Source organism: Ranitomeya imitator, chromosome 3, assembly GCF_032444005.1.
Source record: "Ranitomeya imitator isolate aRanImi1 chromosome 3, aRanImi1.pri, whole genome shotgun sequence".
Classification (NCBI taxonomy): Eukaryota; Metazoa; Chordata; class Amphibia; order Anura; family Dendrobatidae; genus Ranitomeya; species Ranitomeya imitator.
Window position 1 is genome coordinate 30,021,608 of NC_091284.1, and position 72,089 is coordinate 30,093,696.

Below are 72,089 nucleotides of genomic sequence, written 5' to 3' on the forward strand. Positions count from 1 at the left end.
TAAGATATCACAGCAGCTTCTGCCTTTGCTTCCCGCCTTTTTCTCTCTCAGCTCTCACTTCCAAGTTTCACTTTACACCTGAGACACTAGACCCCACCCAGCAGCACACATTGTCTCTGGGAGTTTTGCACGGTCTGTTCTCTTCTGCAATAGGCAAAAACCACAGGGTCCTAGTGCCCTCTCAGTGGGACTACAGTTCACCCTCTTACATTTGGATTATGCTAAACGTTGTGGGTTTTTCTTGGAGCCTTTGCGGTGTCCTATTCCATTGAGAGGAATTGATGCTACACCTTTGGCCAAGAATAAACCTCAGTACTGGACCCAGCTGACCATGTGCATGGCTCCTGCACATCAGGAAGTTATTCGCTTTCTGGTGCTACATAATCTGCATGATGTGGTCGTGTTGGGGTTGCCATGGCTACAAACCCATAATCCAGTATTGGATTGGAATTCCATGTCGGTATCCAGCTGGGGTTGTCAGGGGGTACATGGTGATGTTCCATTTTTGTCGATTTCGTCATCCACCCCTTCTGAGGTCCCAGAGTTCTTGTCTGATTATCAGGATGTATTTGAAGAGCCCAAGTCCGATGCTCTACCTCCGCATAGGGATTGTGATTGTGCTATCAATTTGATTCCTGGTAGTAAATTCCCTAAAGGTCGATTATTTAATTTATCCGTGCCTGAACACGCCGCTATGCGCAGTTATGTGAAGGAATCCCTGGAGAAGGGACATATTCGCCCATCATCATCACCACTGGGAGCAGGGTTCTTCTTTGTAGCCAAGAAGGATGGTTCGCTGAGACCGTGTATTGATTACCGCCTTCTTAATAAGATCACTGTTAAATTTCAGCATCCCTTGCCATTGTTATCTGACTTGTTTGCTCGGATTAAGGGGGCTAGTTGGTTCACTAAGATAGATCTTCGTGGTGCGTATAATCTGGTGAGAATCAGGCAAGGAGATGAATGGAAAACTGCATTCAATACGCCCGAGGGTCATTTTGAGTATCTAGTGATGCCGTTCGGACTTGCCAATGCTCCATCTGTGTTTCAGTCTTTTATGCATGACATCTTCCGTGAGTACCTGGATAAATTCCTGATTGTTTACTTGGATGACATTTTGATCTTCTCAGATGATTGGGAGTCTCATGTGAAGCAGGTCAGAATGGTTTTTCAGGTCCTGCGTGCTAACTCTTTGTTTGTGAAGGGATCAAAGTGTCTCTTCGGTGTGCAGAAAGTTTCATTTTTGGGGTTCATCTTTACCCCTTCTACTATCGAGATGGATCCAGTTAAGGTCCAAGCCATCCAGGATTGGATTCAGCCGACATCTCTGAAAAGTCTGCAAAAGTTCCTGGGCTTTGCTAATTTTTATCGTCGCTTCATCTGTAATTTTTCTAGCATTGCCAAACCATTGACCGATTTGACCAAGAAGGGTGCTGATTTGGTTAATTGGTCTTCTGCTGCTGTGGAAGCTTTTCAGGAGTTGAAGCGTCGTTTTTGTTCTGCCCCTGTGTTGTGTCAGCCAGATGTTTCTCTTCCGTTCCAGGTCGAGGTTGATGCTTCTGAGATTGGAGCAGGGGCGGTTTTGTCACAGAGAGGTTCTGATTGCTCAGTGATGAAACCATGTGCTTTCTTTTCCAGGAAGTTTTCGCCCGCTGAGCGTAATTATGATGTGGGCAATCGAGAGTTGCTGGCCATGAAGTGGGCATTCGAGGAGTGGCGTCATTGGCTTGAAGGAGCTAAGCATCGCGTGGTGGTATTGACTGATCATAAGAACTTGACTTATCTCGAGTCTGCCAAGCGCTTGAATCCTAGACAGGCCCGTTGGTCGTTATTTTTTGCCCGCTTCGACTTTGTGATTTCGTACCTTCCGGGCTCTAAAAATGTGAAGGCGGATGCTCTGTCTAGGAGTTTTGTGCCCGACTCTCCGGGTTTATCTGAGCCAGCGGGTATCCTCAAGGAAGGAGTCATTGTGTCTGCCATCTCCCCTGATTTGCGGCGGGTGCTGCAAAAATTTCAGGCGAATAAACCTGATCGTTGTCCAGCAGAGAAACTGTTCGTCCCTGATAGGTGGACTAATAAACTTATCTCTGAACTTCATTGTTCGGTGTTGGCTGGTCATCCTGGAATCTTTGGTACCAGAGAGTTAGTGGCTAGATCCTTCTGGTGGCCGTCTCTGTCACGGGATGTACGTACTTTTGTGCAGTCCTGTGGGATTTGTGCTAGGGCTAAGCCCTGCTGTTCTCGTGCCAGTGGGTTGCTTTTGCCCTTGCCGGTCCCAAAGAGGCCTTGGACACATATTTCGATGGATTTCATTTCTGACCTTCCCGTTTCTCAAAAGATGTCAGTCATTTGGGTGGTCTGTGATCGCTTTTCTAAAATGGTCCATCTGGTGCCCTTGGCTAAATTGCCTTCCTCCTCTGATTTGGTACCTTTGTTCTTTCAGCATGTGGTTCGGTTGCATGGCATTCCTGAGAATATTGTTTCTGACAGAGGTTCCCAGTTTGTTTCAAGGTTTTGGCGAGCCTTTTGTGGTAGGATGGGCATTGACCTATCCTTTTCCTCGGCTTTCCATCCTCAGACTAATGGCCAGACCGAACGAACCAATCAGACCTTGTAAACATATCTGAGATGTTTTGTTTCTGCAGACCAGGATGATTGGGTGTCCTTTTTGCCGTTGGCTGAGTTCGCCCTTAATAATCGGGCCAGCTCGGCTACCTTGGTTTCTCCATTTTTTTGCAATTCTGGGTTCCATCCTCGTTTCTCTTCAGGACAGGTTGAGTCTTCGGACTGTCCTGGTGTGGATTCTGTGGTGGATAGGTTGCAGCAGATCTGGACTCAGGTAGTGGACAATTTGATCTTGTCCCAGGAGAAAGCTCAACTTTTCGCTAATCGCAGACGCCGTGTGGGTCCCCGACTTCGTGTTGGGGATCTGGTTTGGTTATCTTCTCGTCATATTCCTATGAAGGTTTCCTCTCCTAAATTTAAACCTCGTTTTATTGGTCCGTATAGGATTTCTGAGGTTCTCAATCCTGTGTCTTTTCGTTTGACCCTCCCAGACTCCTTTTCCATACATAATGTATTCCATAGGTCGTTGTTGCAGAGATACGTGTCACCTATGGTTCCATCTGTTGAGCCTCCTGCCCCGGTTTTGGTGGAGGGGGAATTGGAGTATATTGTGGAGAAGATTTTGGATTCTCGTGTTTCTAGACGGAAACTCCAGTATCTGGTTAAATGGAAGGGTTATGCTCAGGAAGATAATTCCTGGGTTTTTGCCTCTGATGTTCATGCTTCCGATCTTGTTCGTGCCTTTCATGCGGCTCATCCTGGTCGGCCTGGGGGCTCTGGTGAGGGTTCGGTGACCCCTCCTCAAGGGGGGGGTACTGTTGTGAATTCTGTGGCTGAATTCACTCCTGTGGTCACAAGTGGTACTGCAGCTTCTGAGCTTCCTCCCTCAGGTGTTCTGGTGAGCTCGTTAACTGTTTCATTACTTAACTCCGCCTGATGCTGCTATCCTTGCTCCTTTTCAATGTTTCAGTGTTGGATCTGAGCTTCTCCTGATTGTTCCTGTGACCTGCTGCTCTGTATAGCTAAGTGCTTTTTGCTTTTTTGTTGCTTTTTTTCTGTCCAGCTTGTCTTTTGTTTTGCTGGAAGCTCTGAGACGCAAAGGGTGTACCGCCGTGCCGTTAGTTCGGCACGGTGGGTTTTTTTTGCCCCCTTTGCGTGGTTTTGCTTTAGGGTTTTTTGTAGACTGCAAAGTTCCCTTTACTGTCCTCGCTCTGTCCTAGAATATCGGGCCCCACTTTGCTGAATCTATTTCATCCCTACGTTTTGTCTTTTCATCTTACTCACAGTCATTATATGTGGGGGGCTGCCTTTTCCTTTGGGGAATTTCTCTGGGGCAAGTCAGGCCTATTTTTCTATCTTCAGGCTAGCTAGTTTCTTAGGCTGTGCCGAGTTGCCTAGGTAGTTGTTAGGCGCAAACCACAGCCGCTTTTAGTTGTGTTTAGGATAGGATCAGGTGTGCAGTCTACAGAGTTTCCACGTCTCAGAGCTCGTTCTTGTATTTTTGGGTATTTGTCAGATCACTGTGTGCGCTCTGATCGCTAAGCACACTGTGTTTCTGGATTGCCTTCATAACACCTGTCATTAGCAAACATAACACCGTGTACTGTAAAATCACAGCAGGACCCGACAAGATAGAAGAGAATGATTACATACAGTAAATACATATAGCATAGGTAGATATATAGATGTCAGTGACAAATACAAATAGTATGTGTGTGTGCAAATTATGGGACATGTATTTAATTAATAAAAGATTATTTTTCCGAAAAAAATTGTGTGGGCTCCCGCATAATTTTCATAACCAGCAGAGGGAAAGCCGACGGCTGGGTGCCAATGTTTATAGCCTGAGAGGGGGTTAACACCCAAGGAGCTTCCCGGGCTATTAATATCAGCTCACAGCTATATACTTAGCTTTTACTGGCTATTAAAATGGAGAACCCCCCCAAAAATGACATGGGATCCCTCTATAATTAATAATCAGCAAAGGCTAGGCAGACAGCTGCTGGCTGATGTTAATAGCCTAGGAAGGGGCCATGGGATACTGAAGCCCCCCCTTTTGTATTGTCAGGTGACATCAAGCCCCGAGGTTAGTAATGGAGAGGCGTCAATAAGATGCCCCCATTACTAACCCCATAAATCATATTGTAAGAAAACACAGACACCCAGAAAAAGTCCTTTAATTGAAAGAATGACACAGACTCCTTTAATAATCTTAATGAAACCATACTTACGACCTCACCCATTCCCCCAATGCCCTCGTCATCTGCAAAAGAGTTAAAAAAAAAACAATATTCTTCACATTTCTGCAGAGATGCTGCTAATCCATTTGTCCCACGATGGGTTCCTACATCCAAATTTATACAGTCATCACTAAAGAGAGCTCACTACATACATATCTATACCGACACCACTAGAGGGAGCTCACTACATACAGATTTATACAGTCACTAGAGGGAGCTCACTACATACAGATTTATACAGTCACCACTAGAGGGAGTTCACTACATACAGATTTATACAACCACTACTAGAGGGGCTCACTACATACGGATCTTTACAGCCACCACTACGGGGAGCTCACTACACACAGATTTATGCAGCCACCACTACAGGGAGCTCACTACACACAGATTTATACAGCCACCACTAGAGGGAGCACAATTCATACAGGTCTATACAGCCACCACTAGAGGAAGATCACTACAAACAGATTAGACAGCCACCACTAGGGGGAGCTCACTACATACAGATTAAACAGCCACCACTGTTAAGATCTGGTGGCCTTGGAGCAGCATGAGACGTACTCTGGAGAAGGTGGAACCTGTACTGACCGCAAATCCTGAACCTAGCAGCGCAACTAGAAGTAGCCGTGGGGGGTACCTGACGCTCCCTAGACCCCTCGACACAGCCTAAGAACTAACTACCCCTAAAGACAGAAACAGGAAACCTATCTTGCCTCAGAGAAAATCCCCAAAGGACAGACAGCCCCCACAAATATGGACTGTGAGAGGAGAGGGAAAAAACACACGCAGACATGAAATCAGGATTTAGCATAGGAGGCCATTCTAGCTAAAAAGAAAGAATAGGACAGAGTACTATGCGGTCAGTATTAAAACACTAGAAAATATCCACCACAGAAAATACAAAACACCACATCTGACTAAAGACATGGAGGGTATATCTGCATCTCCAGAGACACAGCAAGGCTGCAAAAAATACTTCACAGACAAAGCTGGACAAGACAAAACATGGAAATGCACAGAACTATAAGGTCCACTGCAGGTGGACAGCAAAAACAAAGCCAGGACTTATCTTTGAAGCAAAGCACAGCGAACAGGAGTGACCAGAAGGGATGTGAATCCTCCAAAAACAATGGATAACTGGCAGGGACTAAAGAGTCCTGCAAAGCTATATACCCCAGTCAGTTTTGCAATTAGTAGATACACCTGTCCAATCCTGCAGTCCAGGCACAACTGCATTACCCTCTACAACCACCTGAGGGAGCCCAAAAGCTGAATTCACAACACACCACTAAGGGGACCTCATCACATACAGACTAACACAGCCAACTCAAGGATGGGCTTAGTATTTAAGAATGTTTTTTCTGGTAGTTGACAACCCCTAATAAATATATACAGTAATAGTAGTGGTAGTACATGTGGAGAAGCTCTCAGATGGGAGACGAGTCCATTCATTCTATTTGGAAATAGGCCCAGAAAATAAAAAGAAAGGAAAAATCAATGTCTTTTTGTGATGTGATCCAAGTTGACTTTTTATTAATTATCTTTAGATTATTATTATTATTATTTTTATTTTTTTATCTCCATTTACGGTAGTTCTGAATGCCTCTTTGCTTAGAGACATATGTGTACGTAAGTGCAAATTTCCTTTGTGATTCTAAAATTAAGTGAAACAGGTTCTGCCACCACTAGGGGGAGCTCAGTGCAGATAGATTTTATTATTGAGATGAATGGAAACTGAATCAGTCTTCAGTGAGCTCCCCCTAGTGGTGGCCATTATCACTACACTTTGATTCCAAGTAAACCAATTTAGCAGAAACCGCAGTTTAATAAAAAATAATCTGTTTATTGTCTTCAGCTTAAATAGCATCATAATAAATAAAAAAAAAAGTATACATATTATTTCTTTACGCATTGCACAGTATAACCATTGTTTTAAAGCATCATACACATATACATACACCATCATTGATAATACGCCACCCAAGCGATCCCAGTGCTGTTCCCAGCCAACTATAAAGAATTAATCGACCATGGAAATGAATGGGAGTTATGGGCTGTCATTTTTGGCACCGCCAGGGTAACATGTAGAACATATAGTTCCATACCTTATAATATAAATGCAATCAATGCATATTAATATAATAAAAAATACAATATATATTATACTATCATCATGTAAACCGAGGAGAGCGACATTTGTTCTTTACGACAATACGGGGATTTTCATCGATCCCTATATTGATTATTTGGCACATTATTGGCTGATTACGGCCCCATAGAAAAATAGTGCAAAAAAAATAGTTCCAAATATATCACTATAACGAGTAATCGGAGGTTTTCGGAACTGATATAAAATATGACTGATACAGTTTATTCCCGTCATACTAGGTAGGAATAGCAGGAGTCCTATACGATCACAGCCAGGTCCCTTATATATAGTAAATCCCTTTAATCCGGCATCTGAATTCTGTAAATCCAGATCTATTTGGTGACTTAACGTTCCGTTTTCCCTATAAATGTTTGTAGGAGGAGGCTATAATGTTCTCCGTGTAGGGCGAGAACCTCCCGGCTCTGTTCTTGGTGTATATCCACAAGGCGGACAACACTACGACAATTAACAAGAAGACTCCGAGCAGGACGGCGACGACGATGGTGGCCGTCCTCCAGCTGCTGTCTTCGCTTGGCGTCGTGGTCGGGGTTGTGATTATCGCTGCAATCAAAGGTAAAGATGCGTTAATGTCATCACTTGTGGGCAGCATTCGCAGATTATTTTTGCTTTTTATACTAATACTTGTGTATGGAGTTTGCTATTATATATGTCCTTTATTAACTTAAAGAAAAATAAAACCATAAAAAGCAGTTTTTTTTCTGTTATTGACATCAGGTGTCGCTGTTGTCACATTATATTAGCAATGATACCTCATGTTGCGCCTTGCAGAATTTTATCTGTACGGTATTTTGTCAATTTTGTAGGATATTATGGCACTCATGCGAGGACAATCGGGTTTTAATTGTGTGGTTTTTTTTTAAATATAAGAGGTCCTTGCATGCAGCTGTATACAGTTCTTTACTACCTGTAATAATAATTTATTATTATATTTACTACCTGTATAAATCCATATGTAATGAGCTCCCTCTAGTGGAGGTTGTATAAATCTAGTGGTGTTTGCATGCAGATATATACAAATTTGTATTACCTGTATAAATCCATATGCAGTGAGCTCCCTCTAGTGGTGTCTGCATGCAGATATATTCAGTTCTTTACTACTTGTATAAATCCATATGCAGCGAGCTCCCTCTAATGGTCACTGTATAAACTCATATGCAGTGAGCTCCCTCTAGTGGTGGTTGTATAAATTCAAATATAGTTAGCTCCATCTAGTGGTGACTGTGTAAATACATATGTAGTGAGCTCCCTCTAGTGGTGGCTGCGCAAGTACATACAGTTCTTTACTACTTATATGAATTCATATATAAGTGAGCTCCATCTAGTGGTGGCTGCATGCAAATATATATAGTTCTTTATTACTTGCATAAATCCATATGCAGTGAGTTCCCCCTAGTGGTGATGATATAAATTCATATGCAGTGAGCTTCCTCTAGTGGTAGCTGTATATATCTGTATGTAGTGAGCTCCCCCTAGTGGTGACTTTATATAGATCTGAATGTAGTGAGTTCTCCCTAGTGGTGGCTGTATAAATCCATATGTATTGAGCTCCCCCTAGTGGGGGCTGCATCCAGATATACAGTTAGGTCCATATATATTTTGACAGAGACAACATTTTTCTAATTTTGGTTATAGACATTACCACAATGAATTTTAAACAAAACAATTCAGATGCAGTTGAAGTTCAGACTTTCAGCTTTCATTTGAGGGTATCCACATTAAAATTGGATGAAGGGTTTAGGAGTTTCAGCTCCTTAACATGTGCCACCCTGTTTTTAAAGGGGCCAAAAGTAATTGGACAGATTCAATAATTTTAAATAAAATGTTCATTTTTAGTACTTGGTTGAAAACCCTTTGTTGGCAATGACTGCCTGAAGTCTTGAACTCATGGACATCACCAGACGCTGTGTTTCCTCCTTTTTGATGCTCTGCCAGGCCTTCACTTCGGTGGTTTTCAGCTGCTGTTTGTTTGTGGGCCTTTCTGTCTGAAGTTTAGTCTATAACAAGTGAAATGCTGCTCAATTGGGTTGAGATCAGGTGACTGACTTGGCCATTCTAGAATATTCCACTTCTTTGCTGTAATAAACTCCTGGGTTGCTTTGGCTTTATGTTTTGGGTCATTGTCCATCTGTAGTATGAAATGATGACCAATCAGTCTGGCTGCATTTGGCTGGATCTGAGCACACAGTATGGCGGCTCTGAATACCTCAGAATTCATTCAGCTGCTTCTGTCCTGTGTCACATCATCAATAAACACTAGTGACCCAGTGCCACTGGCAGCCATGCATGCCCGCGCCATCACACTGCCTCCGCCGGGTCTTACAGATGAGGTGGTATGCTTTGGATCATGACCTGGACCACGCCTTCGCCATACTTTTCTCTTTCCATCATTCTGGTAGAGGTTGATCTTGGTTTCATCTGTCCAAAGAATGTTCTTCCAGAACTGTGCGGCTTTTTTAGATGTTTTTTAGCCTTTTTATTCTTGATGCTTATGAGTGGCTGCACCGTGCAGTGAACCCTCTGTAGTTACTTTCATGCAGTCTTCTCTTTATGGTAGATTTGGATATTGATCCGCCGACCTCCTGGAGAGTGTTGTTCACTTGGTCGGCTGTTGTGAAGGGGTTTCTCTTCACCATGGAGATTATTCTGCGATCATCCACCTCTGTTGTATTCCGTGGGCGCCCAGGTCTTTTTGCATTGATGAGTTCACCAGTGCTTTCTTTCTTTCTCAGGATGGACCAAACTGTAGATTCTGCCACTCCTAATATTGTAGCAATTTCTCGGATGTTTTTTTTTCTGTTTTTGCAGCTTAAGGATGGCTTGTCTCACCTGCATGGAGAGCTCCTTTACCGCATGTTTACTTCACAGCAAAACCTTCCAAATGCAGCACCACACCTCAAATCAACTCCAGGCCTTTTATCTGCTTAATTGAGAATGACATAACGAAGGGATTGCCCACACCTGTCCAAGAAATAGCCTTGGAGTCAATTGTCCAATTACTTTTGGTCCCTTTAAAAACAGGGTGCTACATGTTAAGGAGCTGAAACTCCTAAACCCTTCATCCAATTTTAATGTGGATACCCTCAAATGAAAGCTGAAAGTCTGAACTTCAACTGCATCTGAATTGTTTTGTTTAAAATTCATTGTGGTAATGTCTATAACCAAAATTAGAAAAATGTTGTCTCTGTCCAAATATATATGGACCTAACTGTATACAGTTCTTTGCTACCTATATAAATCCATGTGTAGCGAGCTCTCTGTAATGGAGGCTGTATAAATCCATATGTATTGAGCTCCCCCTAGTGGTGGCTGTATATATCTGTATGTAGTGAGCTCCCCCTAATGGTGGCTTTATATAGATCTATATGCAGTGAGCTTTCCCTAGTGGTGGCTGTATAGATCTGTATGTAATGAGCTCCCTCTAGTGGTGGCTGTATAAATCCATATGTATTGAGCTCCCCCTAGTGGAGGCTGTATAGATCTGTATGTAGTGAGCTCCCTCTAGTGGTGGCTGCATGCAGATATATACAGTTCTTTACTACCTGTATTAGTTCATGTGTAGTGAACTCCTCCTAGTGGTGGTCTCATGCAGCTGGAATTGCACTGATATAATATGAAGTATAAACATTACTTACGTGACTTTACAGTGACTGAGACATCTGTACGGAAGATTCCTTGGGCACCAGTTCTCAGAGCGTTCTCCATTACAGTTGAGCTAATTGGCGAAGATGAATTTAGGATGGACACAAAGTAGGCAACGATGCTGCCCCGCCGGAAGCCCACTATGGCAATCTCGAAACTGCTCTCATTCAGCGCCATCCTCATGTGATTTGTTAGCTGCAAAGGGAAAATAAATTGTCAGTCCGCATAAGGTAAGTCCATAGTTGATACCACGAGTTCCCAATATTAGCCTTAGTCCATATGCACGAGACAATGAAGCTCGCGGGCCCCAATGCAAATTCTCTAACATGGCCCCCAACTGTCATGAGCCTTTAGTATTATATCTACGCCCTTGGGCCGTGCTGGTTTCATCGTTACTTACGTTGCGGGTGAACAGTATGGAGAGATTTCTATAGGCTTCACTGGATGGATTATAGTAGTCTTTGGTGAAAGTAAGGTTCTTCATCAGGATGGAGGATGGGATTGCCTGTTTACCTGTGGAAAGTAGAGAAGGACCATTAGAGATGATGACGTGGGACACTTGGAGGGTCAACCAATTTGGAAATCTTATTTTCGTGCACTCTAGTAATAAATTCTATGCTAATAGAGGAGAGTCATGTAATTTGGATCTTCATCTTTTGTTTAATGCGAACATCTGTGTAACGCGTTTTTCTCGGACGGCATGCTGACCCACGAAGTTTGGTCATTTCATAAACACATCAATTTAAAAAAAAAAAAGTGATTGATGATTCCGATCCGTGAGACCCATCCGACGGCGCTCGAATGACATCCCAGCGCACGCCGACATCTGCGGACGCAGACAACGGAGAAGATGGAGAAATTAAGCTCTCCATCTGCGCACCTGTGAATCGGATCACAGTAAACTGACGCTCGGATGAAACTCCGATTACGGTTTGTGCTGAGGGTCATTACCATAATCGATCCGATTTTCTCAGAAGAGAGAATCATCGCACCTTAAAAATGTTTCTAAACCTTTTCTGGCATCAAATTTGGGAAATGCGGTCAACCCTAATACATTTTAAGAGTGGAGAAGGAATGGAATGTGTTGGTCCTTGGGAATTTTTAGTCCAGCTCCTTGAACAGTGGTGGTGATGGTCGGCCCACTTGCCTGCAAGACCCCAATACCTTCAACTTGTACAGGACAGGTTCCCAGTAGTTGTGGTCATCAGCAAAATGTCCTATCAAAGGTTGAAGGAGAAGCTGCAATGGGCAATCAGCAGGGGAGATGCCCCAGGTTCTGGGTGCATAGGAGGGCATTAAAAAGGCACGTTCAACTTTGGCCAGGGTTATTAAACCGAAATTCTGCCCTGGTTTAGGGAAAGCCCAGCTACTACTCTGCAGTGAGTGCTAATTTAGGGGCAAAAAGTTGCCCCAATTCCTTGACCCCTTACACATAGAGTACAGTTATATATCCATTCTGTAATACCCCAGACAAGTATCGGAAATCAATATAAGTTTATAACGTGGAGACAATTTTGGTAACTGGGAAAAAAAATAAGAAGGTAACTATCAGTATGATAAATGGGGATGTAGCAGAGCCGAAAGTGTGTCTAAGTAAAGGTAATAAAGTAGAATGACCTGCGATACACGTATAAAACATCCTGTTACAACATTGACATTTGTGAAATGACAAACTGGGCTCCGCTGCACAAATGATAAATAGGTGTAGCCGATACTTACTAGCACATATATTGACTTTGGAGTCAAAGTTGCAGGTGGATGCAGAGCAGAGCGTGGAATCGCTATAACAATCGACAGGTTCTGGAAGATAAATGACATGATTGACGATTGCCATCTACATAATCAGGTCTGCCAGTATTCTCCTTAGTGACATAAGCTGGAAGAACAAGTCGGTCTTGTCCGCTCCGTGCGGAGTATAATACATCCCATATAATGACTGGGGTATAACGCGGGCAGGCCGGCGCCAACTGTACAAAGAGATTTCAGGAATTTTTTATTCCGCATGTTCATTTATTGGGTCCAAGGAAAGATTGGTGACAACAACTAATTTAATAGATTTCTGAATGGGAAATTATCTGGTCTGGAGAAAACTACTAAAGAGCAAACAAATTACGGTACATTGCATTGTTATATATGTATCTCTGCATTCAGGATCCTGGGAAAGCTGGATACCCCCCTGACAATAAAGGGGGGGCCTCTGTGCAGGATGAGTGTCTGGCCACCAATTCTGTAAAGCCTCACTCACATGTACAAACACATTCATACACATGGTTATTCACACTATGCACACATAGACACATTACACACCAACATACAGAGTACACAAGCATGTATAAAATGAGCGTATATACATTATGCACACATGGAACACAAAAAAAAGGCACAGTAAAACCAAAAAATACTCTGTTGCAAAAAATATCACCAGTAAACAGCAAGTGCTAATAAAAGGATGGAAAAACACAGCGTATTTGGGTGATACGTTTTTTTGCAAATATACATTTTTTTTTTGCAAAAAACGTATTAACCAAATAACCTGTGTTTTTCCATCCTTTTATTAGCACTTGCTGTTTACTGATATTTTTTGCAACAGAGTATTTTTTGGTTTTACAGTGCCCTTTTTTTGTGTTCCAGTTTCTTGGTGGTGTGAACAATGTCCATACAGGCTTGTTCACCGTGTGCACAGCTCATGTGTTTCTGTTTTACACAAGCACACATGGTATACACATATATGTGCATTAAATTACACGTTACACACACATATACACATTGCACTGGCATATATACATATATAGTACACACATATACAACATCCATATGCACATGAGTACATTACACACAAATGTACAAATTACATATATATATATTCACATTATGCACACATAAAATATGCACATTACACATGCATATACCTAATACAAACATATACAGTACATACTAAACACACACACATATAGGAACATTTATAGACAATACAAATGCATATACATAGTACAAACATAAACATACTAAACACGCACATATATTTACACATGCACACAATATAAATGCATATACTCATTATGCACACATAAAATATGCACATTACATATGCATATACGTAGTACAAACATATACAGTACATACTAAACACACACACACATATAGGAACATTTATAGACAATACAAATGCATATACATAGTACAAACATAAACATACTAAACACACACACATATATATACACATGCACACAATATAAATGCATATACACATTATGCACACACAAAACATGCACATTACATATGCATATACGTAGTACAAACATAAACATACTAAACACACATTATATACATATATATGCAGTACATACACACAATATAAATGCATATACACATTATGCACGCATATGCATAATACACCCAAATTCACACACACGTATAATATGGATTAGTAGAAAAAGGAGATTGACGTTTCAGAATAGACCACACTGATGTAGAATGGAACAGTAATGTTGTAGTTTTTTTTAACGCGCTTCGTGCTCGCCCCCTTCTTCAAAAACAAACTACGTAGCACAATCATGCACACTACACATGCATATGCACAGTACACACATATAATAATAATTTTATTTATATCGCGCCAACATATTCCGCAGCGCTTTACAATACACATATACATATTAAACGAACACACACACTTAAATATATATATACACACAATACACATTATTCATACACATGCACATTACACACATAGTCACATTACACATGCGTGTAAACAGTATGTACATTACACACGCATATACATGCATAGTGCACACATATACAAGTATAGAAAAATATTCACCCACAATAGCATAACAGTGACATAAATATAGGGTAACGAGAAGCTATGGGGTGAGAAGGGACCTCATTTTAGGCTATCTAGAACCTTTAGTCCCAGCACTGTACATGTAGTTATAACATGGGGGATCGTCCAGGATGTACTGTGGGAATGTTTGTCATCTTCCTAGTGCTAATAGACTCACACAAAGAAAATATTGACTCAGCTTCACGGGAAGAAAACCTTCTATAATAAGGATAAGAGAATAAGTTCAGATGCAGGCTGGGTGTAGGAGGGTCACTGGGCCGTGCCAAAAGCTTCTGCCCGACACCTGGGCAGACAGTCACCGGTATATGAAATCCAGGTCGCCATGAAATATCTATGTAATGTCTGATTCACGACAATCCGCGCTCCTCATGCTGCTATTATGTCACAATCTATGGGGCTGATTCATAATTTTTGCTTTTTAATGTAATTTTTCTGTCAAAATTTATTAATTTTGCGCCTAATGCAAGGAAACATTGAACATTTTGTGAATTCAGCAGATTTTAAAAATTTCCGCCGATTTACAAAAAAATGCACAATTTTTCCACTCCTGACATCTTTGAAGTGTAGTTTGGGCAGAAAAAAAAATTGCACTTTTTATAACAGTCTGTCGGCATCATTTCCTCTGTTTTAGACACCCAAAAAGGAAGAAAATTGTTAAGACGACGGCAAAATATAATTTTAAAGAAAATGGAAATGGAAATGGAAATTAGGTCAAAGGCAAAAAAAAGGGAGAAATAAGCCACAATGTCATCATAATTACAGTGTCTTGGTCATATAATCAAGGGGTGTAGGTAAAAGAGGTGCAGAAGCAGCTGTGGCCCTCTTAGAGCTGTACTTTCACATATAAGTGGACACAAGTGGCACATGGTAGGTGGGCAGCATTAAACTTGGGTTTATTAAAAGGGGATATATCTAAGTAAATGTATTTTAGAGACTCAGTTTCTGTAACGTGTTTTTGTGGGTTTCTCAGTGACAGAAAACCTGCATATAAACAGAAAGGCCTAAGCAGAACCAATCAGATTCCAGCTTTCATTTCCCAAGCCCAGGTTATAAAATGAAAGCAGTGATTTCATTGGTTGCTATGGGCAACACCTTTGCCTCATGAGGCCTAGTGTTTTTCTTGTTCACAAAAGCCTCCATTTTCATAACCCCAAAGAATACAGAAAAAAATGTCATAAACATGAAGTGCCTCGCCTTTCATATGAATGATTATTGTCTATTCATTTACTACAGTAAATCAGATAATCCGCTAATAATCGTGCAGCTTAAAAAAGTCTAACAGTTCCCAGAGAGGTCAAAGGGCAATTGCAGACCCATAATTATCACTAATTATTGCATACATCCTGAGTTGTATCCGGGCTCTGTTTGTTGCAAACTATAGGTTACATTCCCACGGGACCTTATGAAGTGGAATTTTCCCATTGAATTTAATGTGGATTTTCTTCACATTTCACCCTTTGCTTAAATATAAGCCCCTGTACCCCTGAAGAAGCCAGATTAAATGTGAAACTTGTCGGCGAGGGTGCTTGCGTGAAAGGTCAGGCAGCACAATTTAGAAATATCTTATTAATACGGCGGGCAAAGGAATACTACGTAATGGATTTTCCACAGGCAAATCCTCTGCAAAAAATGCACCGTATATGCATTGTGGGAACATACACTAAGGCCTCCTTCACTTACATTTGTTTTTTCATTAAGGCTTCCTTTACTGGCATTATTTTTTTTAGTATTCTTTTCTGTGTTTTTACTTGTTTTCCTTTAACAGTCATTTTTTTGTCATTCCCTTTATAACATGCGTTTTATGATGCTTTTTAAATCCTAGTGCAGCGCCCCAGGGTCCTGGTCGTGGCAGTAATATCATTCTCCTCTAGGGGGGAGTGATGTTACGTTTGGAGGCAATAAAGGAGATCTCTTTACCAGGTATCACAAACATGCAACACATTTCATACTCCAGTCCACCAGGGGGGCTATGCTCCTATTTATTAGGGCACTCTTCACAATTAGGTAAAACTGGTGGTCTGGATAGGAAGTTAGGCAGAAGCGAGCTGGGCTTCACTCAGGCAGATGCTGGCTGAGCTTCGGCTCAGGTAGTTGGTCCCTGACAGGGGCGGGATCCTGTCAGAGGCCTAGACAGAAGGACACGGAGCTGCGCCTGCCCCACATGCGGCAGCCCCTAAGAAAGGACACGAACAGAGAACTGTATTGTAGAGGGTGAGAAACGAAGTCATAGCAAAAGGAGTGGAAACCAGAAGGAGTTCTGTCCTGCACAGGCTGCCTCCTTCTGAGGCGCAGGATCCGGTAGCCGAACACCGAGGGAGCAACAGTCCTTTATGCCTTGCTCCAGAGACCAGCAAGACAGCTAATTTCACGTTACTGAACCGCCCCATACCCAGGAGGCACGGTGGCACCCCTCAGAGGCCGGGGCGTGCTAGAGTCCCTGTAAAAAGCCACAGGCCACCAGTCATACGGGTTGTCCTATCCATCCGGGGGACAGAGAGAGAGAGACATAAAATCTAGAACATCTACAACAGTTGTGAGGACCTTATGAGAGGTTCAGCAGTAAGGTACTACAACACCCAGGCGCTAGAGGAAGGCTACTGATTTCCACCTGGATAAGGGGACTCTGGATTTGCCTTCGGACTGGCCGGACTTTGCCTGCCCTGTGATCTGGTGCTCTTGACTGTGGATGCTGAAGTCTACAGTAAAAGGTAAAGAGACTGCAACCCTGTGTCCCTGTTCTTCACTGCGCCTCTCACCATCCACCATCTACACACTGGGAAGCCCTGGGGATACACTTCACCTGTGGGAAGGTATACCATCTAGCTGCCATAACATCATCCCAGCGGACCCCTTAAAGGGAACCTGTCACCCCGTTTTTTGAGATTGAGCTATAAATACTGTTAAATAGGGCCTGCGCTGTGTGTTCCTATAGTGTATGTAGTGTACCCCGATTCCCCATGTATGCTGAGAAATAACTTACCAAAGTCGCCGTTTTCGCCTGTCAATCAGGCTGGTCAGGTCGGGAGGGCGTGGTGACATCGGTGGTTCTTCCTCAGCTTTACGTTGGTGGCGTAGTGGCGTAGTGGTGAAGACACAGCGCGCGATCTGCGCTGTAATCCCTTGCATCGGTGGGGGCGGCCATCTTCCTGGGGCCGCGCGTGTGCAGATCGAGTGCTCTGCTGCACGGGGCTTCAGGAAAATGGCCGCGGGATGCCGCGCGTGCGCATTAGAGATCGCGGCGGCCATTTTCCCAAAGCCGAGATGCAAACTCGGCTTTGGGAAAATGGCCGCCGCGATCTCTAATGCGCACGCGCGGCATCCCGCGGCCATTTTCCTGAAGCCCCGTGCAGCAGAGCACTCGATCTGCGCACGCGCGGCCCCAGGAAGATGGCCGCCCCCACCGATGCAAGGGATTACAGCGCAGATCGCGCGCTGTGTCTTCACCACTACGCCACTACGCCACCAACGTAAAGCTGAGGAAGAACCACCGATGTCACCACGCCCTCCCGACCTGACCAGCCTGATTGACAGGCGAAAACGGCGACTTTGGTAAGTTATTTCTCAGCATACATGGGGAATCGGGGTACACTACATACACTATAGGAACACACAGCGCAGGCCCTATTTAACAGTATTTATAGCTCAATCTCAAAAAACGGGGTGACAGGTTCCCTTTAAAGCAGCGTCGGTCACCCTGACCGAATACCACGGGTGGCGTCACGAACATTTCCCCTTTTACCACAGACCTCCCGAGGGCCACGGACCGGGTCAGCCACCGTGACATCCCCCTGAGAACCAAAGGACCCGGTACCGAGTACCCCACAGCCCACGAGGGCGCTCCACTATGGAGATACCTACAGTGAGCTGCAATTTTTTTTTAATATCATAAACCACATAATATAGGTTGGTAGATTTTTTAACTAATATACCGGTAGTTTTTTTAAAATAATAAAACTCAAAAAAGGCTGGTAATTTTTTTAAACTAATATCGTCTTTTTTTGTTTGTTTTTTTATAATATGTCAATTGATAAAAAAAACAGGCTAAGGCTACTTTCACACTGGCGTTTTTTGACAGACGTCGCAATGCGTCGTTTATGGCAAAAAACGCATCCTGCAAAGTTGTTTGCAGGATGCGTTTTTGCCCCATAGAGTAACATTTGCGACGCATTGCGACGCTTTGCCACACGTCGCAACCGTCGTGCGACGGTTGCGCCGTGTTGTGGCGGACCGCCGGGAGTTTTTTGCTCCTGACGGACCGCTTTTTCCGACCGCGCATGCGTGGCCGGAACTCCGCCCCCACCTTCCCGCACCTCACAATGGGGCAGCGGATGCGCCGGAGAAATCCATCCGCTGCACCCGTTGTGCAGTGCGTCAAACGCTAGCGTCGGAATCTCTGCCCAACGCATTGCGACGGGGAGATTCCGACGCTAGTGTGAAAGTAGCCTTAAATTGTAAAATAATATATTATTCAGCTTTACTATAAATGTTATATCTTCTCCCTCCTCTGGCCATTTTTAGAGTTCTGCATGGCGCCACTTTATCTGGCGGTATAATACAGTGGCTGACCCTGATTGGCTAACCCTGAGAAACCCTACTGGGGAGCGTAGCGTCAATATAATCCCCCTTTTTTTTACTGTTTTGACAGCCACGTGGGTTGTCAACCCAACTTTCCCAAACTCCTATATAGGAAATCTGCTAAGGGATAGTTTGTCATTCAGGGGTCGTGCAAAGCTGGGTGACCTCGGCTCTTTTCTATCCATTGTCTATAGGGGAAGGGGCATGCTCCTAATTCTAGACATGCAGATATTGATGAGATTGTATAAGGAGAGGCTTTAGTAAATGGAGGGTTTGCGCAGAAATGAAGGTTTTCTGATCTGCACTGGTTAGTTCTGCAGAACAGGTAACGCCGATTCCCCCGAATAAAGTCCGAAGCAGTGAAAATACAGAGATGCCAAGCTGCACTCACCTAAACAGTCCTGTCCGGCATTGGAGGGGGTGAGATCCTGAATTCCTGGGTAGCACTGACATGTATAGCTTCCATTAGTGTTGGTGCAGGCCGCCAGCACTGAGCACGTGTTAGTATCTGCCTCTTTACACTCATTTATATCTGTGCAGGAACATAAAATATAAACCAATGTGAAATAAAAAAAAAAAGCCATACTAAAATAAAAAATTATATAGTCATAACTTTGCTGATATCACAATGTGGTACCTCCAAGAATGGAGCTTCCTTTTAGGGTATGTGCACACGTCAGAATTTCTAGCAGAAATTTTCTGACAAAAACCGGACATTTCTGCCAGAAATCCGCATGCGGTTTTTTTTCCGCATTTTTTTGCGCGTTTTTTGTGCGTTTTTTTGTGCGTTTTTTTTTTTTCCCAATGCATGATATAGCGGGAAAAACACAAAAAATCCGCAAAATTAATGAACATGCTGCTTTTTTTTTACCGTAATGCGGTTTTTTTTACGTGGAAAAAAACGGTGCAGACCGGTGCTGACCCTTTCACTGCCAGCATTAGTACTCCAAATGATTGCGTTTTGAAATCAATGCAGCTAAAGGCAGGCAAAACTAAATGAAGAAATTAAGACAAATCCCTAAAATAAAGTGCTACAGTATTTACAAAATATTATCACTTTCCATGCTGGACAAAATTATATAAAATAAAATTAATTAATACTTTAAGACAAGTTATTAAAGGGGTAATTGTGTGTTGTTTTTTTTAAATTAACAGGTAAGTACAGTTCTAATATCACACACATACACCAGAGCAGCCAAACAGTGGTCTCATCCTGTTCATACAAGCATCACCACTGAGGTTAGTGATTGGCTGCAGTGGTCCAATGAAAGGAGTGTACATGATCAAGCAAGGATGTAAATAAAGATTGTCAAGACCCCCAGGAGCCACCACTGGAAAGTTGGGTAAAATAAAAGATAATTATCTTTTTTTTTTTTTTTTTTTTTTTTTTTTTTTTTGGGGGGGGGGATTTTTGCTCTTTTTAATACATTGCTTTTTAAAACCCAGATAGCACATTTAAAGGGTGACTCCACCCAAGCGGCATCACCTACTATTCTCGGACTCCTAACATCACAGAGGAGGATTTGTAAAAGCAAATACTGTGAATATTTTGTCTTGTAGTGTCCGTACTCACCTACACAGTCCCGCCCGGGGCTGGAGGGGTTGCGATCTTCGGTTCCTGGATTGCACTGACATTGATAGCTGCCAACATTGTTGGTGCAGGTCGCCAGCTGGGAGCAGTTGTTGCTGCTTGCCGTGGCACACTCGTCTATATCTGCACAAGATCACAGAATATAAACCAATGTGAAATAAAAAACATAGTCTTAGTAAAATAAAAATAAGATATTGTCATAACTCTGCCCATATCACGGCTTCCAAACCCCTGCTATACCCCAGTCTATTCGCCTGCCTTCATCTGCATTGATATCAGAACTGGAGTACAGATGATGGCAGTGACAGGGACAGATTAGCACGTGTTTCACTAACCCTGGAGGGATGGGGGTAACAAAAGTTGAATATTGTTTTCATGGTTTTTTTTGCTTTTTAAACACATTGTCTTCCTCTTAAAACCCAGATAACCCATTTAAAGGGTCACTCCACCCAAGTGGCATCACCTACTATTCTCGGTCTCCTACCATCACAGAAGAGGTTTTGAATATGAAAATACTGTGAATAATTTGCCCTGTAGTGTTCGTACTCACCGACGCAGTCCCGCCCGGGGCTGGAGGGGTTGTTATCTGTGGTTCCTGGATTGCACTGACATTGATAGCTGCCAACATTGTTGGTGCAGGTCGCCAGCTGGGAGCAGTTGTTGCTGCTTGCCGTGGCACACTCGTCTATATCTGCACAAGATCAAAGAATATAAACCAATGTGAAATTTAAAAAAAAGTGAAAATAAGATATTGTCATAACTCTGCCCATATCACTTCTTCCAAACCCCTGCTATACCCCAGTCTATTCTACTGCCTTCATCTGCATTGGTATCAGAACTGGAGTACAGATGATGGCAGTGACAGGGACAGATTAGCACCTGTGTTTCACTATCTCTGGAGAGGCAGGGGAAATAAACGTTCAATATTATTTTCATGTTTTGGGGATTTTTGGGGGGATTTTTTAACATATTGTCTTCCTTTTAAAACTCAGATAACAACTTAAATCCAAATCCACCCAAGTGCCATCACCTACAGTGGGTATGGAAAGTATTCAGACTTCTTTAAAGTTTTCACTCTTTATTTGATTGCAGCCATTTGGTAAATTCAAAAAAGTTCATTTTTTTCTCATTAATGTACTCTCTGCACCCAATCTTGACTGAAAAAAAACAGAAATATAGTGATTTTTGCAAATTTATTAAAAAAGAAAAACTGAAATATCACATGGTCATAAGTATTCAGACCCTTTACTCAGACACTCATATTTAAGTCACATGCCGTCCATTTCCTTGTGATCCTCCTTGAGATGGTTCTCCTCATTCATTGGAGTCCATCTATGTGTAATTACGCTGATAGGACTTGATTTGGAAAGGCGCACACCTGTCTATATAAGACCTCACAGCTCACAGTGCATGTCAGACCAAATGAGAATCAGGAGGTCAAAGGAACTGGCCAAGGAGCTCAGAGACAGAATTGTGGCAAGGCACAGATCTGGCCAAGGTTACAGCACAATTTCTGCAGTACTCAAAGATCCTAAGGCCTCCATAATCCTTAAATGGAAGAAGTTTGGGACCACCAGAAGTCTCCCTAGACCTGGCCGTCCAGCCAAACTGAGCAATCGTGGGAGAAGAGCCTTGGTGAGAGAGGTAAAGAAGAACCACAAGATCACTGTGGCTGAGCTCCAAAGATGCAGTAGGGAGATGGGAGAAAGTTCCACAAAGTCAACTATCACTGCAGCCTCCACCAGTCAGGCCTTTATGGCAGAGTGGCCCGATGGAAGCCTCTCCTCAGTGCAAGACATATGAAAGCCACATAGAGTTTCCTAAAAAACACATGAAGAACTTCCAGACTATGAGAAATAAGATTCTCTGGTCTGATGAGATGAAGATAGACCTTTTTGGTGATAATTCTAAGCGGTATGTGTGGAGAAAACCAGGCACTGCTCATCACCTGCCCAATACAATCCCAACAGTGAAACATGGTGGTGGCAGCATCCTGCTATGGGGGTGTTCTTCAGCTGCAGGGACAGGAGGACTTGTTGCCATTGAAGGAAACATGAATGCGGCCAAGTACAAAGATATCCTGGATGAAAACCTCCTCCAGAGTGCTCTGGACCTCAGACTTGGCCGAAGGTTCACCTTCCAACAAGACAATGACCCTAAGCACACAGCTAAAATAACAAAGGAGTAGCTTCAGAACAACTCTGTGACCATTCTTGACCGGCCCATCCAGAGTCCTGACCTAAACCCAACTCAGCATCTCTGGAGAGACCTGAAAATGGCTGTCCACCAACGTTCACCATCCAACCTGATGGAACTGGAGAGGATCTGCAAGGAAGAATGGCCGAGGATCCCCAAATCCAGGGGTGAAAAACTTGTTGCATCATTCCCAAGAAGACTCATGGCTGTACTAGCTCAAAAGGGGCTTCCACTCAATACTGAGCAAAGGGTCCGAATACTTACGATCATGTGATATTTCAGGTTTTCTTTTTTAATACATTTGCAAACATTTCTACATTTCTGTTTTTTTTTTCAGTCAAGATGGGATGCAGAGTGCACATTAATGAGAAAAAATTAACTTTTTTGAACTTACCAAATGGCTGCAATGAAACAGAGTGAAAAATTTAAAGTGGTCTGAATTCTTTCTGTACCGACTGTACTATTCTCGATTTGAAAAAGCAAATACTGTGAATATTTTGTCCTGTAGTGTCCGTACTCACCTTCACAGTCCCGCCCGGGGCTGGAGGGGTTGCGATCTTCGGTTCCTGGATTGCACTGACATTGATAGCTGCCAACATTGTTGGTGCAGGTCGCCAGCTGGGAGCAGTTGTTGCTGCTTGCCGTGGCACACTCGTCTATATCTGCACAAGATCACAGAATATAAACCAATGTGAAATAAAAAACATAGTCTTAGTAAAATAAAAATAAGATATTGTCATAACTCTGCCCATATCACGGCTTCCAAACCCCTGCTATACCCCAGTCTATTCGCCTGCCTTCATCTGCATTGATATCAGAACTGGAGTACAGATGATGGCAGTGACAGGGACAGATTAGCACGTGTTTCACTAACCCTGGAGGGATGGGGGTAACAAAAGTTGAATATTGTTTTCATGGTTTTTTTTGCTTTTTAAACACATTGTCTTCCTCTTAAAACCCAGATAACCCATTTAAAGGGTCACTCCACCCAAGTGGCATCACCTACTATTCTCGGTCTCCTACCATCACAGAAGAGGTTTTGAATATGAAAATACTGTGAATAATTTGCCCTGTAGTGTTCGTACTCACCGACGCAGTCCCGCCCGGGGCTGGAGGGGTTGTTATCTGTGGTTCCTGGATTGCACTGACATTGATAGCTGCCAACATTGTTGGTGCAGGTCGCCAGCTGGGAGCAGTTGTTGCTGCTTGCCGTGGCACACTCGTCTATATCTGCACAAGATCAAAGAATATAAACCAATGTGAAATTTAAAAAAAAGTGAAAATAAGATATTGACATAACTCTGCCCATATCACTTCTTCCAAACCCCTGCTATACCCCAGTCTATTCTACTGCCTTCATCTGCATTGGTATCAGAACTGGAGTACAGATGATGGCAGTGACAGGGACAGATTAGCACCTGTGTTTCACTATCTCTGGAGAGGCAGGGGAAATAAACGTTCAATATTATTTTCATGTTTTGGGGATTTTTGGGGGGATTTTTTAACATATTGTCTTCCTTTTAAAACTCAGATAACAACTTAAATCCAAATCCACCCAAGTGCCATCACCTACAGTGGGTATGGAAAGTATTCAGACTTCTTTAAAGTTTTCACTCTTTATTTAATTGCAGCCATTTGGTAAATTCAAAAAAGTTCATTTTTTTCTCATTAATGTACTCTCTGCACCCAATCTTGACTGAAAAAAAACAGAAATATAGTGATTTTTGCAAATTTATTAAAAAAGAAAAACTGAAATATCACATGGTCATAAGTATTCAGACCCTTTACTCAGACACTCATATTTAAGTCACATGCCGTCCATTTCCTTGTGATCCTCCTTGAGATGGTTCTCCTCATTCATTGGAGTCCATCTATGTGTAATTACGCTGATAGGACTTGATTTGGAAAGGCGCACACCTGTCTATATAAGACCTCACAGCTCACAGTGCATGTCAGACCAAATGAGAATCAGGAGGTCAAAGGAACTGGCCAAGGAGCTCAGAGACAGAATTGTGGCAAGGCACAGATCTGGCCAAGGTTACAGCACAATTTCTGCAGTACTCAAAGATCCTAAGGCCTCCATAATCCTTAAATGGAAGAAGTTTGGGACCACCAGAAGTCTCCCTAGACCTGGCCGTCCAGCCAAACTGAGCAATCGTGGGAGAAGAGCCTTGGTGAGAGAGGTAAAGAAGAACCACAAGATCACTGTGGCTGAGCTCCAAAGATGCAGTAGGGAGATGGGAGAAAGTTCCACAAAGTCAACTATCACTGCAGCCTCCACCAGTCAGGCCTTTATGGCAGAGTGGCCCGATGGAAGCCTCTCCTCAGTGCAAGACATATGAAAGCCACATAGAGTTTCCTAAAAAACACATGAAGAACTTCCAGACTATGAGAAATAAGATTCTCTGGTCTGATGAGATGAAGATAGACCTTTTTGGTGATAATTCTAAGCGGTATGTGTGGAGAAAACCAGGCACTGCTCATCACCTGCCCAATACAATCCCAACAGTGAAACATGGTGGTGGCAGCATCCTGCTATGGGGGTGTTCTTCAGCTGCAGGGACAGGAGGACTTGTTGCCATTGAAGGAAACATGAATGCGGCCAAGTACAAAGATATCCTGGATGAAAACCTCCTCCAGAGTGCTCTGGACCTCAGACTTGGCCGAAGGTTCACCTTCCAACAAGACAATGACCCTAAGCACACAGCTAAAATAACAAAGGAGCAGCTTCAGAACAACTCTGTGACCATTCTTGACCGGCCCATCCAGAGTCCTGACCTAAACCCAACTCAGCATCTCTGGAGAGACCTGAAAATGGCTGTCCACCAACGTTCACCATCCAACCTGACGGAACTGGAGAGGATCTGCAAGGAAGAATGGCAGAGGATCCCCAAATCCAGGGGTGAAAAACTTGTTGCATCATTCCCAAGAAGACTCATGGCTGTACGAGCTCAAAAGGGGCTTCCACTCAATACTGAGCAAAGGGTCCGAATACTTACGATCACGTGATATTTCAGGTTTTCTTTTTTAATACATTTGCAAACATTTCTACATTTCTGTTTTTTTTTCAGTCAAGATGGGATGCAGAGTGCACATTAATGAGAAAAAATTAACTTTTTTGAACTTACCAAATGGCTGCAATGAAACAGAGTGAAAAATTTAAAGTGGTCTGAATTCTTTCTGTACCGACTGTACTATTCTCGATTTGAAAAAGCAAATACTGTGAATATTTTGTCCTGTAGTGTCCGTACTCACCTACACAGTCCCGCCCGGGGCTGGAGGGGTTGCGATCTTCGGTTCCTGGATTGCACTGACATTGATAGCTGCCAACATTGTTGGTGCAGGTTGCCAGCTGGGAGCAGTTGTTGCTGCTTGCCGTGGCACATTCGTCTATATCTGCACAAGATCATAAAATAAAAACAAACGTGACATTAAAAAGAAAGAGTAAACTCATTCTGTCAGTGAATCTAATACTAAAATACATCACCGATGCGGTGGCTCAGCCGTACCTTCACATGTGATCCCTGGGACATTGGGACTGGTGTCAACAAATCCAGAAAAGCATTCACAACTGTATAATCCATTATATGGTGTGCAGGCGGCATTCTCCGAGCATCCATTCAGCCCAGACACACAGCTGTTCTGAGCTGCACAAATAAAACATACAATATAAGTCAGAAATACATGTTATTATCTATATAGTAGTTATATTCTTGTACATAGGGGCAGCATTATAGTAGTTATATTCTTGTAAATAGGGGCAGCATTATAGTAGTTATATTCTTGTACATAGGGGCAGTATTATAGTAGTTATATTCTTGTAAATAAGGGCAGCATTATAGTAGTTATATTCTTGTACATAGGGGCAGTATTATAGTAGTTATATTCTTGTACATAGGGGCAGCATTATAGTAGTTATATTCTTGTAAATAGGGGCAGCATTATAGTAGTTATATTCTTGTACATAGGAGCAGTATTATAGTAGTTATATTCTTGTACATAGGGGCAGTATTATAGTAGTTATATTCTTGTACATAGGAGCAGTATTATAGTAGTTATATTCTTGTACATAGGGGCAGTATTATAGTAGTTATATTCTTGTAAATAGGGGCAGCATTATAGTAGTTATATTCTTGTACATAGGGGCAGTATTATAGTAGTTATATTCTTGTACATAGGGGCAGTATTATAGTAGTTATATTCTTGTAAATAAGGGCAGCATTATAGTAGTTATATTCTTGTACATAGGGGCAGTATTATAGTAGTTATATTCTTGTACATAGGGGCAGCATTATAGTAGTTATATTCTTGTAAATAGGGGCAGCATTATAGTAGTTATATTCTTGTACATAGGAGCAGTATTATAGTAGTTATATTCTTGTACATAGGGGCAGTATTATAGTAGTTATATTCTTGTACATAGGAGCAGTATTATAGTAGTTATATTCTTGTACATAGGGGCAGTATTATAGTAGTTACTGTATATTCTTGTACAAAGGAGCAGTATTATGGTAGTTATATTCTTGTACATAGGGGCAGTATTATAGTAGTTATATTCTTGTACATAGGAGCAGTATTATAGTAGTTATATTGTTGTACATAGGAGCAGTATTATATTTGTTATATTCTTGTACATAGGAGCAGTATTATAGTAGTTATATTCTTGTACATAGGAGCAGTATTATAGTAGTTATATTCTTGTACATAGGAGCAGTATTATAGTAGTTATATTCCAGTACATAGGAGCAGTATTATAGTAGTTATATTCTTGTGCATAGGGGCAGTATTATAGTAGGTATATTCATTTATATAGGGGCAGTATTATAGTAGTTATATTCTTGTACATAGGGGCAGTATTATAGTAGTTATATTCTTGTACATAGGGGTAGTATTATAGTAGTCATATTCTTGTACGTAGGAGCAGTATTATAGTAGTTATATTCTTGTACGTAGGAGCAGTATTATAGTAGTTATATTCTTGTGCATAGGGGCAGTATTATAGTAGGTATATTCATTTATATAGGGGCAGTATTATAGTAGTTATATTCTTGTATATAGGGGCAGTATTATAGTAGTTATATTCTTGTACATAGGGGCAGTATTATAGTAGTCATATTCTTGTACATAGGAGCAGTATTATAGTACTTATATTCTTGTACATAGGAGCAGTATTATAGTAGTTATATTCTTGTACGTAGGAGCAGTATTATAGTAGTTATATTCTTGTGCATAGGGGCAGTATTATAGTAGGTATATTCATTTATATAGGGGCAGTATTATAGTAGTTATATTCTTGTATATAGGGGCAGTATTATAGTAGTTATATTCCTGTACATAGAGGCAGTATTATAGTAGGTATATTCTCGTACATAGGAGCAGTATTATAGTAGTTATATTCTTGTACATAGGGGCAGTATTATAGTAGTTATATTCTTGTACATAGGAGCAGTATTATAGTAGTTATATTCTTGTACATAGGGGCAGTATTATAGTAGTTATATTCTTGTACATAGGGGTAGTATTATAGTAGTCATATTCTTGTACGTAGGAGCAGTATTATAGTACTTATATTCTTTTATATAGGAGCACTATTATAGAAGTTATATTTTTGTTCACAGTGGGCAGTATTTGTTACTTTTTTAGATAAGATGTTCATTAGTTTGATCCGCTTCAGTAAGCTTTGAAAGGTATCAGTAACCCTTAGTGTAATCCTTAATACAAAAATCGTATGTAACAGTGATTGCTTCGTAGTACAGGCCCAGTGTCAGATGCTGAACTACTGCCAGATTTTGATGAGAACGTTTATTTCTCTTATTCATGTCATCTGTGTGTTATCTAGAAGTATCTGCCAGTATGAAGTCAGGAAGGAGGACAATTTTGCACCTGGCTGAAATCCGAGCAGGACATCCTCTCAGTAGTGCAGCCTCCGGCTTTGGGCCTGTATCTTCACTCCTAACACAATATTTCTACGCACCGTCATACGTGTAAGATCTCGGATCAATCACCAGGGCAGAGCTTTGATTTAGGGCATCAGTGAAATCTGCCCTCACATTTTCCAACGTGATATTGTCAGCGACGTTGGTGATAATGTCGTAATCCACAATGATGCTGCCACTGGTCAGGCTGTTCAACACAACTCTCATTCGACCAGAATTAATCAGGTTTCTCAAAAGATCGCTCAGGAAGTTTAGTAACTGGAAATTAAAAGATAATCGAGAGACAGAACGTTAGGACCTGTGATATTCAGCCCAATGCATAAATTCTACTTTCAATGCAGAATTATGAATTCAGCTCTGGAGTATCATTTAGAGTAACCTATGTACAGAGGATGAATCGAATGTATATATAATGCTTCTGTACCCTTGGTTTATTTGTACCGCATACTTAGATCCAGATTAGCCACTTTCACAAGAAAGTAAGTGTACATAACCTGTCATCATCTCACGGCTGAATCATGTCAGTAAATATTTGTCTTCATAAGGAACTATTGTAAAAGCTGAATTACTGCGTTAACACACATCTACATAGTTGCCGCATGTGTCAGCGGTGCCAGTGCCTCCGGGAAATGTCTGACACGAAAATAAGAAGCTACTGCAATAATTGGTCACAATAATGTTATTGAAGCAAGCATATTATATCTGATATAGATAGTATGATAGATATATAGGTACTAAATATGCATAAGGACATATAAGACAGGGACCAGCTGACAAATATAAATACAAAAACAAAAGGCACAACCAGCCATAAAGTCCCATAAAATAGAATTTTATTAAACAACTATAAAAGCCATACAAACAAGGTATAACAATGCTAACAAGGGGATAGACACACAGTAAGAATGGCCATAGCACAAAAACGGGCACAACCCATCCAGATCAAACCCGCCTAGCTGTATCACCGGGACCTATAAAAATAAGTGCCCATCGCTATATAAAAATACACAAGGACAATGCCATAGCATGGGGCGTATAAATGAATACATACATACCCAGTGTACACACACAGAAGCGGGCTGGACCTGCGGCTGGACCCCACACCGACGCGCGTTTCAGAGCGCAAGCTCCTTCATCAGGGGGTCATACATATATATAGATATTTAAAGGAGAAATCTCTCATTTGAGACTGGTCAGGAGGGCGGTAGAAGGCGGTCTGGGGTATAAAGAGGCTGGCATAATTCTGTGTCTATCTATCAGCGGCGTACATAAAAATCATGGGGCCCCCCTCCTAAACAAAAATCCTTTATAATTGGCGGGGTCACAAAAGTGAATATCTCACAACTTTGCAGCCCTTACAAAGTCATTTTCCACATGGTATGATTCCCCAACTGTGATCACCACACAGCCCTCCATACAGTATAATGGCCCCCACACAGCCCTCCACTCAGTGTGATGGCCCCAATACAACCAACCACACTGTCTAATGGCCCTTACTAGTATAATGCCATATTAGAAATAATATAGTGGCCTCCACCCAGCCATCCTGACAGCATACTGACCCCACACAGCCCTCCATACAGTATAATGGCCCCCACACACCCCTCCACTCAGTATGATGGCCCTAATACAACCAACCACACTGTCTAATGGCCCCTACTAGTATAGTGCCACATTTGAAATAATATAGTGGCCTCCACCCAGCCATCCTGACAGCATACTGACCCCACACAGCCCTCCATACAGTATAATGGCCCCCACACACCCCTCCACTCAGTATGATGGCCCCAATACAACCATCCACACTGTATAATGGCCCCTACTAGTATAGTACCACATTAGAAATAATATAGTGGCCTCCACCCAGCCGTCCTGACAGCATACTGACCCCACACAGCCCCCCATACAGTATAATGGCCCCGACACTCCCCTCCACTCAGTATGATGGCCCCAATACAACCATCCACACTGTATAATAGCCCCTACTAGTATAGTACCACATTAGAAATAATATAGTGGCCTCCACCCAGCCGTCCTGACAGCATACTGACCCCACACAGCCCTCCATACAGTATAATGGCCCCCACACCCCTCCACTCAGTATGATGGCCCCAATACAATCATCGACACTGTATAATGGCCCCTACTAGTATAGTACCACATTAGAAACAGTATAGTGGTCTCCACCCAGCCGTCCTGACAGCATACTGACCCCCACACAGCCCTCTCCAAAGTATTCCCACTGTATAATTGCTTGCATACAGTGTAATGGCCCCGAACTAGCCCTCCAATCAATATAATAGCCCTCCAAACAGTATAATGGTCCCCACATAGCCCTCTAAATAGTATATGGCCCCCACATAGCCTTCTAAATAAATAAATGGGCCACACATAGCCCTCCTTACAGTATAATGGGCTCCATATAGTGCTCCATACAGCATAATAGGCTACATATAGTGTTCCATCCAGTATTATTGGTACCATATAATGCTCCTTTCAGTATTATGGGCCCCATATAGTCCTCCAAAAAGTCTAATGGGCCCCATATAGTCCTCTAAAAAGTCTAATAAGTCCCATATAGTGCTCGATACAGTATTATGGGCCCCATATAGTCCTTTATACATGAAAAATGATAATGTCTGTAAAGTGCTGTGGAATATGTTAGCGCTATATAAAAATAAAGATTATTTTTATAAAAAAAATAAAAAATACTCACCTCTCCCATTCCCCCACAGCTCCAGTCTCCTCAGCATCTCCTGATCATCTGCACGGCTCAGCACAGAGGGCACCCGCTGTCACAGAGCTCAGAGGCAGAGGAAGAATGATGGGAGAGGGAGCATCAGCTGAAGGCTCCCTCTACCATCATTTTTTTCAACTTTATCGGCATCGAGGACAAGATGTGATAACCGGCCCCCCACAGGCCACATAGAGTCCGCGTGGTCTGCCACCATCCCAAGGGTATCTATCTATCTATCTATCTATCTATCTATCTATCTATCTATCTATCTATCTATCTATCAATCTATCTATCTATTATCTATCTATCTATTATCTATCTATCTATTATATATCTATCTGTTATCTATTATCTATCTATTTTAATTATATATCTATATGTTATCTATTATCTATCTATCTACTATATATCTATCTATTATCTATCTATTATCTATCTATCTATTATCTATCTATATATCATCTATCTATTATCTATCTATCTATCTACAGTATCTATCTATCTATCTATCTGTTATCTATCTATTATCTATTACAGTGGGGCAAAAAAGTATTTAGTCAGTCAGCAATAGTGCAAGTTCCACCACTTAAAAAGATGAGAGGCATCTGTAATTTACATCATAGGTAGACCTCAACTATGGGAGACAAACTGAGAAAAAAAAATCCAGAAAATCACATTGTCTGTTTTTTTAACAATTTATTTGCATATTATGGTGGAAAATAAGTATTTGGTCAGAAACAAAATTTCATCTCAATACTTTGTAATATATCCTTTGTTGGCAATGACAGAGGTCAAACGTTTTCTGTAAGTCTTCACAAGGTTGCCACACACTGTTGTTGGTATGTTGGCCCATTCCTCCATGCAGATCTCCTCTAGAGCAGTGATGTTTTTGGCTTTTCGCTTGGCAACACGGACTTTCAACTCCCTCCAAAGGTTTTCTATAGGGTTGAGATCTGGAGACTGGCTAGGCCACTCCAGGACCTTGAAATGCTTCTTACGAAGCCACTCCTTCGTTGCCCTGGCGGTGTGCTTTGGATCATTGTCATGTTGAAAGACCCAGCCACGTTTCATCTTCAATGCCCTTGCTGATGGAAGGAGGTTTGCACTCAAAATCTCACGATACATGGCCCCATTCATTCTTTCATGTACCCGGATCAGTCGTCCTGGCCCCTTTGCAGAGAAACAGCCCCAAAGCATGATGTTTCCACCACCATGCTTTACAGTAGGTATGGTGTTTGATGGATGCAACTCAGTATTCTTTTTCCTCCAAACACGACAAGTTGTGTTTCTACCAAACAGTTCCAGTTTGGTTTCATCAGACCATAGGACATTCTCCCAAAACTCCTCTGGATCATCCAAATGCTCTCTAGCAAACTTCAGACGGGCCCGGACATGTACTGGCTTAAGCAGTGGAACACGTCTGGCACTGCAGGATCTGAGTCCATGGTGGCGTAGTGTGTTACTTATGGTAGGCCTTGTTACATTGGTCCCAGCTCTCTGCAGTTCATTCACTAGGTCCCCCCGCGTGGTTCTGGGATTTTTGTGATCATTCTGACCCCACGGGGTGGGATTTTGCGTGGAGCCCCAGATCAAGGGAGATTATCAGTGGTCTTGTATGTCTTCCATATTCTAAATATTGCTCCCACTGTTGATTTCTTCACTCCAAGCTGGTTGGCTATTGCAGATTCAGTCTTCCCAGCCTGGTGCAGGGCTACAATTTTGTTTCTGGTGTCCTTTGACAACTCTTTGGTCTTCACCATAGTGGAGTTTGGAGTCAGACTGTTTGAGGGTGTGCACAGGTGTCTTTTTATACTGATAACAAGTTTAAACAGGTGCCATTACTACAGGTGATGAGTGGAGGAAAGAGGAGACTCTTAAAGAAGAAGTTACAGGTCTGTGAGAGCCAGAAATCTTGATTGTTTGTTTCTGACCAAATACTTATTTTCCACCATAATATGCAAATAAATTGTTAAAAAAAACAGGCAATGTGATTTTCTGGATTTTTTTTTCTCAGTTTGTCTCCCATAGTTGAGGTCTACCTATGATGTAAATTACAGACGCCTCTCATCTTTTTAAGTGGTGGAACTTGCACTATTGCTGACTGACTAAATACTTTTTTGCCCCACTGTATATCATCTATCTATTATCTATCTATCTATTATCTATATATTATCTATCTAACTAACTATTATCTATCTATTTATCTATTATCTATCTATCTATTATCTATCTATCTATGTCTATCTATCTGTCTATCTATCTATTATTTATTTATCTATATATTATCTATCATCTTTCTATCTCTGATGTGGTCACAATCTGCCTTTTCTCACCTCATTAATGAAGTTTTTCTCAAAGTCCTTGAACTCTTCGCTTGTTTTGTCGGCATATCCATCTTTGTACATCAGATTTGTCACCCTGACTTGTGCTGTAAATATTCTGGCAGCTGATGAGGCAAAACAGGCGTTAACAGGTACATCAGACACGGTAAAGCGCGACGTCGCGGTTATAATCTACGGGTCATTATAACACCTTATCGGCCTGATATACGCTGGTTCTCACGTACTATAACAAGACACATAGAGATGTTCACAATTCACCCTAAACCATCCATACATCACGCCGTGCGGCACTTTCCGTGCGGAGGCCGAGTGCGTGCGACAGGCGCAGGTGACCGAGGTCATATAATGCAGTGGGAAGTCCAAACAAGCAAGTGTGTCTGTGTATGGAGGGGGCAATGGCAAATAATGGAAAATGGGTGACAGTCATCAATCAACTGGAGCGGTCACGTTACGTTCCTCCGCGCCCGGAGCATGAGTCACTTCCTCCCAGCAGAACATCGCACCATCGCTTCACCTCTCTGTATGTTTTATGTCGCTTTCTGTACTTTTTTCTATTTATTTTTACATTTCACAGGTAATGTCTTCTTAGGTATCATGTCACAATATCCACAAGACTTCAGGAAATGCCAGACTTATTCCTGAAATGTAAGCTCCCGGGGCTGATAAATGATGTTTATCTGAGTAGGCGAGTAACATATTCATTCCCGCTGGTGGAGATTACATACAAGGTAAATACTTACATAATAGAAGAACAGTAAGAATAATATTTAATCAACTGGTAACACCTCGGGCAAACTAAAAATCGTTCAAAACAGCGCCGCCACCTGACTGTTGTGAATTCTGTGGCTGAGTTCACTTCTGTGGTCACAAGTGGTATTGCAGTCTCTGGGCTTCCTCCCTCAGGTGTTTTGGTGAGCTCGTTGGCTGCCTTGCTATTTAGCTCCACCTGAGTCTGTCTTCCTTGCTCCTTGTCAATGTTCCAGTGTTGGATCTGAGCTACTGCATCTTTCCTTGGGCCTGCTGCTCTGCTAGATAAGTGCTTCTAGTTTGTTTTCTGTTTTTTCTGTCCAGCTTGCTATTAACTTTTGCTGGAAGCTCTGAGAAGCAAAGGGGTGCACCGCCGTGCTGTTAGTTCGGCACGGTGGGTCTTTTTGCCCCTTTGCGTGGTTTTCGTTTTAGGGTTTTTTGTAGACTGCATAGTTCTCTTTGCTATCCTCGCTCTGTCTAGAATATCGGGCCTCACTTTGCTGAATCTATTTCATTCCTACGTTTGTCTTTTCATCTTGCTAACAGTCATTATTTGTGGGGGGCTGCCTATTCCTTTGGGGTATTTCTCTGAGGTAAGTCAGGCTTGTATTTCTATCTTCAGGCTAGTCAGCTCCTCAGGCAGTGCCGAGTTGCATAGGTAGTGATAGGCGCAATCCACTGCTGCCTATAGTTGTGTGAGGATAGATCAGGTACTGCAGTCTACAGAGATTCCACGTCTCAGAGCTCGTCCTATTGTTTTTGGTTATTGCCAGATCTCTGTATGTGCGCTGATTACTGCACGCTGTGTTGCCTGATTGCCAGCCATAACAGTACAAGGAGCCCCACCAATGATTCCCAATAGAGGGAAAAAAGAAATCCTGACATCATTTTTTTTTCTTAGCTCTGTCTTCAGTCTTTTTTTTCCCCTAGACATTAGAGTGCTTCAGGACACAGCTGTGGACATGGATATTCAGGCTCTGTGCTCCTCAATGGATAATCTCGTTGTAAATGTACAAAAGATTCAAGATACTATTGATCAGAAATCGATGCTAGAACCAAGAATTCCGATTCCTGATTTGTTTTTTGGTGACAGAACTAAGTTCCTGAGCTTCAGAAATAATTGTAAGCTATTTTTGGCCTTGAAACCTCATTCTTCTGGTAATCCTATTCAACAGGTTTTGATTATTATTTCTTTTTTGCGCGGCGACCCACAGGACTGGGCGTTTTCTCTTGCACCAGGAGATTCTGCATTGAGTAATGTTGATGCATTTTTCCAGGCGCTGGGATTGCTTTACGATGAGCCTAATTCAGTGGATCAGGCTGAGAAAAATCTGCTGGCTTTATGCCAGGGTCAGGATGATGTAGAAGTATATTGTCAGAAATTTAGGAAGTGGTCAGTACTCACTCTGTGGAATGAATCTGCACTAGCGGCTTTGTTCAGAAAGGGTCTCTCTGAAGCTCTTAAGGATGTAATGGTGGGATTTCCTATGCCTGCTGGTTTGAATGAGTCTATGTCCTTGGCCATTCAGATCGGTCGTCGCTTGCGCGAGCGTAAATCTGTGCACCATCTGGCGGTATTGTCTGAGAGTAAACCTGAGCCTATGCAGTGCGACAGGACTATGACTAAAGTAGAACGGCAAGAACACAGACGTCTGAACAGACTGTGTTTCTATTGTGGTAATTCTACTCATGCTATTTCTAATTGTCCTAAACGCACTAGGCGGTTCGATAGCTCTGCCGTTATTGGTACTGTACAGTCCAAATTCCTTTTGTCCATTACCTTAATGTGCTCTTTGTCTTCGTATTCTGTCATGGCGTTTGTGGATTCAGGCGCTGCCCTGAATCTGATGGATTTGGATTATGCTAAACGTTGTGGATTTTTCTTGGAGCCTTTGCGGTGTCCTATTCCGTTGAGAGGAATTGATGCTACACCTTTGGCCAAGAATAAGCCTCAGTACTGGGCCCAGCTGACCATGTGCATGGCTCCTGCACATCAGGAAGTTATTCGCTTTCTGGTACTGTATAATTTGCATGATGTGGTCGTGTTGGGGTTGCCATGGCTACAAACCCATAATCCAGTATTGGATTGGAACTCTATGTCGGTAACCAGCTGGGGTTGTCAGGGAGTACATGGAGATGTTCCATTTTTGTCTATTTCGTCATCCATTCCTTCTGACATCCCAGAGTTCTTGTCTGACTTTCAGGATGTATTTGAAGAGTCCAAGTCTGATGCCCTACCTCCGCATAGGAATTGTGATTGTGCTATCGATTTGATTCCTGGTAGTAAATTCCCTAAGGGTCGTTTATTTAATTTGTCCGTACCTGAACACACCGCTATGCGCAGTTATGTGAAGGAGTCCCTGGAGAAGGGACATATTCGCCCATCGTCGTCACCATTGGGAGCAGGGTTCTTTTTTGTAGCCAAGAAGGATGGTTCGCTAAGACCGTGTATTGATTACCGCCTTCTTAATAAGATCACTGTTAAGTTTCAGTATCCCTTGCCATTGATTTCTGACTTGTTTGCTCGGATTAAGGGGGCTAGTTGGTTTACTAAGATTGATCTTCGTGGTGCGTATAATCTGGTGAGAATCAGGCAGGGAGATGAATGGAAAACGGCATTTAATACGCCCGAGGGTCATTTTGAGTATCTGGTGATGCCGTTCGGACTTGCCAATGCTCCATCTGTTTTTCAGTCTTTTATGCATGACATTTTTCGTGAGTATCTGGATAAATTCTTGATTGTTTACTTGGATGACATTTTGATCTTCTCAGATGATTGGGAGTCTCATGTGAAGCAAGTCAGAATGGTTTTCCAGGTACTGCGTGCTAATTCCTTGTTCGTGAAGGGATCAAAGTGTCTCTTCGGTGTGCAGAAAGTTTCATTTTTGGGGTTCATCTTTTCCCCTTCTACTATCGAGATGGATCCGGTTAAGGTTCAGGCCATCCAGGATTGGACTCAGCCGACATCTCTAAAAAGTCTGCAGAAATTCCTGGGCTTTGCTAATTTTTATCGTCGCTTCATCTGTAATTTTTCTAGCATTGCCAGACCATTGACCGATTTGACCAAGAAGGGTGCTGATTTGGTTAATTGGTCTTCTGCTGCCGTGGAAGCTTTTCAGGAGTTGAAGCGTCGTTTTTGCTGTGCCCCTGTGTTGTGTCAACCTGATGTTTCTCTTCCGTTCCAGGTCGAGGTTGATGCTTCTGAGATTGGTGCAGGGGCGGTTTTGTCACAGAGAGGTTCTGGTTGCTCAGTGTTCAAACCATGTGCTTTCTTTTCCAGGAAATTTTCTGCTGCTGAGCGTAATTATGATGTGGGCAACCGAGAGTTGCTGGCCATGAAGTGGGCATTCGAGGAGTGGCGTCATTGGCTTGAGGGTGCTAAGCATCGCGTGGTGGTATTGACTGATCATAAGAACCTTACTTATCTTGAGTCTGCCAAGCGCTTGAATCCTAGACAGGCCCGTTGGTCGTTATTTTTTGCTCGTTTTGATTTTGTGATTTCATACCTTCCGGGCTCTAAAAATGTGAAGGCGGATGCTCTGTCTAGGAGTTTTGTGCCCGACTCTCCGGGGTTATCTGAGCCGGCGAGTATCCTCAAGGAAGGAGTCATTGTGTCTGCCATCTCCCCTGATTTGCGGAGAGTGTTGCAGAAATTTCAGGCTAATAAACCTGATCGTTGTCCGGCCGAGAAACTGTTCGTCCCTGATAGGTGGACTAGTAAAGTTATCTCTGAACTTCATTGTTCGGTGCTGGCCGGTCATCCAGGAATCTTTGGTACCAGGGAGTTAGTTGCTAGATCCTTCTGGTGGCCATCTCTGTCACGGGATGTGCGTGCTTTTGTGCAGTCCTGTGGAATTTGTGCTAGGGCTAAGCCCTGCTGTTCACGTGCCAGTGGGTTGCTTTTGCCCTTGCCGGTCCCGAAGAGGCCTTGGACACATATTTCGATGGATTTCATTTCTGACCTTCCCGTTTCTCAAAAAATGTCGGTCATTTGGGTGGTCTGTGATCGCTTTTCTAAAATGGTCCATCTGGTGCCCTTGGTTAAATTGCCTTCCTCCTCTGATTTGGTGCCTTTGTTCTTCCAGCATGTGGTTCGTTTACATGGCATTCCTGAGAATATTGTTTCTGACAGAGGTTCCCAGTTTGTCTCGAGGTTCTGGCGAGCCTTTTGTGGTAGGATGGGCATTGACCTATCTTTCTCCTCGGCCTTCCATCCTCAGACTAATGGCCAGACCGAACGAACCAATCAGACCTTGGAAACATATCTGAGATGTTTTGTTTCCACTGACCAGGATGATTGGGTGTCATTTTTGCCGTTGGCTGAGTTCGCCCTTAATAATCGGGCCAGCTCGGCTACCTTGGTCTCTCCATTTTTCTGCAATTCTGGGTTCCATCCTCGTTTCTCTTCAGGACAGGTTGAGTCTTCGGACTGTCCTGGTGTGGATTCTGTGGTAGACAGGTTGCAGCAGATCTGGACTCAGGTAGTGGACAATTTGACCTTGTCCCAGGAGAAGGCTCAGCTTTTCGCTAATCGCAGACGCCGTGTGGGACCCCGACTTCGTGTTGGGGATCTGGTTTGGTTATCTTCTCGTCATATTCCTATGAAGGTTTCCTCTCCTAAATTTAAACCTCGTTTTATTGGTCCGTATAGGATTTCTGAGATTCTCAATCCGGTGTCTTTTCGTCTGACCCTTCCAGACTCCTTTTCCATACATAATGTATTCCATAGGTCGTTGTTGAGGAGATACGTGGCACCTATGGTTCCATCTGTGGAGCCTCCTGCCCCTGTTTTGGTGGAGGGGGAATTGGAGTATATTGTGGAGAAGATTTTGGATTCTCGTGTCTCTAGACGGAAACTCCAGTATCTGGTCAAATGGAAGGGTTATGCTCAGGAAGATAATTCCTGGGTTTTTGCCTCTGATGTCCATGCCCCAGATCTTGTTCGTGCCTTTCATGTGGCTCATCCTGGTCGGCCTGGGGGTTCTGGTGAGGGTTCGGTGACCCCTCCTCAAGGGGGGGGTACTGTTGTGAATTCTGTGGCTGAGTTCACTTCTGTGGTCACAAGTGGTATTGCAGTCTCTGGGCTTCCTCCCTCAGGTGTTTTGGTGAGCTCGTTGGCTGCCTTGCTATTTAGCTCCACCTGAGTCTGTCTTCCTTGCTCCTTGTCAATGTTCCAGTGTTGGATCTGAGCTACTGCATCTTTCCTTGGGCCTGCTGCTCTGCTAGATAAGTGCTTCTAGTTTGTTTTCTGTTTTTTCTGTCCAGCTTGCTATTAACTTTTGCTGGAAGCTCTGAGAAGCAAAGGGGTGCACCGCCGTGCTGTTAGTTCGGCACGGTGGGTCTTTTTGCCCCTTTGCGTGGTTTTCGTTTTAGGGTTTTTTGTAGACTGCATAGTTCTCTTTGCTATCCTCGCTCTGTCTAGAATATCGGGCCTCACTTTGCTGAATCTATTTCATTCCTACGTTTGTCTTTTCATCTTGCTAACAGTCATTATTTGTGGGGGGCTGCCTATTCCTTTGGGGTATTTCTCTGAGGTAAGTCAGGCTTGTATTTCTATCTTCAGGCTAGTCAGCTCCTCAGGCAGTGCCGAGTTGCATAGGTAGTGATAGGCGCAATCCACTGCTGCTTATAGTTGTGTGAGGATAGATCAGGTACTGCAGTCTACAGAGATTCCACGTCTCAGAGCTCGTCCTATTGTTTTTGGTTATTGCCAGATCTCTGTATGTGCGCTGATTACTGCACGCTGTGTTGCCTGATTGCCAGCCATAACACCTGACCACAGGTTGTGAGTGGTATTGCACCCTAGCTCCATTCACTTCAATGGAGCTTCAATATCGGTCACAACTAGAGATGAGTAAAACAAATTGACCTCAAATTTTTACCAAAAATTAAAATTGACCAGAATACAATTTTTATTTCCTGGAGGATCCAGCAAAATGAAAAAATCATATTTTTTTTTCTCCTTGGTCTTCTTCGTACCAGTCCCAGCTCTGCCGTTCCTTCATCTGGCTCTGTTATCTTCTACCTTCGTACTTCTGACCAAATCTTCCGTTCACTAAGACCTGCGTTAATGACGTGCGACGCGCCCCATGTTACGACATGGGATCTAGTGAACAGAAAGATCCGCCCGGAAGGAAAATAGAAGGCAGAGGATACAAGAGCAGATCCTATGGGACAGGTTCAGGGAAGGCCAAAGAGAGGTGAGTATAAGTTTTTTTTGTATTTTTTTTAATCCCTTCCTTCCCTTTCCCCTCTCAAGTGAGCAAATCTGCCCAGATTTCAGAAGATTTGCTCAACACTAGTCATGACCGGTTGAAAGGTGTGCGACACTGGTTTTTGAAGAATATAACATGTAAAAGTCTGCAGACACAGACTCAGATAACAAAAAAATGCTACCTACGGCCACCACTAGAGGGAGCTTATGAGCTCAGTGTATACTGCTTTTTAATGGAGTTCAATGGATCACCTGTATGCAGTAAGCTCTTCAGCTCCCCCTAGTGGTGGCTACAGGTAGATGAAAAAAAAATGTTCTTGTAACTATTCCCATACAATGTGTTTTGAGCTATGAATGGAGCTACTTCATCTATAAAATAAATTATTAAATTAATCTTAAAAAAAATTTTGAAATCTATTAAATGATGTATAGCATAAAAAAGGAAACGATTGTATTTAAGCAGTTTATGAAAACCAGCCACTTACTTGTCCAGACGGCTATGGTATAATTTGCTCTCTGAGGACAAAAAGTCTGCTGCACAGATATTTGATACTGAGTTGAAGGCAAAAGACCGGTGATGTTCAGTTTTGTGTCAGACGTATCGATCTGTTTTATGACTTGGCCGTTGGTGGACACTACCACTCTGTAGACAGCGTTGATTGGCGCATTTTTTTTTATAAGCTTAAAGGTAATCAAATCACTGGTGATATTGAGTAGTTCTACAGAAACAGAGGCAACAGCTGCAAAAAGAATTGAAGCCATTAGTCCACAACAGGCATATTATAGTGAATCTTCAGAACTGAGCAACATTATGTTTCCTTTAAGTCCAACATTCTGTCCTGATATATCTTCATAGTGATCAGAGTTTAGCTACCACTAGAGGGAGCTAAAGAGCTTACTGTATACTGATTGTACATTGAACTCTATAAAAAAAAAGTATGCAGTGAGCTCCCTCTTGTGGTGACCACATGCAGTGGAATATATTAACTCTGCTTATGCAGGAGATGACTGCTATAAAGATAAATTATGAAAATGTGATGAATTATGATATTTTAATGTTAGGGGATCCAGAGTCACAGGCATAACTATAGGTCCTCATCTTAAAAAAAAAAAAAAAAAAAGTTTCACTTTACATCCCTGCTGATGAAATTTATTTTACTATTTCCAAAAAGTGTGTATATGCTATATATGAGTAGCATCAGACAGGGACAGAGAAAAGAATAGTATTATTAACTTACCACAAACTGAAGTTGTTGTTGCTTTTGAGGTAGTCTTTGTTGTTGGCTTTGTAGTTGGCGCCGTTGTTGTTGGCTTTGTAGTTGGCGCCGTTGTTGTTGGCTTTGTTGATGTGGTGTTTGTTGGCTTTGTGGTTGTGGCTGTTGCTGTTGTGGTTGTTGATGTGGTGTTTGCTGGTGTAGTGGTTGTTGCTGTTGATGATATTGTGCTTGTTACTGATGTTGCCGGCAATGTGGTCACTGATGGCATTGTTGCTGTTGTAGCAGTAGGTGTGGCAGGACTTGAAGGGACACTTGTCGTTGCGGAACTGACAGATGTCTCAGCCGTACTACTTGTTGTAGATGTTTCTGTCAAATTATTTCCAGCTGTGCTTAAACTACTACTGGCCTTACTTGTTGTTGCCGATGAGGTTAAGCTTGAAGAGGATGTTGTTGTGGTCATTTCTGTAGATGTAGTAGTTGAAACAGTGCTTATAGTTGTGTAGTTGACAGATGTGCCAGTTGTTAGTTCAGTGTTAGCAGCAGTGGTGGTGGTAGTGGTTGTATCTAATGTGGTACTTGCTGTAGAAGCTTCTGTTGAATTGATCCCAGCTGTGGTCAGGATAGTGCTGGTCTTATTCGTTGTTGCAGATATACTTGAGCTTAAAGAAGGTATTGTTGTTGTTGTTAATGTAGATGTAGAACTTGAAAGGATGCTTGTCCCTGTTGAGTTGATAGATGTGCCAACTGGAAGTTCAGTAGTAGTGGTGGCAGTAGTGGTTGTGGCTGTATCTAATGTGGTGCTTGCTGTGGAAGGTTCTGTAGAATTGTTCCCAGCTGTGATTACACTAGTACTGCTGTCACCTGCTCCTGTTGTTGTAGTCAAAGAAGGTTTTGATGTTGTTGAGGATAATGTAGATATAGACGTGGAAAGGATACTTGTGGATGTTGAGTTGACCGTTGTGCCACTTGGTGCAGAAGTGCTGGTGGCAGTAGTGGTTGTGGCTGTATCTATTGTGCTACTTGCTGTAGAAAGTTCTGTAGAATTGTTTCCAGCTGTGCTTACACCAGTACTGACATTATTTGCTGTTCCTGGTGTAGTCAATCTTGAAGAGGATGTTGAGGTGTTGCTGGTGGTGGTCGCTTCAATAGATGTAGGACTTAAAACAGTGCTTGTAATTGTAGAACTGAGAGATGTTCCAGTTGTCAGTTCCATAGTAGTGGTGGTGGTAGAAGTGGTTGTATATAACATGGTACTTGCAGTAGAAACTTCTGTTGAATTGATCCCAGCTGTACTTAGGATAGTACTGACATTGTTGGTTGGAGATGCAGTTGAGCTTACAGGGGATGTTGTTGTTGTTAATGTAGATGTAGAACTTGAAAGGACGCTTGACCCTGTTGAATTGATAGATGTGCCAGTTGATAGTTCAGTGGTAGTAGTTGTTGTGGCTGTATCTAATGTGGTACTTGTTGTAGAAGCTTCTGTAGAATTGTTTCCTGTCGTGATTACACTAGTACTGCTGTCACCTACTCCTGTTGTAGTCAAAGAAGGTGTTGATGTTACCTTAGATGAAGAAGTGGAAAGGATACTTGTGGATGTTGAATTGACAGTTGTGACACTTGGTACAAAAGTGCTGGTGGCAGCAGTGGTTGTTGCGGTATCTAATGTGGCACTTACTGTAGAAGCTTCTGTAGAATTGTTCCCAGCAGTGTATTCACTAGTGCTGCTGTCACTGGCTCTTGTTGTTGTAACCAAAGAAGGTGTCGATGTTGTTGATGTCAATGTAGATGGAAAACCGGATGTGACAGGTGTTGGTGCAGTAGAGGTGGTAGTTGAAATGGTTTCAGCAGTATCTAATGTGGTACTTGCTGTAGAAGGTTCTGTAGAATTGATCCCAGCTGTGTTTAGACTACTACCAATAATATTGTCTGTTATTGATGTAGTTGAGCTCAAAGATGATGTTATAGTTGTTGTTGGGTTGGTAGTAAAACTCACGACTGGTGTTGATGTCACTCTTGACTCTGTTGAGTCAATTACAGTGTTTGAAATAGTTGTAGGCACGCTAGCCAATGTAGAAGTGCTAAAGCTGCTTGTAGTAGAATCAAGAGTCACTGGAGGTATTGTAGAAAAAGATGTGAGGCTTGCAGTTGGGACGCCTGTCGAGCTATTTGTACTAGTAGTTTGCACTGCATTCGTAGAGATTTGACCAGTTGGAATGGTTTGTGAAACTGTTGATTGCACATTTGTGTGTACACTCTGAGAAGAGCTCTCTGGCAGATTTGTTGTATCTGGTATCGTAGAATCAGAAGCTGTTGGCCCAACTGTTGTCAGACTACTTGTAGAAGTTGACGTAAGGACACCTGAAGTATCAGTAATAGTGTTTGGTGGTACTGTAGTTGTAGATTCAGTTATAATGGTTGATATTGGACTAATCGTGGTTTCGGATGTGGGCACAACAGATGTTGTGGAGCTTGTAGTAGACAGTTCTGTGTTCGCTCCAGTGGTGGTAGACAGAAATGATGTTACTACTGAGATTATTGGTGTACTTGTAGTACTAAGCGTGTTAAGGGGGCTTGTAAATGGTGGTGTGGTTGCAGTTGGACTAATTGATGAGCTTGGTGATGGTGTTTCAGAGAACACGGTATTTTGTGATGTCTCGACAATTGAAGATGTTACCATGCTACCTTGTGTAGACAATATTTCTGTGACTGCTTTAGTTGTAAGTACTGTGGAGGATGCTGTATCTTTAGTTGAGCTAATAATTAATCCACTTGTTGCACCAGTAATTGAACCTGTCCCAGTGGGTGGTTCTGAAGGACTTGAAGGCGATGGTGAAGATAGGGAAGTCACAAAATATGAAGATGAAGAAGATTCTGTAGTTGTGACCGAGGATTCTTGGTTAGCCCCAGTTGAAGCTGTCATGCTGGATGATCCAACTGGACTTGTCTCAAGAGATGTGTCTGTAGGACTCAAAGTAGATTCTTCAGAAGTCAATGAAGAGCTTGGAGATGATAATACAGCAGTAGAGGTTTCAGTAAATGTAGATGACAATAAATTGCTTGATGTCACTGAAGATGTTTCAGAAGCTAAGGCAACTGTAGAGAAACTGTCTGCAATTGGTGAAGAAACAATAACTGGAGAAGATAAAGGCTCCCTAGTGGTTGCTGCAGATTCTGATTGTATCACACTTGTAGTAATTTCAGTGGATGATGTTGTAGATGACTCTAAGATACTTGATGTTGCAGAGGTTGAGGAATCCGTAGATACACTATCTGTGCTGGGTGAAGAAAAAAGGTTTTGAGAAGTTACAGGTTCAACAGTGCTGGCTGCAGTTTCAGACTGTTTCACACTCGTATTAATTTCAGTGGATAGTGTGAATGATGACTCTAAGTTACTTGATGTTGCTGAAGGTGTTTCAGAGGTTGAGACATCTGTGGAGACACTGTCTATAGTGGTTGAAGAAATAACTTGGGATGTTACAGTTTCAGTAGTGCTTGCTTGTATTTCTGATTGTGTCACATTTGTAGTGATTTCACTGGTCGGTGTGGTTGACTCTAAGTTATTTGATGTTGCTGAAGATGTTTCAGAGGTTGAAAAGACTGTAGAGGCACTGCCTTTAGTGGTTGAAGAGATAACTTGGGTAATTACAGTTTCCGTAGTGCTTGCTTGTATTTCTGATTGTGTCACACTTGTAGTGATTTCACTGGATAGCGTGGTTGACGCTACATTATTTGATGTTGCTGAAGATGTTTCAGAGGTTGAGAAGTCTGTGGAAACATTTTCTATGGTCGTTGAAGAAATATCTTGGGAAGTTATAGGTTCAGCAGTGCTTGCTGCTGTTTCTGATTGTGTCACACTTGTAGTGATTTCACTGGATATCGTGGTTGACTCTACATTATTTGATGTTGCAGAAGATGTTTTAGAGGTTGAGAAGTCTGTGGAGACACTGTCTATGGTGGTTGAAGAAATATCTTGGGTAATTACAGTTTCAGTAGTGCTTGCTTGTATTTCTGATTGTGTCACACTTGTAGTTATTTCACTGGATAGTGTGGTTGACTCTAAGTTACTTGATGTTGCTGAAGATGTTTCAGAAGTTGAGACGTCTGTGGAGACACTTTCTTTAGTGGTTGAAGAAATAAATTGGGAAGTTACAGTTTCAGTAGTGCTTGTTTGTATTTCTGATTGTGTCACATTTGTAGTGATTTCAATGGATGGTGTGGTTGACTCTAAGTGATTAGATGTTGGTGAAGATGTTTCAGAGGTTGAGAAGACTGTAGAGGCACTGCCTTTAGTGGTTGAAGAAATAACTTGAGAAGTTACAGGTTCAACAGTGGTTGCTGCTGTTTCTGATTGTGTCACACTTGTAGTGATTTCACTGGATAACGTGGTTGACTCTACATTATTTGATGCTGCAGAAAATGTTTCAGAGGTTGAGAAGTCTGTGGAGACAATGTCTATAGTGGTTGAAGAAATATCTTGGGAAGTTACAGGTTCAGCAGTGCTTGCTTCTGTTTCTGATTGTGTCATACTTGAAGTGATTTCACTGGAAAGCGTGGTTGACTCTACATTATTTGATGTTGCAGAGGATGTTTCAGAAGTTGAGAAGTCTGTGGAGACATTGTCTATGGTGGTTGAAGAAATATCTTGGGAAGTTACAGGTGCAGCAGTGGTTGCTGCTGTTTCTGATTGTGTCACACTTGTAGTGATTTCACTGGAAAGCGTGGTTGACTCTACATTATTTGATGTTGCAGAGGATGTTTCAGAAGTTGAGAAGTCTGTGGAGACATTGTCTATGGTGGTTGAAGAAATATCTTGGGAAGTTACAGGTTCAGCAGTGCTGGCTGCTGTTTCTGATTGTGTCACACTTGTAGTGATTTCACTGGAAAGCGTGGTTGACTCTACATTATTTGATGTTGCAGAAGATGTTTCAGAGGTTGAGAAGTCTGTGGAGACAATGTCTATGGTGGTTGAAGAAATATCTTGGGAAGTTACAGGTTCAGCAGTGGTTGCTGCTATTTCTGATTGTGTCACACTTGTAGTGATTTCACTGGAAAGCATGGTTGACTCTACATTATTTGATGTTGCAGAAGATGTTTCAGAGGTTGAGAAGTCTGTGGAGACATTGTCTATGGTGGTTGAAGAAATATCTTGGGAAGTTACAGGTTCAGCAGTGGTTGCTGCTATTTCTGATTGTGTCAAACTTGTAGTGATTTCACTGGATAACGTGGTTGACTCTACATTACTTGATGTTGCTGAAGATGTTTCAGAGGTTGAGAAGTCTGTGAAGACATTTTCTATGGTCGTTGAAGAAATATCTTGGGAAGTTACAGGTTCAGCAGTGCTTGCTGCTGTTTCTGATTGTGTCACACTTGTAGTGATTTCACTGGATAGCGTGGTTGACTCTACATTATTTGATGTTGCAGAAGATGTTTTAGAGGTTGAGAAGTCTGTGGAGACATTGTCTATGGTGGTTGAAGAAATATCTTGGGAGGTTACAGGTTCAGCAGTGCTTGCTGCTGTTTCTGATTGTGTCACACTTGTAGTGATTTCACTGGAAAGCGTGGTTGACTCTACATTATTTGATGTTGCAGAAGATGTTTTAGAGGTTGAGAAGTCTGTGGAGACATTGTCTATGGTGATTGAAGAAATATCTTGGGAAGTTACAGGTTCAGCAGTGCTTGCTGCTGTTTCTGATTGTGTCACACTTGTAGTGATTTCACTGGATAGCGTGGTTGACTCTACATTATTTGATGTTGCAGAAGATGTTTCAGAGGTTGCGAAGTCTGTGGAGACAATGTCTGTGGTGGTTGAAGAAATATCTTGGAAAGTTACAGGTTCAGCAGTGGTTGCTGCTATTTCTGATTGTGTCAAACTTGTAGTGATTTCACTGGATAGCGTGGTTGACTCTACATTATTTGATGTTGCTGAAGATGTTTCAGAGGTTGAGAAGTCTGTGGAGACACTGTCTATGGTGGTTGAAGAAATATCTTGGGTAATTACAGTTTCAGTAGTGCTTGCTTGTATTTCTGATTGTGTCACACTTGTAGTTATTTCACTGGATAGTGTGGTTGACTCTAAGTTACTTGATGTTGCTGAAGATGTTTCAGAAGTTGAGACGTCTGTGGAGACACTTTCTTTAGTGGTTGAAGAAATAAATTGGGAAGTTACAGTTTCAGTAGTGCTTGTTTGTATTTCTGATTGTGTCACATTTGTAGTGATTTCAATGGATGGTGTGGTTGACTCTAAGTGATTAGATGTTGGTGAAGATGTTTCAGAGGTTGAGAAGACTGTAGAGGCACTGCCTTTAGTGGTTGAAGAAATAACTTGAGAAGTTACAGGTTCAACAGTGGTTGCTGCTGTTTCTGATTGTGTCACACTTGTAGTGATTTCACTGGATAACGTGGTTGACTCTACATTATTTGATGCTGCAGAAAATGTTTCAGAGGTTGAGAAGTCTGTGGAGACAATGTCTATAGTGGTTGAAGAAATATCTTGGGAAGTTACAGGTTCAGCAGTGCTTGCTTCTGTTTCTGATTGTGTCATACTTGAAGTGATTTCACTGGAAAGCGTGGTTGACTCTACATTATTTGATGTTGCAGAGGATGTTTCAGAAGTTGAGAAGTCTGTGGAGACATTGTCTATGGTGGTTGAAGAAATATCTTGGGAAGTTACAGGTGCAGCAGTGGTTGCTGCTGTTTCTGATTGTGTCACACTTGTAGTGATTTCACTGGAAAGCGTGGTTGACTCTACATTATTTGATGTTGCAGAGGATGTTTCAGAAGTTGAGAAGTCTGTGGAGACATTGTCTATGGTGGTTGAAGAAATATCTTGGGAAGTTACAGGTTCAGCAGTGCTGGCTGCTGTTTCTGATTGTGTCACACTTGTAGTGATTTCACTGGAAAGCGTGGTTGACTCTACATTATTTGATGTTGCAGAAGATGTTTCAGAGGTTGAGAAGTCTGTGGAGACCATGTCTATGGTGGTTGAAGAAATATCTTGGGAAGTTACAGGTTCAGCAGTGGTTGCTGCTATTTCTGATTGTGTCACACTTGTAGTGATTTCACTGGAAAGCGTGGTTGACTCTACATTATTTGATGTTGCAGAAGATGTTTCAGAGGTTGAGAAGTCTGTGGAGACATTGTCTATGGTGGTTGAAGAAATATCTTGGGAAGTTACAGGTTCAGCAGTGGTTGCTGCTATTTCTGATTGTGTCAAACTTGTAGTGATTTCACTGGATAACGTGGTTGACTCTACATTACTTGATGTTGCTGAAGATGTTTCAGAGGTTGAGAAGTCTGTGAAGACATTTTCTATGGTCGTTGAAGAAATATCTTGGGAAGTTACAGGTTCAGCAGTGCTTGCTGCTGTTTCTGATTGTGTCACACTTGTAGTGATTTCACTGGATAGCGTGGTTGACTCTACATTATTTGATGTTGCAGAAGATGTTTTAGAGGTTGAGAAGTCTGTGGAGACATTGTCTATGGTGGTTGAAGAAATATCTTGGGAGGTTACAGGTTCAGCAGTGCTTGCTGCTGTTTCTGATTGTGTCACACTTGTAGTGATTTCACTGGAAAGCGTGGTTGACTCTACATTATTTGATGTTGCAGAAGATGTTTTAGAGGTTGAGAAGTCTGTGGAGACATTGTCTATGGTGATTGAAGAAATATCTTGGGAAGTTACAGGTTCAGCAGTGCTTGCTGCTGTTTCTGATTGTGTCACACTTGTAGTGATTTCACTGGATAGCGTGGTTGACTCTACATTATTTGATGTTGCAGAAGATGTTTCAGAGGTTGCGAAGTCTGTGGAGACAATGTCTGTGGTGGTTGAAGAAATATCTTGGAAAGTTACAGGCTCAGCAGTGGTTGCTGCTATTTCTGATTGTGTCAAACTTGTAGTGATTTCACTGGATAGCGTGGTTGACTCTACATTATTTGATGTTGCTGAAGATGTTTCAGAGGTTGAGAAGTCTGTGAAGACATTTTCTATGGTCGTTGAAGAAATATCTTGGGAAGTTACAGGTTCATCAGTGCTTGCTGCTGTTTCTGATTGTGTCACACTTGTAGTGATTTCACTGGAAAGCGTGGTTGACTCTACATTATTTGATGTTGCAGAAGATGTTTTAGAGGTTGAGAAGTCTGTGGAGACAATGTCTATGGTGGTTGAAGAAATATCTTGGAAGGTTACAGGTTCAGCAGTGCTTGCTGCCGTTTCTAATTGTGTCACACTTGTAGTGATTTCACTGAATAGTGTGGTTGATTCTACATTATTTGATGTTGCTGAAGATGTTTCAGAGGTTGAGAAGTCTGTGGAGACATTGTCTATGGTGGTTGAAGAAATATCTTGGGAAGTTACAGGTTCAGCAGTGGTTGCTGCTGATTCTGATTGTGTCACACTTGTAGTGATTTCACTGGATTGTGTGGTTGCCTCTACATTATTTGATGTTGCAGAAGATGTTTCAGAGGTTGAGAAGTCTGTGGAGACACTGTCTATGGTGGTTGAAGAAATATCTTGGGAAGTTACAGGTTCAGCAGTGGTTGCTGCTGTTTCTGATTGTGTCACACTTGTAGTGATTTCACTGGATAGCGTGGTTGACTCTACATTATTTGATGTTGCAAAAGATATTTTAGAGGTTGAGATGTCTGTGGAGACATTGTCTATGATGGTTGAAGAAATATCTTGGGAAGTTACAGGTTCAGCAGTGGTTGCTGCTGTTTCTGATTGTGTCACACTTGTAGTGATTTCACTGAATAGCGTGGTTGACTTTACATTATTTGATGTTGCAGAAGATGTTTCAGAGGTTGCGAAGTCTGTGGAGACATTGTCTATGGTGGTTGTAGAAATATCTTGGGAAGTTACAGGTTCAGTAGTGGTTGCTGCTGTTTCTGATTGTGTCACACTTGTAGAGATTTCACTGGATAGCGTGGTTGACTCTACATTATATGATGTTGCAGAAGATGTTTCAGAGGTTGAGAAGTCTGTGGAGACAATGTCTATGGTGGTTGAAGAAATATCTTGGGAAGTTACAGGTTCAGCAGTTGTTGCTGCTGTTTCTGATTGTGTCACACTTGTAGAGATTTCACTGGATAGCGTGGTTGACTCTACATTATTTGATGTTGCAGAAGATGTTTCAGAGGTTGAGAAGTCTGTGGAGACAATGTCTATGGTGGTTGAAAAAATATCTTGGGAAGTTACAGGTTCAGCAGTTGTTGCTGCTGTTTCTGATTGAGTCACACTTGTAGTGATTTCACTGGATAGTGTGGTTGACTCTATATTATTTGATGTTGCAGAAGATGTTTGAGAAGTTGAGAAGTCTGTGGAGACATTGTCTAGAGTGGTTGAAGAAATATCTTGGGAAGTTACCGGTTCAGCAGTGCTTGCTGCTGTTTCTGACTGTGTCACACTTGTAGTGATTTCACTGGATAGCGTGGTTGACTCTACATTATTTGATGCTGCTGAAGATGTTTCAGAGGTTGAGAAGTCTGTGGAGACATTGTCTATGGTGGTTGAAGAAATATCTTGGGAAGTTACAGGCTCAGCAGTGGTTGCTGCTGTTTCTGATTGTGTCACACTTGTAGTGATTTCACTGGATAGCGTGGTTGACTCTACATTATTTGATGTTGCAAAAGATATTTTAGAGGTTGAGAAGTCTGTGGAGACATTGTCTATGATGGTTGAAGAAATATCTTGGGAAGTTACAGGTTCAGCAGTGGTTGCTGCTGTTTCTGATTGTGTCACACTTGTAGTGATTTCACTGAATAGCGTGGTTGACTTTACATTATTTGATGTTGCAGAAGATGTTTCAGAGGTTGCGAAGTCTGTGGAAACATTGTCTATGGTGGTTGTAGAAATATCTTGGGAAGTTACAGGTTCAGTAGTGGTTGCTGCTGTTTCTGATTGTGTCACACTTGTAGAGATTTCACTGGATAGCATGGTTGACTCTACATTATATGATGTTGCAGAAGATGTTTGAGAAGTTGAGAAGTCTGTGGAGACATTGTCAATAGTGGTTGAAGAAATATCTTGGGAAGTTACAGGTTCAGCAGTGCTTGCTGCTGTTTCTGATTGTGTCACACTTGTAGTGATTTCACTGGATAGCGTGGTTGACTCTACATTATTTGATGTTGCTGAAGATGTTACAGAGGTTGAGAAGTCTGTGGAGACATTTTCTATGGTGGTTGAAGAAATATCTTGGGAAGTTACAGGTTCAGCAGTTGTTGCTGCTGTTTCTGATTGAGTCGCACTTGTAGTGATTTCACTGGATAGCGTGGTTGACTCTATATTATTTGATGTTGCAGAAGATGTTTGAGAAGTTGAGAAGTCTGTGGAGACATTGTCTATAGTGGTTGAAGAAATATCTTGGGAAGTTACAGGTTCAGCAGTGCTTGCTGCTGTTTCTGATTGTGTCACACTTGTAGTGATTTCACTGGATAGCGTGGTTGACTCTACATTATTTGATGTTGCTGAAGATGTTTCAGAGGTTGAGAAGTCTGTGGAGACATTGTCTATGGTGGTTGAAGAAATATCTTGGGAAGTTACAGGTTCAGCAGTTGTTGCTGCTTTTTCTGATTGAGTCACACTTGTAGTGATTTCACTGGATAGCGTGGTTGACTCTACATTATTTGATGTTGCAGAAGATGTTTGAGAAGTTGAGAAGTCTGTGGAGACATTGTCCAGAGTGGTTGAAGAAATATCTTGGGAAGTTACAGGTTCAGCAGTGCTTGCTGCTGTTTCTGATTGTGTCACACTTGTAGTGATTTCACTGGATACCGTGGTTGACTCTACATTATTTGATGTTGCTGAAGATGTTTCAGAGGTTGAGAAGTCTGTGGAGACATTTTCTATGGTGTTTGAAGAAATATCTTGGGAAGTTACAGGTTCAGCAGTTGTTGCTGCTTTTTCTGATTGAGTCACACTTGTAGTGATTTCACTGGATAGCGTGGTTGACTCTACATTATTTGATGTTGCAGAAGATGTTTGAGAAGTTGAGAAGTCTGTGGAGACATTGTCTAGAGTGGTTGAAGAAATATCTTGGGAAGTTACAGGTTCAGCAGTGCTTGCTGCTGTTTCTGATTGTGTCACACTTGTAGTGATTTCACTGGATAGCGTGGTTGACTCTACATTATTTGATGCTGCTGAAGATGTTTCAGAGGTTGAGACGTCTGTGGAGACATTGTCTATGGTGGTTGAAGAAATATCTTGGGAAGTTACAGGTTCAGCAGTGGTTGCTGCTGTTTCTGATTGTGTCACACTTGTAGTGATTTCACTGGATAGCGTGTTTGACTCTACATTATTTGATGTTGCTGAAGATGTTTCAGAGGTTGAGAAGTCTGTGGAGACATTTTCTATGGTGGTTGAAGAAATATCTTGGGAAGTTACAGATTCAGCAGTTGTTGCTGCTGTTTCTGATTCAGTCACACTTGTAGTGATTTCACTGGATAGCGTGGTTGACTCTATATTATTTGATGTTGCAGAAGATGTTTGAGAAGTTGAGAAGTCTGTGGAGACATTGTCTATAGTGGTTGAAGAAATATCTTGGGAAGTTACAGGTTCAGCAGTGCTTGCTGCTGTTTCTGATTGTGTCACACTTGTAGTGATTTCACTGGATAGCGTGGTTGACTCTACATTATTTGATGTTGCATAAGATGTCTCAGAGGTTGAGAAGTCTGTGGAGACATTTTCTATCGTAGGTGAAGAAATATCTTGGGAGGTTACAGGTTCAACAGTGGTTGCTGCTGTTTCTGATTGTGCCACACTTGTAGTGATTTCACTGGATAGCGTTGTTGACTCTACGTTATTTGATGTTGCAGAAGATATTTCCGAGGTTGAGAAGTCTGTGGAGACATTGTCTATGGAGGTTGGTGAAATATCTTGGGAAGTTACAGGTTCAGCAGTGCTTGCTGCTTTTTCTGATTGTGTCACACTTGTAGTGATTTCACTGGATACCGTGGTTGACTCTACGTTATTTGATGTTGCTGAAGATGTTTCAGAGGTTGCGAAGTCTGTGGAGACATTGTCTCTGGTGGTTGAAGAAATATCTTGGGAAGTTACGGGTTCAACAGTGGTTGCTGCTGTTTGTGATGGTGTCACACTTGTAGTGATTTCACTGGATAGCGTGGTTGACTCAGCATTATTTGATCTTGCTGAAGATGTTACAGAGGTTGCGAAGTCTGTGGAGACATTGTCTATGGTGGTTGAAGAGATATCTTGGGAAGTTACAGGTTCAGCAGTGCTGGTTGCTGTTTCTGATTGTGTCACACTTGTGATTTCACTGGATAGTGTCGTTGACTCTATGTTATTTGATGTTGCTGAAGATGTTTCAGAGGTTGAGAAGTCTGTGGAGACACTGTCTATGGTGGTTGAAGAAATATCTTGGGAAGTTTCAGGTTCAGCAGTACTTGCTGTTGTTTCTGATTGTGTCTCACTTGTAGTGATTTCACTGGATAGTGTGGTTGACTCTACATTATTTGATGTTGCAGAAGATATTTCAGAAGTTGAGAAGTCTGTGGAGACATTGTCTATAGTGGTTGAAGAAATATCTTGGGCAGTTACAGGTTCAGCAGTGGTTGCTGTTGTTTCTGTTTGTGTCACACTTGTAGTGACTTCACTCGATGGAGTGGTTGGTGATTCTGAATTACTTGATATTGCAGAAGATATTGTTGAATCTTCAGGTGAGTAAGTAGTGGATACTTTTGTGGATGAAGAGTCTTGAATAGTTGAATTATCTGTGATACTCGGATCTGTGGAACTTGTAGACTGTCCTTCATCTAGAAGATCTATAAAAACATATAAAACATCACCAAATTAAACTTTGACAAACTTTTTAGGAAATTAAAGAATGCATTTTAGCAATGATGTTGATCAGTACGATTACTCGTTAGCAAGTAGTATTATTTTGTCCTTGATATTTACATCCATTTATATAGTGCCTGGTAATAAATAATTCCCTCACTTAATTTATTGGATCAGATGGACCATCACATAAGAAAGACAGCATAGAGGTCAAGTTGTTTTTAAAATGTTTTTTTTTTTAAACAATTACGTTACACATTTGAATCTCACTAGGAAAACTTGCATGGTGTATAACTGGATTTTGAACTAAATAATGTATCTAAAAGGGATCTTTATGTGCCCTACTATTCCTAAAGATATCCCCCATACATAGGGTTAAATGGCTTTTCGATTTTGGAGAATCCCTACTTCTCGGAAAGGTTTCATGACAATAAGCTGTTAACCGAAATCCGTCATTGGGTTACTGTTAAATCTGGACAGGAAAGGTCCTCCAGACAGATATGGTATTTATAATTGTTCTCCCTTTTATTCATAAGGTGAAGGTCATAAACATCTGAGGAGACCTCTCCTAGTTCGTCACCTATATTCTGACTTCAGTTTAGAGCTACTTTCGTTTAAGTTAGAGACCTAAGAGAGATTGGGGACAATCCCACTGACCCTACTGGCTAATTTTAATCCAATTTTTTTTTTTTTTTTTTTAAAGAAAGAAATCTCCCATGTAAATGAACATTAATATTGTACTTTATTGGAAAAACAAGAACAGCCCATAGGCTGAACCACTTTACGTAAGTTCTACCAAGCAGCTTCTTCAAAACCTATAAGACCACACTGAGTACACCGACAGTAGAGGACATGGCTCTGGTAAAACACAAAGGACTATCACACAAAAGTTATTCTAAAATAAACTAAAAAAATAAAACATTGACATTTTCATCACACGGAACTCACTTATACTGAGAAACGCAAAGAAGAGAGGCACATTCATCCTGACCCTGCCCTCCGATCCTCACATTTTATATTTGGATTGTGTCATGTGTTTGCTTTGTGTTTTGCAAGAGGGTAAGAAAACACAATTGAGAGGTAATAAACCGACACAATCAATTAAAACTGCGTAAAACCGCATTAAACTGTACAGTCATCTCAGATTATCAAAGAACCAAATGCAAAATCAGAAGACGTTTCTTAATCTCGATAAGACATCGTGCACTTTGAGCACATACCAAACTTCCGTATTTCAAGGTTACAACATACACAATCCCTTCTTAGGAAACTGTATGCCCTGGATACTTAGCTTTTGTGTAGACTGTATAGATTTGGTCTTTTCCTTTCCACTTACATGACTGCAGAGTGGACAGGCTCCTATCAGTGTCAGAAATTCCCAGTGCTGCTCCCTCTCCCCTCTCACAGCAAGCAGTCTCAGAGATACACTGTGAATTTATTTGAAGCTGCAGCTTCATTCCCCTCCTCTCCCCTCCAATTTTTCTATTATTTAATGTATGAATTTAGATTTTATTGCTACTAATGAAGTTGGTGCAGGGTGAGAAAGATGATCTTCATTTTTAATTAGGTAGATTACAGATTTTTTAACATTCACATATGTTACTGATTTATAGCAAAAAAAAAAACTCCCAAAGAAGTGAACAGACAGAACTGCGCAAGATGGAGCTCCGTTCTCAAAGCATGATATGTCCATTTTATATATTTAGCTACATCTTTATCTCCTATCATAAACATGGCCTCATAAAATTAATGCAATGTATATTTCGGATCATCACTTTACAGTCATTTCTTTGTGAAAAATGACAAAAGTAAGCTAAAACCTACTGAAATTAGTTAGAGGGTTATCCTGTAATTATACTGTCAAAGGTCTGGAATCTCAACAAAATTATTCTCCTCTTCAGCGCTACTGAAAACAAGAACCGGACGTTGTAACCTCTTCCACATACGTGAAAAACAGGTCTGCTGTGACTCTTCTGCACGGTTTTTGCAGTCTCACTTGGCGCATGGGATGAATCTTGGGGTTTGTCTCCGGATATCTGGCTATGTTCTCACTGCAAACATTTACACTTTACGCATCAGATCCTTCTTCAGGATTAATATTTAACTGCAGATGCCTTATACCCATATTCAATATCTACTTTCACAAGTTTGCGGCACGGATGATGACTATCACCAATATTGACCATTACGTGCTGCCAAGTAAAAGCATTTTTATTTGCACATAATACTTATAAAATCTACCCTGTAAATAATGTTTTATGGGAAAGAAGTCAAGGAATCGTCTATACACCCAATGAGGGCTGAGTGCGTCTCTGCCCCACTTAAAGGGCTATTGCCAACAGGTAGATAGAATATAATTTAAATTCGAAATACCCATTTAAGTGAATACCTGCAATACCAGACACAACCTATAGACCAGAGTGGCGCTATTTCTGAAGCAGACACATTCTGACGGCTCCTTTCTAAATTTCCCTATTATCCCATTGCCTTGCTATTCTTTATACTTATAATATTGGAAAGATCAAAAGGGATGAAATGTGATGAGTTGATATTTCCAAACTCTTACATCAAAGCCAATGATCATTTTTTCTATTTCATTAACAACAGGAATCATAATTATCTCCCCCCCCCCCCCCCCGTATATCTTCTTAATACAAGTAAGGGATGGAGGAGACCTCGCGATCAACTCACGCGTCAACCGATAAGGTTATGTTCCCATTATTGGGGGTCGATAAAAATCTCACAAGTCTAGAAGTGGCGGATATTTTCTGCGAATCCATTTGTGCGGCTTCTCCCGCAATATATTGAGCACACAGTGGATTGGAAAATCTATAGCGTGTTCTTCATATTTCTGCTGTGCTTTTTTTTCCCGCCGGGTGTGGTGGGAGTTTTTGAAAACACATGTCCGCTTATAATATAATGTAATCTTCTGCTCCGCAAACATATCACTAATCTGCCACATCTGAACACATCCCAATAATCCTAATCAGTAAACCTCAACCCATAAAATTCCTTGTTAATCAGGACACATGTATTAAGTATTTAAAAGTTCTAGTACTACATTTTTATAATTATTATCATTATAACTATAATATTATAATATTATTATTATATTATTATAATAATATAATAATATATTATAATAATTATTATTTATTTATTATTAGAATTATTGGTATTATTATTTAAAAATATTATAATAATATTAAATAATGCATATAATAAATATATAATATATAACGTATTTTTATATTTAAAATAAATAATAATAATATAGACATACAGTATGTCAAGACTTCAAATAAAGATTTTAATGCATTACCAAATACTATGATAATAGGACAAATAAAATACACTGAATATTATATTTTTTAATAATTTTCAGTTTGTATGCTTTTTTGTATTTTATTAATAGTACATTATATTATTATTATTATTATTATTATTATTAATAATTTCAATAATGTTGTCATTTTGCAAGTGTAAAAAATAATAGTAATAATAATGCAAATAATACGTATAATAATATGGCATTATGATTAACAGTTAAAACTTGTTTATTGTATAATTGTATATTTTTTATTTTAGGTATAAATATGCTTGGAATGAAAAAAATATATATTACTTGAAAAAAAGAAAAAGTTTTTTGCTAATATCATTAAAAAAAAAAATAATAATAAATTATCAATAATCAGACATTTAAAAAAAAAAAATCCTATAAGACCAACCTTAAATTAAAATGTTTCATTATCGTTGGATTTTCTTTAATTTACATAAATCAGAAACCTTAATGTGAACCCTAATTTCAGTTCCTAACATTTTCTATCCCCCAGCACTCTCAATTCTAAATATTTTTCAGCACAATACATATATATTTATTTTTCTTTTATTAGTATTATTATTATTATTATTATTATTATTATTATTATTATTATTTTAATAATATAAAAATAATATTAATAATATTAATAATAATAATAAATAAAATGATAATAAAATAAAAATCCTTTGCTGAAAGGACAAAACATACTTTTTCAGATGGCATATTAAAAAGTAAATTCAAATATGTAGTAACAATCTTAAAAGTGAATAGTGAAAAAAAATTCAGCTAAATTATACTGAAGACAGTTATCTATTTTCTTAATAATAATAGTGGAAAAAAATATAAAAAAATGAATGTAAATGTAACAGATGTATAAAAGTGTGAGGCTGACTTACATGAGCTGAGGGCAATAATAATCAATAAATAGGTCCCGGCTCCCATGGCAGGCAGTGTGTGGTATCCCTGGGAGTGAATGTGCTGCGCAGTCAGTGTGGGGTTATGAAGCCTCTGTTACAGGTGGGTGAGGCCATTGAGAGCAGAGCAGGAAATCTCTGAAGAGGAATCTGTCCTCAGTCATACCTGTGTTTGGCCACTGAGGCACAATGAGGTTATAAATATCCTGCAGCGACGCGTTTCCATCAGATGTTTATTGTTTCTTTCTTTTCCTCTTACGAAATTGGATGATTCCCCACTAGAGGTGTGAGAGGCCGTGCATCCAGGTGTAGAGAGCCAGAATGTCAAAAAGAACCTCCCAGTGACCGACTACAATGGCTCTAACCACATAGTGCACCCTATACGGCGAGATGGACCCCACTGGTATAACCTGGGCATCTCCTGTATACAATCATACATGTACAGCCGGTATTACCTAGGTATCTCCTGTATATAATCATATATGTACAGCCGGTATAACCTGGGTATCTCCTATATATAATCATATATGTACAGCCGGTATAACCTGGGTATCTCCTGTATATAATTATATATGTACAGCTGGTATAACCTAGGTTTCTCCTATATATAATCATATATGTACAGCCGGTATAACCTGGGTATCTCCTGTATATAATTATATATGTACAGCTGGTATAACCTGGGTTTCTCCTATATATAATCATATATGTACAGCTGGTATAATCTGGGTATCTCCTATGTATAATCATATATGTACAGCTGGTATAACCTGGGTATCTCCTGTATATAATTATATATGTACAGCCGGTATAACCTGGGCATCTTCTGTATATAATTATATATGTACAGCTGGTATAACCTGGGTTTCTCCTATATATAATCATATATGTACAGCTGGTATAACCTGGGTATCGTCTGTATATAATTATATATGTACATCTGGTATAACCTGGGCATCTCTTGTATATAATTATATATGTACAGCTGGTGTAACCTGGGTATCACTTGTTTATAATGATATATGTACAGCTGGTATAACCTGGTCATCTCCTGTATATAATTATATATGTACAGCTGATATAACCTGGGCATCTCCAGTATATAGTTATATATGTACAGCTGGTATAACCTGGGCATCTCCTGTATATAGTTATATATGTACAGCTGGTATATTTGGTCTAAAAAGAAATAATTCTTACACAAAAAAGCAAGCCCTCTTATAGAGACATCAGTGGAAAAATTATGACAATGGTTTAACACCCCAGGTGACCAGTTGTTACAGTGATATTGCCTTCCTTTCGGGAAGGTAATATCATGCTTGGAGGCAAGGAGGATCCTCTTTACCAGGTAAGGCACCCACACACAACACATTCCAAATCCAGGTCAGAAGGGGGAGCTCTGAACCTGGATTCGGGGGATCTTCCCTTAGAGAGATATCCTGGTTTGGAGGAGGAGACAGGCAGCCGGAGAGAGACAGTGGACAGAGAAGGAAGTCTGAAACTGAGAGCAGACAGCGAAGCCATGCAGCCAGGATTGAGCTGCAGCTCCAGGAAGGAAGGAGAACCCGAGGGGTTGAATGTGGGAGAGCCACTGAGGGAAGGAGCAGAGGAGAAATAAAGGGCTCATAGGGGAACTGCAACTGGGCACCCTCAGAGCCAGAACGCAGAAACCGGGCTCCGAGAGCCTGAGGTCATGTTGCTCTCCAGGACGCACGATAGAACCGGAGAGCCAAGAACTGTATGTGATTTGCCCACACCACATCTGAAGACGCAGCAGCACCTGAAGAGCCCGGGTCATGATAGAGACCCTGTGAAATGGCTCAAGCTGCCCCCTATACAGGTACCTGTCTCAGGACAGAGGAAAGAAGGGGTACCTTGCCAGCAAGCTTTAGGCAGCAGGGACCTCACACACCAGCGTTAGTAGGAAAGGCTCACGAATCTCAACTGGAAAAGGGATTCATCTATTGCATCCAGGCCGGCCGGACCACCGCGGCACCTGTACCTGGTACCCTGGACTGAGATGGACTGCTACCATCAGTAAACCAGGTAAGGACTATCATACGGTGTCCTTTGTTATTTACTGGCCACACATCATCCCTGCCATACACCTTGGGAGCCCTGGGGATCCCGCTTCACCTGTGGGAAGCATCACCATTTAGCCGCCATACCATCACTCCAGAGGACCCCTTTAAGCGGCATTGGTCCCTACTGACTGAAAACCACAGGTGGCGTCACGAGCAATAGACTTTATTCACAATTCCCCTTAAAAGACCGTTTCTCTTTTATTTGAGCTCTCGGGGCCACAGACCGGGTCGCAGCCACCGTGACATCCTCTTTAAGAGTGACCGGACCTGGTGACGAGTATCCACATTGCCCTGGTGGGCAACTCAATGGTTAATCAAAATATGGCGTCTAGTGGAGGGACACAAATTTCAGTCTGTAAATAGTACCCTGGAACGTGTGGCACCAGATTTTTTTACTTTATGATGGTCATAGTAACATAGTTAGTAAGGCCGAAAAAAGACATTTGTCCATCCAGTTCAGCCTATATTCCATCATAATAAATCCCCAGATCTACGTCCTTCTACAGAACCTAATAATTGTATGATACAATATTGTTCTGCTCCAGGAAGACATCCAGGCCTCTCTTGAACCCCTCGACTGAGTTCGCCATCACCACCTCCTCAGGCAAGCAATTCTCTTATTTAGCCGGTTTCGCACCTCTTCTTGGGTTAGATTGGTGACCCTTAATAGAGGGTTTTCATTGTTTCTTGGGATTTCACCTAGCATTTCATTTTCCACCGTGAATACCGTGGAGAAGAAGGTGTTTAATATGTTAGCTTTTTCCTCGTCATCTATAACCATTCTTTCCTCACTATTTTTTAAGGGGCCTACATTTTCAGTTTTTATTCTTTTACTATTGATATAGTTGAAGAACAGTTTGGGATTATTTTTACTCTCCTTAGCAATGTGCTTCTCTGTTTCCTTTTTGGCAGCTTTAATTAGTTTTTTAGATAAAGTATTTTTCTCCCTATAGTTTTTTAGAGCTTCAATGGTGCCATCCTGCTTTAGTAGTGCAAATGCTTTCTTTTTACTGTTAATTGCCTGTCTTACTTCTTTGTTTAGCCACATTGGGTTTTTCCTATTTCTAGTCCTTTTATTCCCACAAGGTATAAACCGCTTACACTGCCTATTTAGGATGTTCTTAAACATTTCCCATTTATTATCTGTATTCTTATTTCTGAGGATATTGTCCCAGTCTACCAGATTAAGGGCATCTCTAAGCTGGTCAAACTTTGCCTTCCTAAAGTTCAGTGTTTTTGTGACTCCCCGACAAGTCCCCCTAGTGAAAGACAGGTGAAACTGTACAATATTGTGGTCGCTATTTCCTAGATGCCCGACCACCTGCAGATTTGTTATTCTGTCAGGTCTATTAGATAGTATTAGGTCTAAAAGTGCTGCTCCTCTGGTCGGTATTCTTACATCATAGAAGACCTATGGAGACTTAACAAATCGATTGGCAGTATGCTAGTCCAGCAGTCACATCAGTTGTCAGTGGTGATCAGACATGAGCCTTGTGAAGCGCCTCATATCTTCCGACATTACCCGCGCCTCTCCTGATTAGTAGGCCCAGCACAAGGTCATACTTCTCTACTCCTCAAAGATAACGTCATCCTGGGCCTAAAACTCAAAAGAGGCACTGGGTATTCCAGAAGGCAGTAGGATGTTCACAGCCATCGACTACTGACATGGCCACTTGACCAAGGTCTTCTGAAAAGCTTCACTCATCTCAACCTGTAGTTTTTTTTCTGAAGAATACCATCAGATGGAAATATGGAGCCAACAAACGCAAAAATGAAGAAGAACTTACGTTTAAGCTTAACATCATCAAAAGGACAAGACCAACAAGTTGGTAACTCTTTGTTTAAGAACTACCCAGGGGCAATATAATATTTTAAAGGAGTCACGCCTTGGCCTACTGTCGAGTTTGTATGATTCCTATCAGCATGGTGATGACTGAGTGCTCTTCTCACTATGTGTGCCATGAGGTTTAACATTTCGCATGGGAATGCTTTACATTCCAGCTTGTGACAAAGACCATAACTTGAGGATTACCGTATGACTGAAAACTGGGCTGTCATTATCTAATGGTGCTGGCATATGGACAAAGTGACTACAATGTGTGCAGAATTATTAGGCAAATTGCATTTTAGAGGATTATTTTTATTATTGATGAACAACTATGTTCTCAATCAACCCAAAAGACTCATAAATATTAAAGCTTAATATTTTTGGAAGTTGGAGTGGTTTTTTTTTTACATTTGGCTCTTAGGAGGATATCTGTTTGTGCAGGTAACTATTACTGTGCAGAATTATTAGGCAACTTAATAAAAACCAAATATATTCCCTTCTCACTTGTTTATTTTCACCAGGTAAACCATTATAACTGCACAAAATTTAGAAATAAACATTTTTGGCATGCAAAAACAAAACCCAAAACAATTAGTGACCAGTGTAGCCACCTTTTTTTATGATGAAACTCAGCAGCCTTCTATCCATACATTCTGTCAGTTGCTTGATCTGTTTACGACCAACATTGCGTGCAGCAGCCACCACAGCCTCCAGACACTGTTCCAAGAGGTGGACTGTTTTCCCTCCCTGTATATCTCACATTTTATGAGGGACCACAGGTTCTCTATGGGGTTCAGATCAGGTGAACAAGGGGGCCATGTCATTATTTTTTCTTATTTGAGACCTTTACTTGCCAACCACGCTGTGGAGTAGTTGGAGGCATCTAATAGAGCATTGTCCTGCATGAAAATCATGTTTTTCTTGAATGATACCGACTTCTTCCTGTACCACTGCTTGAAGAAGTTGTCTTCCAGAAACTGGCAGTAGGTCTGGGAGTTGAGCTTCACTCCATCCTCAACCCGAAAAGGTCCCACAAGTCCATCTTTCATGATCCCAGCCCATACCAGTACCCCACCTCCACCTTGCTGGCATCTGAGTCGAAGTGAAGCTCTCTGCCATTTACTGATCTAGCCTCTGGCCCATCAAGAGTCTCTCTCATTTCATTAGTCCATAAAACCTTTGATAAGTCAGTCTTAAGATATTTCTTGGCCCAGTCTTGATGTTTTATCTTACGTTTCTTGTTCAAAGGTGGTCGTTTTTCAGCCTTCCTTACCTCGGCCATGTCCCTGAGTATCGCACACCTTGTGCTTTTTGTTACTCCAGTAACGTTGCAGCTCTGAAATATGGCAAAACTGGTGGCAAATGGCATCTTGGCAGCTTCACGCTTGATTTTCCTCAATTCATGGGCAGTTATTTTGCGCCTTTTTTGCCCAACAGGCTTCTTGCGACCCTGTTGGCTATTTGCCATGAAACGCTTGATTCCTTGGTGATCACGCTTCAAAAGTTTGGCAATTTCAAGACTGCTGCATCCCTCTGCAAGACATCTCACAATTTTGGACTTTTCAGAGCCCCTCAAATCTGTCTTCTGACCCATTTTGCGAAAGGAATGGAAGTTGCCTAATAATTAAGCACACCTTATATAGGGTTTTGATGTCATTAGACAACACCCCTCCTCATTACAGAGATGCACATCACCTGATTTACTTAATTGGTAGTTGGCTCTCAAGCCTGAACAGCTGGGAGTAGGACAACATGTATAAAAAGTATCATGTGATCAAAATACAACTTTCCTAATAATTCTTCACACAGTGTATATCCTAAATTAACAGCACTCTATGTAACTTCTTCCAACTTTTTGGCAAAATTGGTGTAAAATTTAACATTTTTTTGCTCAAAACAGAAAACTGCTGGTACATTCACAACTTGTGGTCCCCAAAGTATCTGCTGATTGGTGATGGTTTCAGCATATGGACCGTAAACAAAAGCTAAAAGTTGGGGTAGAATTTTGAGCCAGGAAGTAGAGACCAAAGCCAGAAGTCAAACCGTGAAAACCAGGAAATGCAAACCAACGTGACAATCAAAGATTTAACCCCTTCCCGACCTGTGACACAGCGTATGCGTCATGAAAGTCGGTGCCAATCTGACCTGTGACACATATGCTGTGTCACAGAATGATCGCATCCCTGCAGGTTGGGTGAAAGGGTTAACTCCAATTTCACCTGACCTACAGGGACAGGGGGAGTGGTACTTCAGCCCAGGGGGGGTGGCTTCATCCCCCGTGGCTATGATCGCTCTGATTGGCTGTTGAAAGTGAAACAGCCAATCAGAGCAATTTGTAATATTTTGCCTATAAAAATTGGTGAAATATTATAATCCAGCCATGGCCGATGCTGCAATATCATCGGCCATGGCTGGAAACCCTGATTTGCCCCCGCCACCGATCTCCTCTCCAGTCCTCCGTCCTGTCCTGTACACTGCTCCGCTCCCCTCTGTCTTCCTGTCCGCTCCCCCGTCCTCCTGTCCGCTCCTCCCATGTTCCGATCCACCCCCCGTGCTCCGATCCCACCCCCTCCTACTTACCAAGCCTCCCGGTGTCCGTCTGTCTTGTCCATGGGCACCGCCATCTTCCAAAATGGTGGGCGCATGCGCAGTGCGCCCGCCGAATCTGCCGGCCGGCAGATTCGTTACAGGTACATTTTGATCACTGTGATAAAACCACAGTGATCAAAATAAAAAAAAAGTAAATGGACCCCCCCTTTATCACCCCCATAGGTAGGGACAATAATAAAATAAAGAAAATATATTTACTTTTATTTTTCCACTAGGGTTAGGGCTAGGGTTATGGTTAGGGTTAGAATTAGGGTTAGAACAAGGGTTAGGGTTAGAATTAGGGTATGTGCACACGGTGCGGATTTGGCTGCGGATCCGCAGCAGATTTGTAGCAGTTTTCCATCAGGTTTACAGTACCATGTAAACCTATGGAAAACCAAATCTACTGTGCCCATGGTGCGGAAAATACAACGCGGAAACGCTGTGTTGTATTTTCTGCAGCATGTCAATTCTTTGTGCGGATTCCGCAGCGTTTTACACCTGTTCCTCAATAGGAATCCGCATGTGAGATCCGCACAAAAAACACTGGAAATCCGCAGGTAAAACGCTGTGCCTTTTACCTGTGGATTTTTCAAAAATGGTGCGGAAAAATCTCACACGAATCTGCAACGTGGGCACATAGCCTTAGGGTTAGGGTTGGAATTAGGGCTAGGGTTGGAAATGGGGTAAAATTAAGCTTGTGGTTAGGGTTATGGTTAGGGGTGTGTTGGGGTTAGGGTTGTGGTTAGGGGTGTGTTGGGGTTAGGGTTGTGGTTAGGGGTATGTTGGGGTTAGGGTTGTGATTAGGGTTATGGCTAGAGTTGGGATTAGGGTTAGGGGTGCGTTGGGGTTAGTGTTGGAGTTAGAATTGAGGGGTTTCCACTGTTTAGGCACATCAGGGCTCTCCAAACGCAGCATGGTGCTACCATTGATTTCAGCCAATTTTACGTTCAAAAAGTCAAATGGTGCTCCCTCTCTTCCGAGCCCCGACGTGCGCCCAAACAGTGGTTTACCCCCACATATGGGGTACCAGCATACTCAGGACAAACTGGGCAACAAATATTGGGGTCCACTTTCTCCTGTTACTCTTGCGAAAATAAAAAATTGCTTGCTAAAACATAATTTTTGAGGAAAGAAAAATGATCTTTTATTTTTCACGGCTCTGCGTTATAAACTTCTGTGAAGCACTTGGGAGTTTAAAGTGATCACCACACATCTAGATTAGTTCCGTGGGAGGTCTAGTTTCAAAAATAGTATCACTTGTGGGGGAGCTCCAATGTTTAGGCACACAGGGGCTCTCCAAACGCAACATGGTGTCCGCTAACGAGATTTGAGCTAATTTTTCATTCAAAAAGTCAAATGGCGCTCCTTCCTTCCAAGCCCGGCCGTGTGCCCAAACAGTGGTTTACCCCCACATGTGAGGTATCGGTGTACTCAGGAGAAATTGCTCAATAAATTTTATGATCCATTTTATCCTGTTGCCCATGTGGAAATGAACAAATTGAGGCTAAAAGAAATTTTTTATGAAAAAAAAGTACTTTTTCATTTTTATGGATCAATTTGTGAAGCACCTAGGGGTTCAAAGTGCTCACTATGCATCTAGATAAGTTCCTTGGGGGTCTAGTTTCTAAAATGGGGTCACATGTGGGGGAGCTCCAATGTTTAGGCACACAAGGGCTCTCCAAACGCGACATGGTGTCTGCTAACAGGATTGGAGCTAATTTTTAATTCAAAAGTCAAATGGCGCTCCTTCCCTTCCGAGCCTTGCCGCGTGCACAAACAGTGGTTTGTGACCACATATGAGGTATCAGTGTACTCAGGAGAAATTGCCCAACACATCTAGGATCTATTTTATCCTGTTGCCCATGTGAAAATGAAAAAATTGAGGCTAAAAGAAATTTTTTGTGAAAAAAAGTACTTTTTAATTTTTACAGACCAATTTGTGAAGCACCTGGGGATTCAAAGTGCTCACTATGCATCTAGATAAGCTCCTTAGGGGGTCTAGTTTCCAAAATGGGGTCTTGTGGGGGAGCTCCAATCTTTAGGCACACAGGGGCTCTCCAAACACGACATGGTGTCCGCTAAAGATTGGAGCCAATTTTTCATTGAAAAAGTTAAATGGCGCTCCTTCCCTTCCGAGCCCTGTCGTGCGCCCAAACAGTGGTTCCCCCACATATGGGGTATCAGCGTACTCAGGACAAATTGTACTATAACTTTTGGGGTCCAGTTTCTCCTTTTACCCTTGGGAAAATAAAAAAATTGTTGCTAAAAGATCATTTTTGTGACTAAAAAGTTAAATGTTCATTTTTTCCTTCCATGTTGCTTCTGCTGCTGTGAAGCACCTGAAGGGTTAATAAACTTCTTGAATGTGGTTTTGAGTACCTTGAGGGGTGCAGTTTTTAGAATGGTGTTACTTTTGGGTATTTTCAGCCATATAGACCCCTCAAACTGACTTCAAATGTGAGGTGGTCCCTAAAAATAATGGTTTTGTAAATTTCGTTGTACAAATGAGAAATCGCTGGTCAAATTTTAACCCTTATAACTTCCTAGCAAAAAAAAAAAATGTGTTTCCAAAATTGTGCTGATGTAAAGTAGACATGTGAGTAATGTTATTTATTAACTATTTTGTGTCACATAACTCTCTCGTTTAACAGAATAAAAATTCAAAATGTGAAAATTGCAAAATTTGCTAAATTTTCTCAAAATTTCAATTTTTTTCCACAAATAAACGCAAAAATTATCGACCTAAATTTACCACTAACATGAAGCCCAATATGTCAAGAAAAAACAGTCTCAGAACCGCTAGGATCTGTTGAAGCGTTCCTCGTAAAGGGACACTGGTCAGAATTGCAAAAAACGGCCAGGTCATTAAGGTCAAAATAGGCTGGGTCATGAAGGGGTTAAAGCAGTTGGTTGTTCATGACTAGTAACATTGGCGGCTTTCCAACAAAAATAGAGCCACACCTCTCCATTGGTTGATGGAGGTTGGTTAATTAAGCTGATATGACTGAGCTGCAATGTAACAAACAATCTGTTTGATATAGAAGAATAGAGTCAGGTTTCCCCATTTGCATATTGCCATGTACACGGGAAAATCCCCATTCAGTCAATCATCTTCTCTTTTCTATCGTTCTGCATCCAAACTCCCCGCCAGAAGAAGACCATCATCGTGAGCCTGACTGGACGTCTGTCGGCAGCCTCGTCTGGTCTGGAGGAGGAAAGAAGATTTGGCGCTCCGGAGCCAGAAAGAGCAGCACTGCTGAAAAAGATGGCAACGCCGACGAAAGACGTGCAGCCTGCACCTTTGACCCCAGCAAAGCCGGAAAGTGAGACGCCGTTGAAGTAGACGACAACACTGTGGCCTGTCCAGCGACCGGCGACTGCAGCTTCAACAGTGGAGCAGACCGGCACCGGAGGGACCGCATCTGAAACAGGTATGAAGAACAACCCTGCCCCGGTGACCGACCCTACTCCAGCGACTGCTCCTTACCCAGCTACTGACCCCGCTCCAGTGACTAACCTTACCGTGGCCACCGACTGTGCCACACTGCAGGCCGACAAGTTACTGGTAGGCAACTCCCAGTACCATCAGCCCTCAAACATGGTTGGGGCCATGACAACATCCCCTGGGACCAGGGTATGGAGAAACAGCAATTCCTGGCCCAGCAAGCATAAGAGAAAGTAATTGAGAAAAGTGATGTGACTGTAAATAGTTGGAAATTAACCCATCGTTGCTGAAATTTTAAAATGACTGCTACAAGTTAAAAGTTTTGATAAACCTGACCAGGTTTCCATTTAAAAGGGTCCCTCATTAAAAGGGATCCTCTGTTTAAAGAGTTCATTCGTTTAAAGAACATTTGAATCATGGACGTGAATGGTTCACAAACTTTCTTGTAAATAGTTTGCACCTTCTTTAAAGGTGCTTTCCACTGGTTTTACAAAGAAGCTTTAAAGAGACTGTTCCTAATATTGCCTAATATAAGGCTATGTGCACACGTTCAGGATTTCTTGCAGAAAATTCCTGAGAAAAACCTTAAATTTTCTGCAAGAAATCTGCATGCGTTTTTTGCGCGTTTTTGCCACGTTTTGGCCATGTTTTTGCCGCGTTTTTTCCTGGACATTTCCCAATGCATTTTATAGTGGGAAATCCGCAAAAAAAACTCAAAATTAATGAACAGGCTGCGTTTTTTACCGCAATGTGTTTTTTTCGCGGAAAAAAATGCATCATGTGCACAAAACATGCGGAATTCATTCTAAATGATGGGATGCTTATTGTATGCTTTTTTTTGCAGTTTTATAGCGCTTTTATCGTGAAAAAAACACGAAAAATCGGCAATGTGTGCACACAGCCTGATGAGAGTTACCTTGTTTTACAGAGACGTGAAGAAAAACCCGTTTGGCGCGGCAGGATTCCGGGTCTGAATACACACCTAAGTCCTACGTTGGGGGTTTATGACGGGTCCCTCGCTTTGAAGCTGCTGTTCTAAAGTTATTGATTGACTTGAGTATTAAATTGCACTTTTAAATGCATTACCTCAGTACTGAACAGACGTTAGATTTGAATTTGCACTTTTGACCAGTTAAATGTGTTGCACTGTTAAAGTAATATCTGAAGTTAGTCAGAACTACATTTTATATGCTAGATAGTTAATATATTAGTGAGTTAATATAATGAATAAAAATGAAACCAGATAGTGTTATGTGCAGAAAGTATTGAAGATGTCTAATGTTGCATTTGTGAATTAAGCGGACCTGATGCAGTGTACCTGTAGGGGTAGTCTCAGTTTTGTAGGAAAAGTTTTGCACTTTGAAGCCTTAAGAGATAGTATACCCGTAGCAGGTAATAGCCTTTTATAGTTAGTTAGTTATTATACTGTTCTCTATTGTTAAAAGTAGGCCTACAATATAAATATGTTCTTGTAACGTTCAAGCCAAATATACCTCCCATAAAGGGAAGCTCCAGTTTACCATTATTAACTTGTTTTACATGTTTACAGCATTTAAAAATTTGTATGTCTATTTGCTAATGTATTGTTGTTCTTCTTTTCTCGGTCCGGGAGTACTGAATTTAACGGGGGGGAGGGGAGTAGTGTGGCACCCCAGGGTCCTGGTCATCACAGTAGCATCGCTTTCCTCACGGGGAGAGTGATGTTACGTTTGGAAGCGATGAAAGATAACTCTTATCAGGTAACCACCACCAAACACACATGTTCACACTCCAGGCCACAAGGGGCAGCATTTGATCCTATTTACTAGGTGACTCCCCTATATACATTGTGCTTTGGAGGGAAAAGAGATCAGATTGTCAGAGAGACAGAAGGGAGCAGACGGACCTAGAAGGTCAGAATGTCTGAAGGGGCCGTGTGGTCTGAAGCACCACAGCTCCTGAAAAGAGACACACAGAAAGCCGAACATTGTTCAGTGAGCGTGCAGGAGAGCGAAGCACAGGATAGGAAATATCAGGGGGTACCAGCTAAAAGCAGGCTGCCTCCCTCTGAGGCGCAGATAACCGGTAGCCGGACCACCAAAGTTGTAAGAACTCTACGACTTACATCAGAGACCGGCAGGACAGCTGAACTGCAAGTTACCTGTCCGCCTTAATACCCAGGAGACACGGTGACACCTATAGAGCCCGGGGGGGCTAGAGTCCCTGTAAAAAGGCTCAAGTCACCAGTCATACGGGTTATGTCCTATCCTATATGGGGGACAGAGAGAACAACTGTGAGGACCTTATGTGAAGCCATAGGCAGTAAGGGACTGCAACACCACCGCTGTTATGACCTGGTGGTCAGGACAATAATGGACCTGGTGGTTAAGAGCACACGGAATGACCTGATAGTTACTGATAATAAGGACGAGCTCTGGGACGTGGGAACTCTGCTGACCGCAATCCCTAAACCTATCAAACACACTAGAAATAGCCGTGGATTGCGCCTAACGCTCCCTATGCAACTCGCCACAGCCTAAGAAACTAGCTAGCCCTGAAGATAGAAAAATAAAGCCTACCTTGCCTCAGAGAAATTCCCCAAAGGAAAAGGCAGCCCCCCACATATAATGACTGTGAGTAAAGATGAAAATACAAACACAGAGATGAAATAGATTTAGCAAAGTGAGGCCCGACTTACTGAACAGACCGAGGATAGGAAAGGTTACTTTGCATTCAGCACAAAAACCTACAAAAAGACCACGCAGAGGGCGCAAAAAGACCCTCCGCACCGACTCACGGTGCGGAGGAGCTCCCTCTGCGTCCCAGAGCTTCCAGCAAGCAAGACAACAAATTAATTAGCAAGCTGGACAGAAAAATAGCAAACCAAAGAAATACAAGCTGGAACTTAGCTTCTTATGGGAAGACAGGTCACAAGAACGATCCTGGAGAGAACAGACCAATACTGGAACATTGACAGGTGGCATGGAGCAAAGATCTAAGTGGAGTTAAATAGAGCAGCAGCTAACGAATTAACCTCGTCACCTGTGAAACTCAGAAACACCCACCAGAGGAAGTCCATGGACAGAACCAGCCGAAGTACCATTCATGACCACAGGAGG

The 72,089-nt window shown here is 41.8% G+C and overlaps 1 protein-coding gene across 2 annotated transcripts; it reads right to left on the reverse strand.

Annotated features, from left to right (window-relative positions):
* Window positions 1–6,630: 6,630 nt before the first annotated feature.
* On the reverse strand, window positions 6,631–59,080 carry LOC138672570 (pneumococcal serine-rich repeat protein-like). Of its 2 annotated transcripts, XM_069760681.1 has the most exons (16): window positions 59,025–59,080; window positions 42,041–54,790; window positions 41,288–41,542; window positions 33,833–33,945; window positions 28,801–29,020; window positions 26,336–26,473; window positions 26,082–26,222; window positions 23,916–24,056; window positions 23,348–23,488; window positions 21,181–21,321; window positions 20,613–20,753; window positions 19,431–19,571; window positions 12,337–12,417; window positions 11,018–11,130; window positions 10,611–10,812; window positions 6,631–7,518 (listed from the first exon to the last, which is right to left on the reverse strand). In XM_069760681.1, exons 1-16 carry the CDS (start codon window positions 59,068–59,070, stop codon window positions 7,319–7,321), a joined length of 14,964 nt encoding a protein of 4,987 aa, XP_069616782.1. In that variant the 5' UTR covers window positions 59,071–59,080; the 3' UTR covers window positions 6,631–7,318. The 2 variants fall into 2 exon arrangements, with proteins under 2 accessions (XP_069616782.1, XP_069616783.1); XM_069760682.1 differs by lacking the exons at window positions 20,613–20,753; window positions 21,181–21,321.
* Window positions 59,081–72,089: the final 13,009 nt, after the last annotated feature.

What these genes read in the sequence shown, in the direction of transcription:
- LOC138672570 (XM_069760681.1), bottom strand. Translation starts at nt 59,070, where the DNA reads ATGGGAGCCGGGACCTATTTATTGATTATTATTGCCCTCAGCTCAT. An exon ending in CCCAGGGATCACATGTGAAG is followed by an intron (nt 26,223 to 26,335) that starts GTACGGCTGAGC and finishes GATCTTGTGCAG; the next exon opens with ATATAGACGAATGTGCCACG. An exon ending in CAAAGTCAATATATGTGCTA is followed by an intron (nt 11,131 to 12,336) that starts GTAAGTATCGGC and finishes TACTTTCCACAG; the next exon opens with GTAAACAGGCAATCCCATCC.